General features: G+C 40.8%; 3 pseudogenes; all 3 read left to right on the forward strand.

Annotated features, from left to right (window-relative positions):
* The first annotated feature begins 217 nt into the window (after positions 1-217).
* Positions 218-5270, forward strand: LOC131502560 (uncharacterized; annotated as a pseudogene).
* A 10125-nt stretch (positions 5271-15395) lies between these two features.
* Positions 15396-16025, forward strand: LOC131502482 (probable G-protein coupled receptor 160; annotated as a pseudogene).
* Positions 16026-36016: 19991 nt separating this feature from the next.
* On the forward strand, positions 36017-38509 carry LOC131502072 (protein FAM156A/FAM156B-like; annotated as a pseudogene).
* Positions 38510-72089: the final 33580 nt, after the last annotated feature.

Genomic DNA, 72089 nt, shown 5'->3' on the forward strand with positions numbered 1-72089 from the left:
GGGGACTGAAGAAGAATTAATTTTTCCTCCCCCATATAACCCTTCTAGGATGCCGGAAGAACACCATCCTCCCCCTCCGGGGGAGGCAAACGCTGTTCCGAGAGCGGGAGGCAGAAACGCTCCAGTGGGAAGCCCGCCCTTTACCAGACAAAGGGCTCAGAGGGAGCAATCCGCCTCTGCCGACGACTCCACTATTCTGCCCCTGTGAGCCACCGGACCCCCAGACGCGGAGGGGAATCAGCCCCATCACTATTGGCATTTTGCCACTAGTGACCTCTACAATTGGAAAGCTCAGAATCCTAAGTTTTCTGAGAAACCAGCAGGGCTTATTGATTTATTAGACTCTGTTCTTTTTACCCATCAGCCCACGTGGGACGATTGCCAGCAGCTTTTGCAGGTCCTGTTCACGACTGAAGAAAGAGAAAGAATCCTCAATGGGGCCCGAAAACTAGTTCCGGGCGCAGACAGGAATCCCACCACCAACCAGGCTCAGATAGATGCCTCCTTCCCCTTAACTCGGACCCAGTGGGATTTCAACACAGCAGAAGGTAAGGAGAGGCTCCGGGTCTACCGCTAGACTCTAATGGGGGGTCTCCGAATGGCTGCTAGAAAGCCAACCAATTTGGCCAAGGTAGGAAATGTACAACAGGGAAAAGATGAATTTCCGGCTGCCTTTTTATAACAGATCATGGAGGCATTCCGTACCTATACCCCCATGGATCCAGAGGCTCCGGAAAGCAAAGCATCTGTTATCATGGCCTTTGTAAACCAATCGTCCACAGACATTAGGAGAAAATTACAGAAAATAGACTAGGAGAAAAAAGTCTGCAGGACTTACTGGTGGTAGCCGAAAAGGTATATAATAACCAGGAGCCTCCTGAGGACAAGCAGGCTCGTGCCATGGCGGCTGCCAGCAGTAAGCAGACTCGAGACCTGGCCAGAATACTACTAGCTACCACTGCTGACTCCCCTGAAGAACGAGACCGCCGTCTCCGGCAGCTGGCAGACGATGCAAGGAAAGGTAAAGGAACCACCAAGGGGGGGAAGCAGAGGCTGCAGAAAGATCAGTGTGCATACTGCAAGGAGATAGGGCATTGGGCCCGAGATTGTCCGAAAAAGGCCAGCGGGAAGGGAAGCAAGACTGATTGAGTAAAAGTCCTAGAGCTAGATGAACTGAGTGATTAGGGGAGTCGGGGTTCGGACCCTCTCCCCAAACCCAGGGTAACTCTTAAAGTGGAGGGGATCCCTGTTGACTTCCTTGTCGACACCGGAGCACAACATTCAGTCCTCCGCACCCCACAAGGAAAACTAGCTAGCAAGAAGTCCTGGGTACAAGGGGCAACTGGTATGAGCCAGTATTCATGGACTACCTGAAGAATGGTAGATTTGGGGACGGGACAGGTATCCCACTCCTTTATGGTAATACCAGAATGCCCCTACCCGCTGTTAGGATGGGACTTACTGACCAAGATTGGAGCTCATATAACTTTCAGACAAGGGGGGCCTCAGGTCACCGATGGCAAGGGCTACCCCATCCAGGTCCTGACCATGAAACTGGAGGATGAATACCGCCTCCACCAGGAGGCGCTCCCGAGAGAGGATAATATAGACAGATGGCTACAAGAATTCCCCTTGGTTTGGGCAGAGACAGGGGGATAGGACTAGCCGCTCACAGGACCCCGGTCCTGGTAGAGCTCAAGCCAGGAGAGAGTCCGGTAAGTATCAAACAATACCCCATGTCTCAGGAGGCCCGGAAGGGGATCCAGCCACACATCCAGAGACTACAAAGCCTAGGGGTACTAGTTCCTTGCCAGTCTCCCTGGAACACCCCCCTACTGCCAGTCAGGAAGCCTCACACAAATGACTACCGACCAGTACAAGACCTCCGGGAAGTAAATAAGAGGGTCATGGACATACACCCAACTGTTCCCAACCCATATACTCTCTTGAGCTCCTTGGCTCCCTTCAGGGTCTGGTATACTGTACTAGATTTAAAGGATGCCTTCTTCAGTCTGCCGCTGGCACCCCAGAGCCAACCCTTGTTTGCCTTCGAGTGGCATGATCCGGAGGAGGGCTACAGTGGGCAACTCACCTGGACATGGCTACCTCAGGGATTCAAAAATTCACCCACCATCTTCGACAGGAGGACCTGGGTGAGTACAGAAAGGAGCACCCTGGCCTCACCCTCCTACAGTACATAGATGACATCCTCATTGCTGCTGACATGGCCAAAGACTGTGAGCGAGGGACCCAGGACCTGCTGGCTACCCTGGGGGCCTTAGGGTACCGGGGGCATCCACGAAGAAGGCTCAGATATGCAGGGAGAGGGTAAGTTACCTGGGATATATCCTGGAAGGCAGACAGCAGCGGTTATCAGATGCCAGAAAAGAAACTGTCCTAAAGATCCCTACTCCCACCCCCCGAAGAGAAGTAAGGGAATTCTTAGGATCAGCCGGCTACTGCCGCCTCTGGGTTCCAGGTTTTGCTGAGATTGCCAGGCCCCTATATGAAGCTACCAAAGAGGGGAAAACATTTAAATGGGCTGAAAAAGAAGAAACTGCCTTTAATCAGTTAAAAAAGGCCCTCCTAAGTGCCCCAGCCCTGGGCCTACCAGACATTACGAAGCCCTTCCACCTCTTTGTAGACGAACATAAGGGAATAGCAAAAAGGGTTCTAACTCAAGCCTTAGGCCCCTGGAACCGCCCAGTGGCTTACCTGTCCAAGAAACTAGACCCAGTGGCTGCCGGCTGGCCGCCATGCCTAAGAATTGTTGCGGCGACAGCACTCCTAGTCAAGGATGCAGACAAACTGACCCTAGGACAGGAGATCTGGATCACAACCCCACACGCCATTGAAGGGGTCCTGAAACAGCCTCCTGATAGATGGATGAGCAACACATGTATGACTCATTACCAGAGCCTCCTACTCAACCCTCCATGAGTGCAGTTCCACCCCAGTGCAGCCCTCAATCCTGCAACCCTGCTGCCCGACCCTGACCTAGGTGCTCCACTACACGACTGTGCGGGAATCCTGGAACAAGTACAGGGATTCTGGATGGACCTGACCGACTGGCCTCTCCCTGATGCCGAGGTTACTTGGTTCACTGATGGCAGCAGCTTTGTGCGAGATGGACACAGGTATGCGGGTGCAGTGGTGGTCACTGAAACGGACACCGTATGGGTGGAGGCTCTACCCTCCGGAACGTCAGCCCAGCAAGCAGAGCTCATAGCCCTCACCAAGGCGCTGATGCTGGGAGCTGGAAAACGGCTTAACATCTACACAGACAGCCGTTATGCGTTTGCCACAGCTCATATTCATGGGGCAATTTATCAGGAGAAAGGGTTACTGACGGCAGAAAGACGGACTATAAAAAATAAGCAGGAGATACTTAACCTGCTTACGGCCTTATGGCTTCCTGCCAAGCTAACCATTATCCACTGCCAAGGGCACCAAAAAGCTGATAACCCAGTAGCTAGAGGTAATCAAAAGGCTGACCAGACAGCCAGGGCAGTAGCCCTTACTTCATTCCCCACCATGACCATACAACTACCGGACCTGGGAGACCCAGTTTTACCAGACCAGCCCAAATACTCCCAGGAGGAGTTACAGCGGATCAAGAAACTCCCCATGGCCCAGGAGATAAAGGGATGGTGGTATACACCTAACAAGAAGCTCGTGCTGCCAGACCGGCTCAGAGTTTCAATATTAGAGCACATGCATCAGTCTACTCACATGGGGCCTGAAAATTAAAAGACTTAATCCGACATGCCAGAATCAAGATTCACCAACAGGACACCAAAATAGAGCAAGTTGTATCTGTCTGCAAGACCTGCCAACTCACCAACGCGAGGGCCCCATCAAATAAAAAAGGAACTAGGCTCAGAGGCACCAGACCAGGAGCCCAATGGGAAGTCGACTTCACTGAAGTCAAACCAGGAAAGTATGGTTATAAATATCTTTTAGTATTTACAGTCACCTTCTCTGGCTGGGTGGAGGCATACCCAACCAAGCATGAAACAGCTCAGACGGTGGCTAAGAAGCTACTAGAAGACATCTTACCCAGGTATGGTTTTCCTGACATGGTAGGATCAGACAATGGACCAGCTTTTATCTCGCAGGTAACACAGGCAGTAGCCAATGCGGTGGAGGCAAACTGGAAATTATATTGTGCTTATAGGCCCCAGAGCTCAGGACAGGTAGAAAGAATGAATAGAACACTAAAAGAGACCCTTACCAAATTAACCATGGAGACTGGCGGGGACTGGGTGACTCTCCTACCATACGTCCTTTACCGGGTTAGAAACACTCCTTACACTCTGGGTTTTACTCCCTACGAGATCATGTTTGGCAGGCCACCCCCTGTTATTCCCAATTTTCAAGCTGAACTTCTTGCTGAGTTTAAAGATCAATAACTTTTTCTTTTGTTGAGAGGGCTCCAGAGGGCGCACAAGGACATTTGGCCACGCCTCCGTGCCCTCTACGAGGCTGGCCCGACCCCGACACCTCATCAGTACAGGCCGGGAGACTGGGTCTACGTCAAAAGGCACCACCGAGAGACCCTCGAGCTGCGCTGGAAGGGACCCTACATCGTGGTGCTGACAACCCCCACCGCTCTCAAAGTAGATGGCATCGCGACCTGGGTCCATCACACCCACGTTCGGCCAGCGGGCCCCTCCTCGATCTGGAAGGACTTCGTCACGCGATGGGCCGTCAGTCGAGACCAACACAACCCACTCAAGCTCAAGCTACAGCGCATTCAACCCACTTAATATTGGTAACTCTGTTAACTCTGCTTGTCATTGCTCATGCTGCTGGGAGTCCCCACGCCCCCCAAAACATCACTTGGCAGATCATAGACACCAGCTCGGGGACAATACTTAAGCAGACCACCCAGAGCCACCCCAGGGACACTTGGTTCCCAGAACTTTGTGTAAACCTCCAAACTCTGTTCCCCTTGTCACCATAAATGCAGCCGGTCCCATGACTGGGTCCGTAAGCTACATGACAAGGGGGGAATGAAAGGGCGGACCTACGCTGGCCAACTCCATCTTGTTCTGTGTCCTTCACCTTGACCATACCTCCTCCCCTTGAGTAACCCCCCTCCACCTGCCTAACAGGACTCGGACCCTTCCCCAGCCAATCGGCTGAGGCCACAGCCATTACCTCACCAACTGCCCCTAGGCCCCAATAAAACCTTTGTCCTTTTGAAACTTGCTCTCTCTCCCAGGTATCTCACCGCTGCATCGGTGCAAGTAGGGGATTGAGCTCGAGCTAGCTCGAATAAAGGCTCTTTTGCTTTTGCATCGGACTCGGCTCCCTGGCAGTATTTGGGGATCACGAATTCTGGGCATAACAATTAGTAATCCAAAAACTTTCCACAAAGGAAAGCTCAGGACAATATGGTTTCACTGGTGAATTCGATCAAACATTTAAAGAATTATAATCAGTTCATCACAAACTCTTACAAAATATAGAAGAGAATGGAGTACTTCCCAATTAATTCTATGAGGGCATTATTACCCTGATACAAAAACCAAACAAAGATATACAAGACCACCATAGAACAACACTTTTTGAATAGAAAAGAAAATTCCAAACAAAATACTAATACTGAATCTAGCAACATATAAAAATGATTATACAACATGACCAAGTTGGATTTATCCCAGGAATGGATGGTTGGTTCAACATATGAAAATCAAACAAAGTAATAAAGCATACTAACATAATAAAGGACAAAAACCATATGATAATATCAATATATGCAGAAAAAATATTTTGCAAAATATAAGATGACTCAATGATTTTAAAAAAGCACTCAAAGTAGGACTAGAAGGAAATTTTCCCAACCTGTTGGAGGGCACCTATGGGAAAAAAAATGACTCTTGATGGTGAAAGATAGTAAGCTTTCCCTTTAAAGTCGGAAACAACTCAAAGATGTCTGCTCTCTACACTTCAATTCAACACTATACATGAGGACATAGAGCAGTCAGGTAATAGAATGAAATAAAGGAAAAAAAAATAGAACTATCTCTCTTTGCAAATGACATGATCTTGCATATAGAAAATCTTAGGGATACACAAAATAACTATTAGTGCTGATAAATAAGTTCATAAAATGCAAGATAGTAGATAAATATACACAAATCAGTTGTATACTTTCAATGAACAACCTGAAAATAAAATTAAAATTTTTATTTATAATAGCATTAAGAAGAGAATACATAGGATAAAACTTAATAAATAATTATGAGACTTGTGCACTGAAATTTAAAAGTTTTATTGAAAACAATTTTAAAAGATCTAAATAAAAGGAAAAACATCCTATATTCACAGACTGAAAAACTTAATATTGTTACTATGGCAATACTCCCCAAACAGATCTACAGATTCAATGCAATCCTTATCAAAATCCCAGCTGGCTTTTTTTGTTGTTGTTTTGCAGAAATTGTCAAGCTGACCCTTAATAAGAAAACAAAAAGATCCCAGAAAAGCCAAAACAATCTTTAAAATGAACAAAGTTAGCAATATCACACTTCTCAACTTCAAAACCTACTGTAAAGTATCAGTCTATCATCATCATCATCATCATCATTAGTACCATCTTTGCTATGATTTCTTCTATAATTCACTTTATTTTTGCAATGACCTTGCAAAGTAGGAGGTAGTAACTGAAGTTCAAATGTTTTATCCTTGTAGAGTAGCTAAGATGGTGGCATAATAAGAAGATGCTAGGCTCATCTAGTCCCCTGAACATAACCAGATAACTATGAAATCATTCTAAAAACCCCAGAAATAAACCTGAAGACTGACAGAACAAATTCTAAAACTAAGGCCGCATCAAAGAAGGTAGGAAGTGCAGAGATACGGATTGAGGAAGAAACAGACCATGGATGCTGTGGAGGAGAGGAAGCTATGGTCTTGGAGAAAGGACAGAGGGAGAGGAGCACACAGGGGAACACACAAAGAGAATACTTCCCCAAAGCCATTGGCTGGGAAAAAGAGAGGGCTGATTTTTCTGGAGTTCTTGCAACCGGTGGGACTTAAAGAGTGGAGTTTTAAAGGTCAGCGATGCTTGGGTGTCTTACTTCTGGAGAGAAAGCGGGGTAACAACATGGGGCAGAGGGCATGGAAACAACAATCTGAAGAGTTCTTGGGGCACACAGTGGGTGGATTGTTCTTAGAGCACATCCCTGAAGCAGCATTTTAAGGAGACCCCTCTCCTGGAACAAAGGAGCTGGCAGCCCACATTTCTATTCCCTGCCCCCAAGCATAAACACAGAGCCACCTGAGGGAAGCAGCTCCAACTGGCCACCTAACTTGCTTACACCAACTCCCACAAACCTGCGCTCTGGTGGGTACATATATGCCAGTGTATATTGAAATGTACATTCCCTGTCTGTATTTTATCAATAGTTTTCTTGTTGCTATTATTGATTGGTTTAATTGACATAGTGAAATTTAAGAGACTATATATATATATATATATAGAGAGAGAGAGAGAGAGAGACTATATATAGAGTATATAGTCAGTATATATAGAGTATATTCCAGTCAATAACAGCAGGATACAAATTTTTTTTCAAGCAATCATGGAACACTGATAAAAATAGACTCTTTTCCTTGACCACGAAACAACCATCAACAATTTGAAAGTAATTGATATCATACAATGTGTTCTTTGAACATAATGGAATGCAACAAGAAATCAATAACAGGAAGGCAATAGGAAAATCTCTAAACAAATCGAAATGAGACAATGTATTTATGAATAATCCATGGGTCAAGGAGGAAACCACAAAGGAAATAAAATATACATGAAGCAGAATTAAAATGAAGCTGCTGAAGCAGTGCTGACAGGGAAATTTACAACACTGAAAGCTTACATTAGAAAAAATTAAGTAATCTAGGTTTCTATCCCAAGAAACTTGGAAAAGAAGAGAAAAATAAATGAAATTACAGAAAAGGAAATAATAAAACACCAGAATAGAAACCAAACTGAAAATAGGAAATCAGCAGAGAAAAATCAAATAAATTAAATGTTAGTTTTTTTTTCAAAACTATTACTGAAATTGATAAGCTTCTAGCAATTCTAATACAAATACAAAAGTGGACACAAATCACCAAAACCAGATAAGGTGTTACAGAAACTGGTCTGGATCACCTGACAGAAGAACCAAGTGGCCCTTGGAGATCTTGGAAGGCAGGAGGTTTGTTTTACACAGGTGGGCTCAGAGGAGCTCATTCTCCAGAGATCTGAGCCCCTAGCATAAGCAGTGGGGACAATTTATAGTCTGTTGGAGCGGCAAGCTGGGTGGGAAGAAAAACCGAGAAGGGGAATCTTCGGGCAAGGGACTGGAATTCCATTAGTCCTATCGTCCATTTTATAACAGATTTTTCCCTCTCATCCCCCTCTATGATCCCCCCTTAAACAGATCTAGGCTGTATTAGAGGGCATCATCTTTATTTTGGGTTGGTCCTTTCAGTTCCCTGACTTTGGTTCTGACTATTCCTGACTGGTTTATAAAGTAACAGCATTCTTCTCCGAGGAAGATGCAGGTGCCCCTTTTCTCGGCAGTGAGGAAGTCAAGTGCCCATCTGTTCTGGAGGACAACTCCTTCCAGGGAACTTTTTTTTGGCTCTGCAGGGACACTAGGGAGCCGGCCACTCATTAGTCCCACAAAAGAGCCTATGCCTCCTATGCCAGTCCCTATCCCCATGGCTATTCCTGCCCCTAGGAGGATGGGTAGTAACACTGCTCATTTAGCCTGGGCATAAGACTGAAGGTTAACCTAAGCACCAACTTTTATCCTGAGAATCATTTAATCTCTTTTTTCCTGAAGCTTTAGGTACATACATTAGTGCAAACACTCCCCCAAAATGGCATTGGCAACCTCCTTACTGGCAGGCAAACTAGCAGACTGAAAGAGGTTACACCACATTTAAGCTTTTAAACCCTCCAGATTCTTCCACTGAAAGTGCCCTGCTCTTACAAATGCAGCCCAGATTGGAGGCAATCAATACCAACAAAACATCCTATCCATAAGAGGAAGGTGAGCATGAACAGGAACCTTTCGCTGTTTCCCCAGCTTTCTAGGGGCAACCTCTGCCAATCCGATGACAAGGAGTAAGGATAGTCTATTTATTTTATCAGACCAGCAATTTCTCAAGCTTCTGCTGTATGTAGACCAGCCAGCTTCTGGGGTGATATCGGGCTGAAAGGCTAAGATCGGATTTGGGTCAGTCTTCCAAGTCTGGGGCTCCTCAGGATTGGCCCTCTTGACTCTGTAGTGGTGGACCCATGGAGTGATACCTGTGATCTTGAGGGCAGTAGGGGTGGCCAGAATCATGGTATATGGTATGGATATGAAGCCCAGTCCACTGTAGTTTGAGAGGGTCTTTTTTCCAGGCTTTGACTTAGACTGAGTCCCCTGGTGAGAAGTGGTGTACAGGGGATTCTAAAGAGATTGGTGCCCTGCCTATGGTATCATTGTAACTCATTTAGAGTGGCCCCTAAAGCTTGAAGTTGTTCTCTTATTTACTTTCTGGGAGGCCCCCTAGACATGGAGGAGGTCTCCCAAAAGGGGAGAAACCTTGAGTTCCTGGTGTGCAACAGGCATGCAGGAAGGCCAGGGGCAACAGGTCCAGCCATGGGAGGTCTGCTTCCTGACAGAACTTGGCTAAGTTTCCCTTGAGGGTGCAATTCATTCACTCTACTTTTCCTGAGCTTTGAGGCTGGTATCTGCAGGTCCATTATCACTGTGGATTGTGGCCAGCAGGCCAAACGGGGGGGGGGGGGGTGGGGGCGGCAATTTCTTCTTTGAACTCCTGGTGAGGGTCACTGTGGATAAAGCAGGGAGCTATATCTACCTCCTTATTAGCTGCTATCTTGGCTGCTTTGTCTGCTAGACCATTTCCTCATGCTATAGGTTTGTCTCCCTTCTGGCGTCCACACTGTTTTAAGAGTGACCTGTGTATTCTCACAGAGGAGCCCCTGGTATTGTGCTAACTGAGAATTGGAGGAGCACGAGAGATGAGACATCATGGGGAAACTTGACATTTAATTCTTCTCCCAGGGTGAGTTTATCTGCCCCCTTAATGAGCAGAACTGTGGCCGCTTGTGCCCTAAGGCATGGTGGCCATCCTGCTACTGGGTCCAGCCATGCTACTGGGTCCAGCCTCTTTGACAGGTATGCTACTGGCCATTGCCAAGGGTCAACTGTCGGTGTGAACCCCGAAGGTGACCTTTTCCTTCTCATGCGCAAAGAGAATAAAAGGCTTTTTTATAATTGGCAGGCCAAGTTTTGGTGCCTGCCCCAAGGCAGCCTTTATCTCTAGGAAGGCAGCTTCAGCCTCCTCTGTCCAGACAGAGTGTTCTCAATCCAGCCCCAACAAGAGATTATAGAGGGGTCTTTCTATTGGTGAGAATCTGGGAATCCAGATATGGCAGAATCCCACAGCCCCCAGGAATTCTCCTAGCCCCCTCTTAGTTTAGGGCTGGGGTAGGGAGGTGATGACCCTCTTTTACTCCAGCTATACTGCTCTCTTTCCATGAGAACTGATACCCTGAGTCCGACAAGAGCTGTAAGAAGGTCCTTGTGCCCTCTGTACAATTCTCTCAGGTATTGCTGGCAAAAAGGAGGTCATCCACATACTAGAGAAGGATGCAGCATGAGGCCTCCCTTGGAAAGACGGAAAGGTCTTTGGCCAGTGCCTCTCCGAAGAGGGCAGGCAAGTTTTTTAAACCCTTGTGGGAGGCACATTCAAGTCAGTTGCATCTGACGCCCTGTGTCTGGTTCGGTCCATTTGAAGGCAAACAAGGGTTGGCTTGGGGGAGTCAAGAGGAGGCAGAAGAAGGCATTCTTTCAGTCTAGGCAGGTAATACATCTGGCAGAGCCTGGGATCTGGCTGGAGAGGGTGTCAAATGGGGTGTAAGCCTCGCATAGCCTCTCATAATAATCCCCGAGTGATTCCTTTGTGCTGTGCATATTCATGGCCTTCTTAGCCCCTACTAGGATCCCCCAGAGGAGAGCCTCTTGGTACCGGCGGCTGTGGACCAGCAGCTGGAGGGCACTTACACCTGGCTGAGGGTCCAATATGGCCTCTGGTCCAAGGGAGAGAGGATCTGCTGAGTCTGGAGGGGGTGGGGAGACCGAAGGTGGTGGAGTATTGGGAACCAGGAGGTTCATATGGGGGGGGGGTGCAAGATTGGTTCTTCCTCTGGATCACCAGCGAGAATTTGTGGAAGTCAGGACTTCTGTTGACCTTCCTGGGGCCATTTTGTCGAGGTGACTAAGACCCTAGCCTGTCCCTGTTTGTTGCAGGTAAATCACACCCAAGGGGGAAGTGTTTGGGCAATATCTAGCCAGGATTCCATATATGGGAACTGATCAGGGTAACTTGTATCTCTGGAGACAACATGCCAGACGCAGCAGACTATCGGGACATCTAAAGTTCCCTCTGAGGGACATCTTACACCAAAAATGGGCCATTCTAACACACATAGGGTCCTTAACTTGCCAGCAGTTATCTTAATTCCATAGTCTCCTGAAAACCCCTTCTTTGCTCTGTCCCGACTCTGTAACGTTCCCATGAGACGGAGTCACAAAGACAGACAGAGGGGTAGGGATGCCCCCTCTAATGAGAAGACCAGTCACATGTACATCTGGCCGTGTTCCAAAGGAACTTAGGTGATGCTTAGCCATAGCAGTCTCAGATTTGTGACTTACAATTGGGAACTATTCTGATGCTGCCATAGACTGTATGCCGTTCACCACAGAATCACAGACGGGCCCACTCAGACTGGAAGACTCAGACTCCATGGGGTTTTGGGGACCTTAAGAGTGCCCGCCCAAGAGCCACAGACTTGAACTTGGCAGGCAAGCCAGACCAAGTTGCACATTCACACTCACATACACACCAGAGGTTATTACATTCCCTCCCTCATAATTTCTACCTGTGAGACCACTGAAGTCTCTGAGTAGTGATAAGATCCCCTTCCACCACTATGGGTGGATCAGACTGAATTGGGGCCCTGTAACTGTGAGACCTCTGAAGTCTCTGGGGAGTGATCAGGTCCCCTTTCCACCACTATGGGTGGGCTGGACAGGACAGAATTGGGGCCCCAAGCCTTACCGGGATCCAACATTTGATGCAGGTTCTCACCTGCCAAGTCTCCTGAGTCTGGTGAGAAAGGCAGAGCAGGGCTGGCCTGAAGCAACTGAGTGGGAGACTGCTGAAATTTCAGCAGGGCATGCATTCTCCATTGGGATTCCTCATTCCATCACTGCCTTGCCATTTTCACAAACAGGTGGCAACAATGGGCCAGTGCGGTTGGATTTCCTTGTCAGGGAACCAAATGTTATGGAAACTGGTCTGCTATTCCTATATTATGCTTTTTAAAGCTGCAGATTCTGGAATGATATTCCATTGATAGGGAAAAATCTGTTATAAGTGGCTGAAGGACTGATAGGGGAATTCTAGTCCCTGCCCAAAGACTCCCCTTCTGGGTTTTTCTTCCCACCCCGCTTGCCAGGCTTGAACATGAAAGGGCGGACCTACACCAGCCAACTCTATCTTGTTCTGTGTCCTCCACCTTGAGTGACTAAGTCCCGACATGCCCCCTTTCCAGGAAAATCGCAGAAACCTCAGACCACGCCTCCTCCCCTTGAGTAACCTCCCGCTCACCCGTTCAAACTTCCCGATCAAAACACGCCCAGCAACCTTTGTAACAGGACTCCAACCCTTCCCCAGCCAATCGGCTGAGGCCACAGCCATTACTTCACCAACTGCCCCTAGACCCCTGTAAAACCTTTGTGCTTTTGAAACTCACTCTCTCTCTCTGGTATCTCACCGCTGCGTCAGTGCAGGTAGGGGATTGAGCTTGAGCTAGCTCGAATAAAGGCTCTTTTGCTTTTGCATCGGACTCAGCTCCCTGGTGGTCTTTGGGGATCACGAATTCTGGGCATAACAAACAGAGTATAAATTGTCCCTGCTGCTTATGCTCAGGACTCAGACCTCTGGAGAATGATCTCCTCTGAGCCCACTCGTGTAAAATAAATCTCCTGCCTTCCAAGGTCTCCAAGTACTGCTTGGTTCTTCTGCTGGGTGATCCAGACCATAATATAGGAATACCATGAACAACTGTATGCTGATAAACTCAACAATTTAGAAGAAATGGAGCAATTCCTCAAAAACTGTCAAAACTCATAAAACATTATGATGAGGTTTTCAGGTAAGGGTGGGGTCCAGAGCCAATGGCCAAGAAAGAATTCTTGAGACATCTTTGGTATAAAAATGATTTTATTAAAGCAGGGGAAGGACCCATGGGCAGGAAGAGCTGCCCAGGACTCTGTGGAGAGACTGCATATATTTGGGAGTTGGGGGAGGTAAAGCCCAGGGGAAGCTTCCAATGAGATTTTCATATGCTGAGGAAGACTCACAGGGTACTGGAGACCTAGCTATTGCCAAGCTAAGGTTGTTTTTCCCTCTAGGAAAGCATTAAGACAGTAAAGAGTTCCTGGAGAAATGTTTTACTTTGCCTGCCTCAAATAGTTGTCAATTGGCTGCAGGTTATAAGGAAATTTAATTTTATCTGCTATTTCCTTCTTGCCTTTGTTCCCCACATCACTATGGAGGGGAGGGTCTATAGGAAACAGAGTCTATAGGTTTCTGGAGATTAGCCTATTGAGAGGTTTGCCTTTTTCTGGTAATTTACTAAGATATTTTAAAATGATGGAAACTCATGTCCTGGAGGACTGTGATCTCTATCAGTTAACCATTTGTTTTCTTCCCTTTCCTTTCTTCTTGGGCAGCCAGGAGTGTTGGAGGAATATCACACATATTCCACCTTGGGGTGGGGGTTGTTTGCAGCCTATCAGCTTGTCTTATGCTCCATTATCAGATTAGATATTTGAATAGCACAAAACTACTAAGGAAATTAAATTTTAATTAAAAAATCTTCCAAAAAGAAAGACCCAGGACCAGATGATTTAATTGGAAAATTCTATGAATCATAGAATCTTCTTTAAATAAGAAGTAACACCTATCTACACAATCTCTTTCAAAAGTTAAGAGGAGGAAAAACTTCCCAACTCATTGGAGGAGGCCAATATTAATCTGTTACCTAAACCAGATGAAGACAATACCAAAAAGCCACATTATCAAATCTCTTATGAATACAGGCACAAAAACTGTTAGTGAAATATGACCAAATTAAATCCAACACCATATAAAAACAAACTATATATCATGGTCAAGTGGGAGCTTCTCCAGGTATTCAGTGTTGCAACATTCCAAATTCAATTAATGTTATCTGAATAAGCTAAAGAAGAAAATAACATGATTATGTGAAAGAACACACAAGACTCCTGACAAAATCCAACACAAATTCATGGTACAAACTTTCAGAAAGTTAGGATAGGGGTGAATTTCCTAAACTTGATAAAGAACATCTACAAAAAAAAGCCTACGGCTAAGACAGAGTGTTTCCCACTAAGACTGAAAACAAAGAAATTATTCTTAGTCTCTCCACTCTTACTTAAAAAACAAACAAACAGTAAACTAGCCCCTAAAACAAGTAAGATAAGAAAACTAAATAAAAGCAAATTAATGGGAAAGGAAAAAATAGAACTGCCCTGACTCAATGATAACGTTGTCTATATAGAAAATACAAAGAAATTTACAAAATGCACACACACTTGCGCACGCATACACACACACACACACCCACACACACACCAAACAAAAACTAAAAAAAAAAAAAGAGTTTAAATCAGGTCTGAGGATAGAAAAGCTGCACGCAGCTTGGCGCCTATGTCTGCACCTCCTGGTCACAAGCCTGCGGACACCCCTGGCAGGTCTTGGGGGTTCAGCCACGCAGTCGTCTGTCTCCTCCTCCTTCCGCACAAGGCAGGGCGGAACCAAGGGACCGCGTGGGGTTCCTGCCCCTCTTTCTGACAGTCAGTTGGGCCCTTTGGCTGAAGTTGCCCTGGTGGTGACCTCACAACACGACTGGTCTAGCCCAGAGTCTGGGAAACTAAGCGACAGCGTGAACTGCCACACCTTGCGTGGTCTGTGCTGCAAGGACCATCCTCTCATCAAAAGTGACCACGCTCAGCTAGCCTGCTGGGGAAAGTTCACTTAGGAGGAAAGGCACTTCTTTCATCCACACTTGTGCAAATGACTCAGAGGTTACTCACCTGGCATTTTGCTATAGCAAAATGATAGGCAGGGAACGAAAACTAAGATGTCTGAAGGCAGTAAAACCTAAATAAAACATAAATATCATCATCCAAGAAAGACCTATTGGAGAAAGCAGAGGATGAAAAAGAAAATGAAACAGTGTTTTATTCAATGTATTTCAGCAGTCTTTGTGAAATTAGATTTAAAAAAATATGGCTACTTTTTCTTCAAAGAACTGTGCTTTTCAGTGGCAGTTACATCAAACCAACCAGACCCTAGGTGTTAACTCTTTGCTATGATTGATTATACTTGGGGACATGTTATTGAAGATATTCATGCTAGGAATGAGAAGGAAAAATACCTATCAAGGTTTTATGGAATATTTTTGCATCTCACTAGCATTCATTGCTCTTTTACTTTTGGCAAATATGCCCATTATGACCTATTTTATGACATATTTTTAGGCATTAAGTTTACTGAATACAACATCTGCCTATTTACTGAAATTGTTTCCTTTAATCATGGCTTTTTGTATCATCCAGGTTTCTTGATAAAATCTATAAATTACTTTCTGATTTTCTCTAAAACCACCAAACTTCCATTTAAGAATCAAAAGTTATTTTATTTCTTCACAGTAATTTTCATTTGGATTTCAGTCCTTGCTTATGTTTTGGGAGATCCAACTATCCACCAAAATGTGAAGGCACAGAATGTTTATTCTTATCAATGTCCTTTCTACTTGAGTATTCAGAGTTACTGTCTGTCATTTCCCACGGCTGATTTTATTTATAGTTTTAATAACATCTTGGTCAGAAGTTACTACCTTAGTACAGGCTATTAGGATAACTTTCTTTTTTTTTTTATTTATTTTTTAATATATGAAATTTACTGTCAAATTGGTTTCCATACAACACCCAGTGCTCATCCCAAAAGGTGCCCTCCTCAATACCCATCACCCACCCGGCCCTCCCTCCCACCCCCCATCAACCCTCAGTTTGTTCTCAGTTTTTAACAGTCTCTTATGCTTTGGCTCTCTCCCACTCTAACCTCTTTTTTTTTTTTTTCCCTTCCCCTCCCCCATGGGTTTCTGTTACGTTTCTCAGGATCCACATAAGAGTGAAACCATATGGTATCTGTCTTTCTCTGTATGGCTTATTTCACTTAGCATCACACTCTCCAGTTCCATCCACGTTGCTACAAAAGGCCATATTTCATTTTTTCTCATTGCCACGTAGTATTCCATTGTGTATATAAACCACAATTTCTTTATCCATTCATCAGTTGATGGACATTTAGGCTCTTTCCATAATTTGGCTATTGTTGAGAGTGCTGCTATAAACATTGGGGTACAAGTGCCCCTATGCATCAGTACTCCTGTATCCCTTGGATAAATTCCTAGCAGTGCTATTGCTGGGTCATAGGGTAGGTCTATTTTTAATTTTCTGAGGAACCTCCACACTGCTTTCCAGAGTGGCTGCACCAATTTGCATTCCCACCAACAGTGCAAGAGGGTTCCCGTCTCTCCACATCCTCTCCAGCATCTATAGTCTCCTGATTTGTTCATTTTGGCCACTCTGACTGGCGTGAGGTGGTATCTGAGTGTGGTTTTGATTTGTATTTCCCTGATGAGGAGCGACGTTGAACATCTTTTCATGTGCCTGTTGGCCATCCGGATGTCTTCTTTAGAGAAGTGTCTATTCATGTTTTCTGCCCATTTCTTCACTGGGTTATTTGTTTTTCGGGTGTGGAGTTTGATGAGCTCTTTATAGATTTTGGATACTAGCCCTTTGTCCGATGTGTCATTTGCAAATATCTTTTCCCATTCCGTTGGTTGCCTTTTAGTTTTGTTGGTTGTTTCCTTTGCTGTGCAGAAGCTTTTTATCTTCATAAGGTCCCAGTAATTCACTTTTGCTTTTAATTCCCTTGCCTTTGGGGATGTGCCGAGTAAGAGATTGCTACGGCTGAGGTCAGAGAGGTCTTTTCCTGCTTTCTCCTCTAAGGTTTTGATGGTTTCCTGTCTCACATTCAGGTCCTTTATCCATTTTGAGTTTATTTTTGTGAATGGTGTGAGAAAGTGGTCTAGTTTCAACCTTCTGCATGTTGCTGTCCAGTTCTCCCAGCACCATTTGTTAAAGAGACTGTCTTTTTTCCATTGGATGTTCTTTCCTGCTTTGTCAAAAATGAGTTGGCCATACGTTTGTGGGTCTAGTTCTGGGGTTTCTATTCGATTCCATTGGTCTATGTGTCTGTTTTTATGCCAATACCATGCTGTCTTGATGATGACAGCTTTGTAGTAGAGGCTAAAGTCTGGGATTGTGATGCCTCCTGCTTTGGTCTTCTTCTTCAAAATTACTTTGGCTATTCGGGGCCTTTTGTGGTTCCATATGAATTTTAGGATTGCTTGTTCTAGTTTCAAGAAGAATGCTGGTGCAATTTTGATTGGGATTGCATTGAATGTGTAGATAGCTTTGGGTAGTATTGACATTTTGACAATATTTATTCTTCTAATCCATGAGCAGGGAATGTCTTTCCATTTCTTTATATCTTCTTCAATTACCTGCATAAGCTTTCTATAGTTTTCAGCATACAGATCTTTTACATCTTTGGTTAGATTTATTCCTAGGTATTTTATGCTTCTTGGTGCAATTGTGAATGGGATCAGTTTCTTTATTTGTCTTTCTGTTGCTTCATTGTTAGTGTATAAGAATGCAACTGATTTCTGTACATTGATTTTGTATCCTGCAACTTTGCTGAATTCATGTATCAGTTCTAGCAGACTTTTGGTGGAGTCTATCGGATTTTCCATGTATAATATCATGTCATCTGCAAAAAGCGAAAGCTTGACTTCATCTTTGCCAATTTGGATGCCTTTGATTTCCTTTTGTTGTCTGATTGCTGATGCTAGAACTTCCAGCACTATATTAAACAGCAGCGGTGAGAGTGGGCATCCCTGTCGTGTTCCTGATCTCAGGGAAAAAGCTCTCAGTTTTTCCCCATTGAGGATGATGTTAGCTGTGGGCTTTTCATAAATGGCTTTTATGATCTTTAAGTATGTTCCTTCTATCCCGACTTTCTCAAGGGTTTTTATTAAGAAAGGGTGCTGGATTTTGTCAAAGGCCTTTTCTGCATCGATTGACAGGATCATATGGTTCTTCTCTTTTTTTTTGTTAATGTGATGTATCACGTTGATCGATTTGCGAATGTTGAACCAGCCCTGCATCCCAGGAATGAATCCCACTTGATCATGGTGAATAATTCTTTTTATATGCTGTTGAATTCGATTTGCTAGTATCTTATTGAGAATTTTTGCATCCATATTCATCAGGGATATTGGCCTGTAGTTCTCTTTTTTTACTGGGTCTCTGTCTGGTTTAGGAATCAAAGTAATACTGGCTTCCTAGAATGAGTCTGGAAGTTTTCCTTCCCTTTCTATTTCTTGGAATAGCTTGAGAAGGATAGGTATTATCTCTGCTTTAAACGTCTGGTAGAACTCCCCTGGGAAGCCATCTGGTCCTGGACTCTTATTTGTTGGGAGATTTTTGATAACCGATTCAATTTCTTCGCTGGTTATGGGTCTGTTCAAGCTTTCTATTTCCTCCTGATTGAGTTTTGGAAGAGTGTGGGTGTTTAGGAATTTGTCCATTTCTTCAAGGTTGTCCAATTTGTTGGCATATAATTTTTCATAGTATTCCCTGATAATTGTTTGTATCTCTGAGGGATTGGTTGTAATCATTCCATTTTCATTCATGATTTTATCTATTTGGGTCATCTCCCTTTTCTTTTTGAGAAGCCTGGCTAGAGGTTTGTCAATTTTGTTTATTTTTTCAAAAAACCAACTCTTGGTTTCGTTGATCTGCTCTACAGTTTTTTTAGATTCTATATTGTTTATTTCTGCTCTGATCTTTATGATTTCTCTTCTTCTGCTGGGTTTAGGCTGCCTTTGCTGTTTTGCTTCTATTTCCTTTAGGTGTGCTGTTAGATTTTGTATTTGGGATTTTTCTTGTTTCTTGAGATAGTCCTGGATTGCAATGTATTTTCCTCTCAGGACTGCCTTCGCTGCGTCCCAAAGCATTTGGATTGTTGTATTTTCATTTTCGTTTGTTTCCATATATTTTTTAATTTCTTCTCTAATTGCCTGGTTGACCCACTCATTCGTTAGTAGGGTGTTCTTTAACCTCCACGCTTTTGGAGGTTTTCCAGACTTTTTCCTGTGGTTGATTTCAAGCTTCATAACATTGTGGTCTGAAAGTATGCATGGTATAATTTCAATTCCTGTAAACTTATGAAGGGCTGTTTTGTGACCCAGTATATGATCTATCTTGGAGAATGTTCCATGTGCACTCGAGAAGAAAGTATATTCTGTTGCTTTGGGATGCAGAGTTCTAAATAGATCTGTCAAGTCCATCTGATCCAATGTATCATTCAGGGCCCTTGTTTCTTTACTGACTGTGTGTCTAGATGATCTATCCATTTCTGTAAGTGGGGTGTTAAAGTCCCCTGCAATGACCACATTCTTATCAATAAGGTTGCTTATGTTTATGAGTAACTGTTTTATATATCTGGGGGCTCCAGTATTTGGCGCATAGACATTTATAATTGTTAGCTCTTCCTGATGGATAGACCCTGTAATTATTATATAATGCCCTTCTTCATCTCTTGTTACAGCCTTTAATTTAAAGTCTAGTTTGTCTGATATAAGTATGGCTACTCCAGCTTTCTTTTGGCTTCCAGTAGCATGATAAATAGTTCTCCATCCCCTCACTCTCAATCTAAAGGTGTCCTCAGATCTCAAATGAGTCTCTTGTAGACAGCAAATAGATGGGTCTTGTTTTTTTATCCATTCTGATACCCTATGTCTTTTGGTTGGCGCATTTAATCCATTTACATTCAGTGTTATTATAGAAAGATACGGGTTTAGAGTCATTGTGATGTCTGTATGTTTTATGCTTGTAGTGTTGTCTCTGGTACTTTGTCTCACAGGATCCCCCTTAGGATCTCTTGTAGGGCTGGTTTCGTGGTGACAAATTCCTTCAGTTTTTGTTTGTTTGGGAAGACCTTTATCTCTCCTTCTATTCTAAATGACAGACTTGCTGGATAAAGGATTCTCGGCTGCATATTTTTTCTGTTTAGCACACTGGAGATATCGTGCCAAGCCTTTCTGGCCTGCCAAGTTTCAAAGGAGAGATCAGTCACGAGTCTTATAGGTCTCCCTTTATATGTGAGGGCACGTTTATCCCTTGCTGCTTTCAGAATTTTCTCTTTATCCTTGTATTTTGCCAGTTTCACTATGATATGTCGTGCAGAAGATCGATTCAAGTTACGTCTGAAGGGAGTTCTCTGTGCCTCTTGGATTTCACTGCCTTTTTCCTTCCCCAGTTCAGGGAAGTTCTCAGCTATAATTTCTTCAAGTACCCCTTCAGCACCTTTCCCTCTCTCTTCCTCCTCTGGGATACCAATTATGCGTATATTATTTCTTTTTAGTGTATCACTTAGTTCTCTAATTTTCCCCTCATACTCCTGGATTTTTTTATCTCTCTTTCTTTCAGCTTCCTCCTTCTCCATAACTTTATCTTCTAGTTCACCTATTCTCTCCTCTGCCTCTTCAATCCGAGCCGTCGTGGTTTCCATTTTGTTTTGCATTTCGTTTAAAGCGTTTTTCAGCTCCTCGTGACTGTTCCTTAGTCCCTTGATCTCTGTCGCAAGAGATTCTCTGCTGTCCTGTATACTGTTTTCAAGCCCAGCGATTAATTTTATGACTATTATTCTAAATTCACTTTCTGTTATATTATTTAAATCCTTTTTGATCAGTTCATTAGCTGTTGTTATTTCCTGGAGATTCTTCTGAGGGGAATTCTTCCGTTTGGTCATTTTGGATAGTCCCTGGAGCGGTGAGGACCTGCAGGGCACTTCCCCCGTGCTGTGGTGTATAACTGGAGTTGGTGGGCGGGGCCGCAGTCCGACCTGATGTCTGCCCCCAGCCCACCGCTGGGGCCACAGTCAGACTGGTGTGTGCCTTCTCTTCCCCTCTCCTAGGGGCGGGATTCACTGTGGGGTGGTGTGGCCCGTCTGGTCTACTTGCACACTGCCAGGCTTGTGGTGCTGGGGAGCTGGCGTATTAGCTGGGGTGGGTAGGCAAGGTGCATGGGGGCGGGAGGGGCAGGCTTAGCTCGTTTCTCCTTAGGTGATCCACTTCAGGAGGGGCCCTGTGGCAGCGGGAGGGAGTCAGATCCGCTGCCGGAGGTTTGGCTCCGCAGAAGCACAGAGTTGGGTGTTTGCGCGGAGCGAGCAAGTTCCCTGGCAGGAACTGGTTCTCTTTGGGATTTTGGCTGGGGGATGGGCGAGGGAGATGGCGCTGGCGAGCGCCTTTGTTCCCCGCCAAGCTGAGCTCTGCCGTCCGGGGGCTCAGCAGCTCTCCCTCCCTTTGTCCTCCAGCCTTCCCGCTTTCTGAGCAGAGCTGTTATCTTATGACCTCCCAGACGCTAAGTCGCGCTTGCTGTCGGAACACAGTCCGTCCGGCCCCTCCGCTTTTGCCAGCCCGACTCGGGGGCTCAGCTTGGCCGGCGAGCAGCCCCTCCGCCCCGGCTCCCTCCCGCCAGTCCGTGGAGCGCGCACCGCCTCGCCGCCCTTCCTACCCTCTTCCGTGGGCCTCTCGTCTGCGCTTGGCTCCGGAGACTCCGTTTTGCTAATCCTCTGGCAGTTTTCTGGGTTCTTTAGGCAGGTGTAGGTGGAATCTAAGTGATCAGCAGGACGCGCGGTGAGCCCAGCGTCCTCCTACGCCGCCATCTTCCGGAACTCCCCTCTACCTTATTTTTCTCTCAAGTTAATGGATCGTTTTTCTTCCCCTTACCTTCCAGATGTAATCTGCTTTCACTGACTGTTATTTCTCATCCCCTTCATGCAACTACTCACTAAACTTGGCTTGCTAAACCACACCTACTCCTCTCCTATAACATATGTTGGGAATCACCTAAAACTTTGCTCAATTTATTCAGCTCAATTATTTATTCAAATATTTACTGAGCATCTGTCAGTTGCCAAGTATTGTCCTAGGTGCTTGGGGTCAACTTACATGTCTCTGTCATTTCCTCAATGCTTCCTACTTTGTCGCAGACTTTAAGTCTGGAGTTCTCTCTTGTCCAGCAAGAGAGCAGACACAGTAATGAAAACAAGAGAGGCTAACGAGGAGGAGACAAGGGCCCTGAGTAAGGGTCCTTTCTCCGTATTTATTTATTTATTTATTTATTTTAATATGAAATTTATAGTCAAATTGGTTTCCATACAACACCCAGTGCTCATCCCAACAGGTGCCGTCCTTAATGCCCATCACCCACTTTCCCCTCCCTTCCACCCCACATCAACCCTCAGTTTATTCTCAGTTTTGAAGAGTCTCTTATGGTTTGGCTCCCTCCCTCTCCAATTTTTTTTCCTTCCCCTCCCCCATGGTCTTCTGGTAAGTTTCTCAGGATCCATATAAGAGTGAAAACATATGGTATCTGTCTTTCTCTGTATAACTTATTTCACTTAGCATAACACTCTCCATTTCCATCCACGTTGCTACAAAAGGCCATATTCCATTCTTTCTCATTGGCACGTAGTATTCCATTGGGTATATAAACCACAATTTCTTTATCCATTCATCAGTTGATGGACATTTAGGCTCTTTCATAATTTGGCTATTGTTGAAAGTGCTGCTATAAACATTGGGGTAAAAGTGCCCCTATGCATCAGCACTCCTGGATCCCTTGGGTAAATTCCTAGCAGTGCTATTGCTGAGCCATAGGGTAGATCTATTTTTAATTTTTTGAGGAACCTTCACACTGTTTTCCAGAGTGGCTGCACCAGTTTGCATTCCCACCAACAGTGCAAGAGGGTTCCCGTTTCTCCACATCCTCTCCAGCATCTAGGGTCTCCTAATTTGTTCATTTTAGCCACTCTGACTGGCATGAGGTGGAATCTCAGTGTGGTTTTGATTTGTATTTCCCTGGTGAAGAGTGAAGTTGAGCATCTTTTCATGTGCCTGTTGGCCATCCGGATGTCTTCTTTAGAGAAGTGTCTATTCATGTTTTCTGCCCATTTCTTCACTGGATTATTTGTTTTTCGGGTGTGGAGTTTGGGGAGTTCTTTATAGATTTTTCTATAGTTCTTGTATACTCAGATAACTTCTGTATCATTAATACTCCAGCATGAATATTTCAGACTTAGTAGAAAACATTGCACAGCTCTGCCAGAAAATAAGTATATAATAACTTTCTGTCTTGAACATGAACTTGTGATATTAGTAGTTTATGTGATCTCATTTACAATTCGACCTATTATGTCTATAGGTGATGCTAACAAAGTGTAAGCTACCTAATCTGATGCCTAAAGTGATAAGAATTATAAACGTGGTTTTGACTACTGTCACTTTATATTCAAGGAACTCTTCACAGAGGCTAAGTAGCCAGCTTCTGCCATTGAAACTGCAAAGATTAGTGTGGTTTACAAGCGATTACTGAGGCAGTATTATAATAAATAGGCAATAGTATTCATTTAGAGAGGACGGATATGTTCTTGTGTTCTTTAGTCATACTAAATAGCCAACCAAATTTGAATAGTGATCTCATATGTGCTTAATTCTTCAGTGATGAGCCCTGTGGACAAGAATCAGAATGTATCCAGTTATCTGCCCTGCAGAGTGCCAGAGGTCCAACCTGCCACTAGATTTAAAGAAAAGTGCCCTAGAGTCTAATAGTAATTTCTCGTATGTTCACATCTTTCTTTTTTCACTATACTTGGTAGCTGACACAGCCAAACAAGCAGATATGAGAATTATAGATAGCTCTAGAAAGAGTTTTTTGCCATTTGTCAAGATTTGGAAAAGATATAAAAATAGATCAACTAAAAGAACAAGATTTTATAAAGTCACAGAACCAACTAAAGTTTGAAAATGAAAACTACCTTTTTTGTTAGGTTTCTTACAAGGTATCTGATTATTTTTGGTGCAATTATAAATGAGACTGATTCCTTAATTTCTCTCTCTACTGCGTCATTATTGGCATATAGAAATGCAACAGATTTCTGTATACAGATTTTGTGTCCTGCAACTTTACTGAATTCATGTATCAGTTCTAGCAATTTTTTTTTGTGTAGTCTTTTGTATTGTTTAGAGTATCATGTCGTCTGCAAATAGTGAAAGTTTGACTTCTTCCTTGTTGATGTGAATGCCTTTTATTTCTTTTTGTTGTCTGATTGCAGTGGCTAGGACTTTCAGTACGATGTTAAATAATAGTGGTGAGAGTTGACATCACTGTCTTGTTCCTAACCATAGTGGAAAAGCTCTCAGGTTTTCCCAATTGAGGTTGATATTTGCTGTGGGTTTTTCATATTAGCTGTGGGCATTTATTATGTTGAGGTATGTTCCTACTTTGTTGAAAAACTATTATAGACATTAAGAAGGGCACCTGTTGGGATAAGCACTGGGTGTTGTATGGAAACGAATATGACAATAAATTATATTTAAATAAATAAATAAATAATTTCATTAAAAAAAGAAAAAAGAAAAAACTTATAGAAAGAAGAAACACACACACACACACACACCTATATTTACAGTTGTTTCCTTTAGTATCGATAGGATTTTAAGGTCAGATGCTCATGGTGAAATTTCAGTGTTGTGGGGGAAAAGTTATAGCACTATTGACTCCAAACTTATGGGGTAGGCATGGGTCATTATTTTTTGTCAATAATACAGTTGGCATAAGAATTTTTTTTTTATGACTGCTGTACTCAAAGGACAAGAAAAAAAGTTTCCTTTCTTGGGTTTTTAATGATACTTCGTTGTTGTTTTTTTTTTTACATTTATTTATTTTTGAGAAACAGAGTGAGACAAAGCATGAGCGGGGGAGGAGCAGAGAGAGAAGGAGACACAGAATCTGAAGCAGGCTCCAGGCTCTGAGCAAGTGGTCAGCACAGAACCTGATGTGGGGCTCGAACCCACAAACTGTGAAATCATGACCTGAGCTGAAGTCGTATGTTCAACCGACTGAGCCACCCAGGTGCCCTGGTACTTCGTTTTTAATGCATGGATTTTTAATATGATGCCATGTGTTTAAGCCTGCAGAATTATTCCTGGGTATTTCTGAATCACGTGTGTACCTGTGGTTTGGGAGTTCAAACTGGTTGCCGTCTTTAGTATTTGGTTGTTTGCTTTATTGTTACAGAGAAAATGGCAACCCAAAGGCAAAATTCTTCTTGTCAAAAATACGTGGTTTTCCATGTCACACATGATTCAGAAATACCCAGGAATAATTCTTCAGGCTTAAACACATGGCATCATATTAAAAATCCATGCATTAAAAACGAAGTATCATTAAAAACCCAAGAAACAAAATTTTTTTCATTCTCCACCCATTTAGTGATATGAGTGATGAAGCTATGACCATGACAAAACATTACTTTTTTCAAAGTAAGTATAATTTTGGTCCAAGGTCTCCAGTGTAAATCTCTTAGCCCAGTAAAGGTAATATGTAATCTCCACCCTGTCTTCTGCATAGAGACCATGATGTTTAGGTTGAAGAGCAGAAAATGTATAGTCATCCCTAGGGATAAAGTCTTTTATTCATTCTTCAGATTGTCTAAATATTTGTAGCCTAAAATATATTTCCATTATGAGGCTGCTTAACAGTGTCAGAATATAAGACCCTTTTACAACAAGTTATTTAAAATTAGTAAGATGCTGTATTTATATATGACCCTGCCTTTTAAAACTATATTAGGACACTTTGTCATTCAGAACTCAATCAGATATTTAAAGGGTAGCTAACCAATTTGTTTGGTGGCAGATAGGGGAAGTTGAGTAGAGATGAAACCCTTGATATATGCACTGACTTGGGCTTTGGTTTTTTTTGGGGGGAGTTACTTCTAGTTGACCTAGACTTTTGAGTGCTTATCATACTCAGTAGAAGAAGGGTGAAGGAATATCAGTAACATGAAGAGGAAGTTTCAGGGCCCAGCCAAAGCATTCTTTAATTCATTTACATGAACTGACTCCACATCTACAGTAGTACATCATGCAGCTTTTGGAAGTAAAACACTGCTTCAGGGGGTGAACTGGTTCATTGGACCAGTCACCAATCCAAACAGAACTGAGAGAGAAAAAACAAAGTAAACTAAAATGACCATGGTGTTATTGTCCAACTAACAGGGCTAACTGTTTTGAGGCTCACTGGACCAGAGGACTCCTTGCATTTGGAAGTGTATGCATTGGGTGAAAAGTGTAGGACATGAGTCCATGACAGTTGAGTCCTGTTTGCTTCACCGACTTTTCTACGCTTTGCCCTAGATTGTCAGAGTAAAGTTGATGTGGTGCATAATGGGAAATATACCTTCTTTCTGAACTTAATTCCCTGTCCCCACAAATTATGAGGGGTGTCTTGTTAAATGGATATAATGAACATTTTCATGTTCTTGATAAGTTAGAAGTTAATGTTTCAGAAGCAATGTGTTTGTAGAATCATATGGCCAGTTTAACTGCTTGTCAAAAGGTCAGTTTTTGTCCTTTGGTCTTAAAATAAAACTCAAAACCTAACAGCAGGAAAGGAAATAAGCTCTTCATAACTAGGTATCTCTGCTCTGAAGGAGAAGAATGTTCAAAGAATATCAAAAGAAAATAAGATGGGACTGTTTTGGATTTTATTCAAAATTAGGTGTTTGAAGTAGGGGATCCAGGCTAACTAAAGAGGTGATATTGGACTCTGTCTTATAAATGCCAGTAAATAAATGGGAACACAAAGCAAGAGTACAATGCTTCATAGGAGATAAGGTTGGAATGGAGCTTGAGGAGAGAGGAACATCCCTGAAATGGGAACCCACTATGAGCCACATACTGTGATTTCCTCACAATAACCCCTGAGGGTAGGTTTGATATGTGTTATCCATTTCAAGGGGAAGGAGAGGTAGCAAGTTACCCACATGACAACCACATCTGATCCACATCTGATCCTGATCCACATCTGAAAGATGCTAATGATTTGCTGAAAGGCACCCAGTGAGAAAGCAGTGATGCTGGGGTTGAAAACCAGAAATTTCCCACTTTTAAACAGGACACCTTTCCTCTTCTATTGAGCTACTTTTATAGTGAAGACCAGGTTGACCCTTAGAGCAGGGGCTGGAGATAACTACTAATTGGACATTTATACAGGACCTGACATATTGCATCTGGGTTAATACCAAATACTTTAAACTCTTGAAGTGGACCATGGAAACTCAGGAAAGAGTCAGTCAGTCCCTGTGTGTGTGTGTGTGTGTGTGTGTGTGTGTGTTGATGAGAAAAGTTCCAACACCAAACTTAATCTATTTTTCTTATGAAAGTTTTTCATATGCAGCTAATACATGAAACATGTAGACCTTCAGCATCTCCTGCAATGACAGCTTTGCCAGTTCATGGCCTCCAGTCTGATTGATTTCCTGGCATAAATTAAACAGGAAAGAATGTACACATCAGGATGGCTGAAAGAACAATGAACTGGTGAGTTGACAGCATTAAATGGCATTTGATAAATCTGGATGAGTTTAAGTTTATGAGGCTTATATGCCTGGGTGTTGACTTACCAACTCAGTCTCCCATGGGTAATAACAAAGTGTGACTCTCTTCAATTAACAAAAGCCAACCCCTTGGTTAAGTGAAGGTTTTTCTCAATCTCCCCTTGGTCTCTGGCAGGTGTCATTGGGTTTTCAATTTGGAGGAGTGACAACTACCTGTGTGATTCTCCAATTAACATAGAGCCCTTCTTTCTCCTAAAAAACACCTGGTTATTGCTGTAGAATTAAATAATCATTAAGTAATCTTCTCCAGGGGGCAGTTTGCTATTTATTTAATCACACATTAGACAGGGGCAAAGTTTACTTTAAGCTATTCACCAGAGCTTAATCATGTTAAATGATTTTCTAAACTCTTATTCCTTTCTACATAGCAGCATTTTTCTCCCATTTTCAAATGAAGGTTCTGTAATAGTATCTGTTACTTGTTATAGGGTGAGTGAATCTTGGAGCTGATCCTGATACAAGACTCTGTCTCTTCCTGAATTTCTTGTTCATCCTTGATGGTGGCTGTGGCTAGGATACATATTATCTAAAAGAGAAGATTAGTTGCATATATGAATCAAGACCAGGCAATAAAGGCAAATATTTTCATCAAGAAGCCATTCTGATAGATTTTAGCTTGGTTTAGTCTCGTTTAGTTTAAACTAAGAGAATTATCTTGAAACCAGCTATACGAAAGTGGTCTAGCTGCTTAAATCATGTGTAGGATCCTACATTGGTGCACCTTTGACTGGAAATTTTCATGATTCTTTTGACTGCAGTATTGTTATAGGCAATGGGAACGTTTCTGTTATTGACAACACTACATATTCAGCTGCCACTTCTTAATACACTAATGGAAACTATTGGGGAAATGATGTTTAGGTTGAAGAGCAGAAAATGCATAGTCTTCTCCAGGGAGAAAGTCTTTCATTTATTCTCATCTAATAGAACCCAAGATTTTGGTCTCTAAAATCTTTTTTAATAAAAAAAATATTTTCTCAGAAATAGAATTTACTGATTCATCACTTACATATAACACCCAGTGCTCATCCCACCCAGTGTCCTCCTTAATGCACCTCACCCCTTTACTGCTTCTGCCCACTGAAACACCTTACCAGCGACCCTCAGTCATCTGTATTTAGAAGTCTCTTATGGTTTGCCTCCCTTTTTGTATTTATATTATTTTTGCTTCCCTTCCCTTATGTTTATCTGCTTTGTATCTTAAATCCCACATATGAGTGAAATCATATATTTGTCTTTCTCTGACTTAGCACAATACAATCTAGTTCCATCCACATTGTTACAAATGGCAAGATTTCATTCTTTTTAATTGCCGAGTAATATTCCATTGAATATATATATCACTTCTTTATCCATTCATCAATCAACGGACATTTGGGCTGTTTGCATACTTTGGCTACTGTAGAAAGTGCTGCTATAAACATTGGGGTTCATGTGCCCCTTAAAATCAGCATTTTGTATCTTTTGGATAAATACATAGTACTGCAATTGCTAGGTCATAGGGTAGTACTATTGAGGAACCTCCATACGGCTTTCCAGAAAGACTCCATACTCTTTTCCATACTGTTTTCTAGAGTGGCTGCCACAGTTTCCATTCCCACCAGCATTACTTAATTGTTCCCATGTCTCTGTATCCTCACCAAGATCTATTGTTGCCTGAGTTGTTAATTTTAGCCATTTGGACAGGTGTGAGGTGGTATCTCATAGTAGTTTTGATTTATATTTCCCTGACGATGAGTGATGTTGAGCATTTCTTCATGTGTCTGTTAGCCATCTGGATGTCTCCTTTGGAAAAGTGTTTATTCATGTCTTCTGCCCATTTTTTGACTCTATTATTGGTTTTTTCGGTGTTAAGATTAGTAAATTCTTTATAGATTTTGGATACTAACCCTTTATTTGATATGTCATTTGCAAATATCTTTTCCCATTCCATTGGTTGCCTTTTAGTTTTTCTGATCGTTTCCTTCACCATGCAGAAGCTTTTTATCTTGATGATACCCCAATAGTTCATATTTGCTTTTGTTTTCCTTGCCTCTGGAGACATGTCAAATAAGTTGCTACAGCTTAGGTCAAAGAGGTTGTTGCCTGTTTTCCCCTCTGGGATTTTGATGGCTTCCAGTCTTACATTTATGTCTTTCATCCATTTTGGGTTTTTGTATATTGTGTAAGAAAGCAGTCCAGGTCCATTCTTCTACATGTTACTGTCCAGTTTTCCCAACACCATTTGCTGAAGAGACTGTCTTTTTTCCATTGGATATTGTTTCCTGCTTTGTCAAAGATTAATTGGCCATATATTTGTGGGACCATTTTTGGGTTCTTTATTCTGCTCCATTGATCTATGTGTCTGTTTTTGTGCTGGTACCATACAGTCTTGATGATTACAGCTTTGTAATACATCTTGAAGTCTGCGATTGTGATGCCTTCCGTTTTGGTTTTCTTTTTCAGGATTGCTTTGGCTATTATTTGTCTTTTCTGGTTCCATACAAATTTTATGATTGTTTGTTCTAGCTCTATGAAGAATGTTGGTGTTATTTTGATAGGGATTGCATTGAATATGTAGTTTGCTTTGGGTAGTATTGATATTTTAACAATATTTGTTCTTCCTATCCAGGAGCATGGAATGTTTTTCCATTTGTGTGTGTGTGTGTGTGTGTGTGTGTGTGTGTGTGTGTATGTCTTCAATTTCTTTCATAAGTTTTCTATAGTTTTCAGTGCATAGAATTTTTCACCTCTTTGGTTAGGTTTATTCCTAGGTATTTTGTTTTTTGGTGCAATTGAGAATGGGATTGATTCCTTGATTTCTCTTTCCATTGCTTCATTGTTGGTGTATAGAAATTCAACCAATTTCTGTACATTGATTTTATATCCTGTGACTTTGTTGAATTCATGGATCAGTTCTAGCAGTTTTTTGGTGAAGTTTTTGGGTTTTCCACATAGAGAATCAGAAAGTTTTACTTCCTGCTTGCCAATTTGGATGCCTTTTATTTCTTTGTGTTGTCTGATTGCTGAGGCTAAGACTTCCAACACTATGTTGAATAACAGTGGTGAGAGTGGACATCGTTGTTGTGTTCCTGACCTTAGGGGGAAAACTCAGTTTTTCTCAATTGAGGATGTTATTAGCAGTGGGTCTTCATATATTGCCTTTATGATCTTGAGGTATGATACTTCTATCCCTACATTCTTGAGGGTTTTTATCAAGAAAGGATGCTGTATTTTGTCAAATGATTTTTTTTTTCAGCATTTACAGCTGTATCCCAGGTATAAATCCCACTTGATTATGGTGAATAATTCTTTTAATGTATTTTTGGATCTGGTTGGTTCATATCTTGTTGAGAATTTTTGCATCCATATTCATCAGGGAAATTGGCCTGTAGTTCTCCTTTTTACTTGGGTCTTCATCTGGTTTTTTAATCAAGGTAATGCTGACCTCATGAGATGAGTTTGGAAGTTTTCTTTCCATTTCTATTTTTTTGGGAGCAGCTTCAAGAAAATAGGTGTTAACTCCTCCTTAAATGTTCAGAATTCCCCTGGAAGGCCTTCCAGCCCTGGACTCTTATTTGTAGGGAGATTTTTGATTCAGTTTCTTTACTGGTTATGTGTCTGCTCAAATTTTCTATTTCTTCCTGTTTCAGTTTTGGTAGTGTATATGTTTCAAGAATCTGTCCATTTCTTTCTGATTGCCCAATTTTTTGGACTATAATTGCTCATAATATTATGTTATTGTGTGTATTTCTGCAGTATTAGTTGTGATCTCTCATTTTTCATTCATGATTTTATTTATTTGGATCCTTTCTCTTTCATTTTGATCAGTCTGACTAGGGATTTATCAGTTTTGTTAATTTTGTTAAAGAACCAGCTCTTGGTTTCATTGATCTGTTCTACTGTGGGTTTTTTAATATCATTGATTTCTGCTCTAATCTTTATTATTTCCCTTCTTCTTCTTGGGCTTCATTTGCTGTTCTTCTTCCAGCTCTTTAAGGTGAAAGGTTAGGTTGTGTATTTGAAACCTCTCTTCCTTCTTTAAGATGGCCTGGATTTTATATATTTCCCTCTTATGACTGCCTTTGCTGCATCCCAGAGGTTTTGGATGTGGTGTTAACATTTTCATTGGCTTCCATGTACTTTTTAATTGCCTTGTTAACTTCCTGGTTAGCCTGTTCATTATTTAGTAGGATGTTCTTTAGTCTCCAGGTATTTGTTATCTTTCCACATTTTTTCTTGTGGTTAATTTCAAGTTTCATAGTGCTGTAGTCTGAAAATATGCACGGTATTATCTCGATCTTTTTGTACTTGTTGAGGGATGATTTGTGTCTCAGTATGTGATCTACTCTGGAGAATGTTCCATGTGCACTGGAGAAGAATGTATATTCCACTGCTTTAGGATGAAATGTTCTGAATATATCTGTTAAGTCCATCTGGTCTAGTGTTTCATTCAGAGCCACTGTTTCTTTGTTGATTTTCTGCTTAGATGATCTGTCCATTGTTGTAAGTGGGTTGTTGATGTCCCCTACTATCATGCTATTGTTATCAATGAGTTTCTTTATGTTTGTGATTAATTGATTTAAAATTTGGGTGTTTCCACGTTGGGGGTGTAAATATTCACAACTGTTAGGTCTTCTTTGTGGATAGACCTCTTATTTATGATACAATGCCCTTCTTCATCTCTTATTACAGTATTTATTTTAAAATCTAGTTTGCCTGATATAGGTATGGCTATACCAGCTTTCTTTTGATGACCATTAGCAGGATAGATGGTTCTCCCTCCCCTTACTTTCAATCTACAGGTGTCTTTAGGTCTAAAATGAGTCTCTTATAAGCAGCATATACATGGGTCTTGTTTTCTTATTCATTCTGATACTCTATGTCTTTTGATTGGAGCATTTAGTCTGTTGACATTCAGAGTGAGTACTGAAATATATGAATTTAGCACCACTGTGTTGCCTGTAGAGTCGGTGTTTCTGATGATGCTTTCTGGTCCTTTCTAGTCTTTGTATATTTTGGTCTTTTTTGTTTTGTTTCGTCTTTTCTCCACTCAAAGCATGCCTGTTAAAATTTCTTGCAGGGCTGGTTTAGTGGTTACAAACTCCTTTAGTTTTTGTTTGGGAAACATTTTATGTCTCCTTCTATTTTGAATTACAGCCTTGGTGCATAAAGAATTCTTGGCTGCATATTTTTCCAATTTAGCATGTTGAATATATCTTTCCACTCCTTTCTGGCCTGCCAAGTTTCTGTAGATAGGTCTGCTGTGAATCTGATCTGTCTTCCCTTATAGTTTAAAAACTTTTATTTCCCTTGATGCTTTCATAATTCTTTCCTTGTCTATGTATTTTGTGAATTTGACTATGATATGCTTTATTGATGGTTGGTTTTTGTTGGATCCAATGGGAGTTCTCTGTGATTCTTGGATTTTGATATCTGTGTCTTTCTCCAGATTAGGAAAGCTTTCCACTGCAATTTGCTCACATAAAGCTTCTGCCAGTTTTCTTTCTTTATCTTCTGGGACTCCTATGATTAGGATGTAATTCCTTTTTAATAATTCACCAACTTCTTTAACTCTTATATCACGCTCTTTTGCCTTTGTTTCCCTCTTTTTTACTGCCACGTTATTCTTAATGGTTTTGTCTTCTAAACTGCTGATTTGCTTCTCTCCTTCTTCCATTCTTGCCATTGTGGCATCCATTCAAAATTGCATCTTGGTTATAACATTTTTAATTTTGCCATGACTAGATTTTATTTCTTTTATTTCCACAAAAGCGATTCTATACTTTTTTCACCCCCAAGTAGTATTCTTACTGTCATGGTTCTAAATTTTAGTTCAGACATCTTGCTTATATGTGTGTCGATTAAGCCCCTGGCTTCATTTATTCCTCTTCTGTCTTCTGGGGTGAATTCCTTTGTTTTGTCATTTTGGAGGAAGAAAAAAAATAATAAAGTCAAAAATTAAAATTAAAAAATTAAAAACCAAACATAAAATCAAATAAAGGAAGTTAGACTCTAGGTGTATTTTGGTCTGCTTGTTGAAAGAAGTTTGATAGAATAGAGAAAAAAGGGAAAGAAAAAAAAGAAACAAAAGTATGAAAGAATTTAAAAATTATATAATAAAGTAGAATAAAATGAAATAAAGAAAATGAAATAGAATAAAAATTAATAAAATAAAGTAAGAACTACAAATAAATAAAATTTTCTCTTTTCGTACCAAGAATGTGGAAGAAAATGAAAAAAAAAGAAAACAATTTAAGCAAAATAGTAGCAAATAAAATGAGCAAATAAATGAAGAAGCGAACAGAATGAAACCCGAATGGAGTTACATCCAGTTTCCCCTAGAACTGAAACAATGAAGCCTTCTATAGTCCGTACACTAAGCAGGTGGAATGACTTGTGCTGGTTTTCTAGAGGATGTGCTTGGAGGTCACAGTTCGGCCAGACTTGTTATAACAGCTCCATTCTCCACTAAGTGGCACTGCTTAGCTTACTCAGGTGGATCGGTTTGGTGTGCTTGCATGTCTGGGTGCATGCTCTGGGGTGGTGGAAATGTCTTCACCCAGCTCCTTAGTCTCTGGCACAGGAATTTCACACTCTCACTAATCCATGACCAATCCCCCCTCCTTTTTCTCAGGTCTCTGTCCACTCCCCACCTCTACCCTGTCCATGTCCAAGTTGTCTGCCTGCCAGGTGGCACTTCCCTTCAGAGTTTTATCTCAGATGGGGCTGTGTTTCAAAGCCCCATGCTTCAGAGAACCCTGCAGCTTGGACCCAAGCTGACTCTCTAAGGGAGGGTTTCTCTGAGTAATGGCCAGGTGCCACTTGCCCCAGGAAACATTTGTGGTATTGGTGAGTGGCAGAGGTTCAGAGATTATGGCAATCCACAACATAATACCAACACCAGGTTTCACCAAACTCTGGTGTCTTTGTCCCGGTATCAGCAAGCATGGCTGCTCTCTGGGGTCCACTGGGACCTTTGCCTGTGGGGAGGCTGTATGGCCTCTACCAAATGCACTCCAAGCAGGGGGATTGTTTCTCCCCGTGTGGCACACAGACCCCTCAGATCCTGCTGCCTGCTACTGGAGATTCATCCTACTTCCTCACCAGTGCACCACCAGGCACTGAGCTCCAAAACTTCAGACTCTGTGCTCCACTGTTTATAGAATTCTGGTTGTATTTAAACCCACTCCTTTCCTCCTGTCAATGGTTGTGGGGAACAGATTTCTTGTCCAGTCCCTTGTGAGTGTTTCCACTCTTTTTCTCTCTTTCTCTCCAGCTACTTTTGGGGGAGTGCTTTTCTTGCATGACTGGTGCACTGCACTCTCCCCTTTCCCTTTCTCTGTGCTCTCTCTGCAAAAATAGCTCCCTACTGTCTGTAGCTTTTCTCTTCCCCAGTTCACGTCTCTGCACTATGTACTTGCCAAATTATGTGGATCAAGTTATGCAGATTTTTGTGTTAATCCTTAGATCAATTTCCAAGGTATCCAAAATTGTTTGGTGCTGATCTGGCTGCACTTCAGGGATGATATAATCTTAGAGTCTCCATGCTGCTTTTCCATCTTAACTACTGGTCTCTAAAATCTAAAATGTACAAAAATGATTTTATATCTGTGTTACCTGACAAATGCAAGTAACTGTATGAAATAAGAACTTCAATATAATAAAGTGAGATAAAATAATGACTATGTGACGAACATGGAAGGTATAAATTTACATGTCACTCACTTTAACAAGCCCCATGATCCAGACTCAGTATCCCATTAGGCCTAGGAGTAGGTCTTTTAACTTCCTGTAACTTAGCCTGAGTAGAAACAATTTCATCTGTTTCCCATTGGCCCTGTTTTTCCCTTTTTCTTATCCTCAGTTGTTTTCTGAGCTTCCCCAGAAACCCCAAATATATTTCTTAATGACAACACTGTTCTCTCAGTGTGCAACAGTATCTGGACATGAAAAGGCCTATGTCCTATTCAATATTTCTGTGGACATCCTGTTGCCCTTGCATAAGCTCTCCAATGCCCTGATGCTCTGCTTAAGTACACACAATGTGCTTGATGCATGCCAAGGAGTGATTCCAGAGCATCGCCAGCACAGTCTCAGGACCTATAATCTATTGAAAGGCAGAGTTTTTGGCATGCATGGTAAGGACCTCCTTGGACCAAGAGGGATCATCAGAGGGTAGGAAAGCCAGGAAGTTACCCAGTGTAACTGGGTAAATTAAAATACAAGGTTGAAGAGAAGCTCTGTTGATAGGAATGAAGGCTGAGTGCCAATGGAGAAGCCACAACTGGCAAATGGACCTAAGCTTGCCACACTGACCCAGGAAAAATCAAAAGGTTTGCCTTCTGAGAGGCTTGAGTACTCTCAAACAAGAGGAAGAGAGACATGCTTGATCTGTTTATTTGAATCTGTTTGGAGTGGAATTGCTGACGTTGGTGTCAAATACCTTCAAGGGTAAAACCAGGAACTCTGTGGAGCTACTGGAGAAGGAGCCTAAACTTCTCTGGGCCAGAGCCTGAAAGAAAGAAGAATTCTCAGTCAGTTGTTTCAAGGAAATATCAAGTCAAGAGTACCTGGTAGCATTTTATCCTAGCAACCAGAATGCCACTCTCCCACATTGAGAATGATGGCATGATTTTGGCAGGCAACAGAGGAACCACTCTTTAGTAGTGGATGTGGAATTATCCTGTAACAACTGACTGAGGCTTATTTTCTTTTTTAGCTCAAGGATCTGGATTGATATTAATTTCTAAGTCTCCTTTATCCAGAAGACCACTCTTAGTGTACACAAATTTGCTGCGAACAAATGATGTCTCAAGAATGATGCTGCACTGGGCTGTATAGCTCTTGGAAGTCCCAATCACATAGGACTCTATGTGAAAAGTGACCTCTGGAGTTATTTAACACCGAAACCCTTCCAAGTTCCCTGGTACTTCTGTTATGTAACATTATGATAACTTTGCCAATACCCAGATTTCAGCAGAGGGGATGGAGGGTATTTTAAAGGTATTGTAAGGGTAATAGAGGAAATTGAGACATCAGGAAGTGGTAGCCCTGGTTTAAAGGTAAAGAAAGCCTGAGATTAGACTATGCTACCACACCTATCTTCTAAAATGATTATGTGGACATTTAGGCTCTTTCATAATTTGGCTGTTGTTGAAAGTGCTACTGTAAACATTGGGGTACAAGTGCCCCTATGCATCAGCACTCCTGTATCCCTTGAGTAAAATCCTAGCAGTGCTATTCCTAAGCCATAGGGTGGATCTATTTTTAATTTTTTGAAGGAACCCCCACACTCTTTTCCAGAGTGGCTGCACCAGTTTGCATTCCTACCAACAGTTCAAGAGGGTTCCCTTTTCTCCACATCCTCTCCAGCATCTAGAGTCTCCTGATTTGTTCATTTTAGCCATTCTGACTGGCGTGAAGTGATATCTCTGTGTGGTTTTTATTTGTATTTCCCTGATGATGAGTGATGTTGAGCATCTTTTCATGTGCCTGTTGGCCATCTGGATGTCTTCTTTAAAGAAGTGATGAATGGATAAAGAAGATGTGGTTTATATATACAATGGAATACTACGTGGCAATGAGAAAGAATGAAATATGGCCCTTTGTAGAAACGTGGATGGAACTGGAGAGTGTTATGCTAAGTGAAATAAGTCATACAGAGAAAGATACCATATGTTTTCACTCTTATGTGTATCCTGAGAAACTTAACAGAAGACCATGGGGGAGGGGGAGGGGAATAAAAGTTACAGAGGTGGAAGGAGGCAAACCATAGGAGACTCTTGAAAACTGAGTATAAAGTGAGGGTTGATGGGGGATGGGAGGGAGGGGAAAGTGGGTGATAGGCATTGAGGAGGACACCTGTTGGGATGAGCACTGGGTGTTGTATGGAAACCAACTTGACAATAAATTTCATATAAAAATGTATTTATTTATTGATTGATTGATTGATTATAATTGAAGTAGAGTTAGTACACAATGTAACATTAGTCTCTGGTGTGTGACATAGTGATTCAACAAGTCTATACATTATGTTGTGTTCACAAGTGTGGCTACCATCTGTCACCATACAATGCTATTAGAGTACCACTGACTATATTCTCCATGCTGTACCTTTCATCCCTGTGACTTAGTCATTCCTTAACTGGAAGCTCAACATTGATTTCTGAATCTTCCTCAATGATTTCTAAAGAGACTTGCTAGGAAGTCACAGTAGCCTGTTCTCCTTCCCTCTCAGAATTGCTACTGATGTGAACCCCAATTCTGGCACCAAATACCTTTCCCTTCTACGAGAAGGGCTGCTCCAGCAGTGGTACAGAGATGAGAAAACCCTACAGGAGAGGCGTTAGGAAATATCAGAGTGTCCTTAGAGGAAGAAAATGTTTCTGGGGCATATGAAATGAGGACTCTTAGATCACATGGCACCTTATCAGGTTCAAAGGGAAACCAGAATCTCTTCCTCAGGTGATAGAGATCAGAATAGATTCAGATGTGCATGTCAATGTCAATATTGCCAGGGACATAGGCTGAATGTCTCTAGGATGCCAGCAAAGAGGAAAGTGGCCCTACATCCTTCCTTCTGGGAAATGTTTGTGCAGGGCGTCAGTGGCTTGGCACTTAGCCCAGGTACCAATCTTCCTAGATTTCGGCCAGAAAGAGTGTTTCAACAGCAGAAGGGAGAGAGAAGCTCCAACTAGAGATGTAGCGGGAAAGCAAAAGAATGTTTCAGAGGCTTCTAAAACAGTAGTTAAAAGTAAACTGAAATTCTCATCCTCACGTGACAGAGATTTGAATGGATTCAAGAACAAATGCTGGTGTTGCCAGACCCTGGGCACAGATTCCTATTAGGGACCAAAGAGTAAGCAGTGGTCGGAGAAATAACAAGACCAGAGTTATGATTGGAAATCTTATCAGAATGAAAATTGATTCAATTCCAGGAAGGTCCCAATCTTTCCTGCTTATAATTTTAACATCCCTTTGGGACACAGTTGGTGGTGCTAGTCAATAGAAAGGATGGCTGGGTAACAATTATTCCTAAATCTCCATGATATGGTTCAAATGATGCCAGTTGTTGCTTTCCTCCCTTGACACTTTGTTTTTACCCTATATCTTGGTGTCAAAAATACACAAAATGTGTATGTCCTGTGAATCACTTTCTGATTTCTATGTGCTTTTGTCCCATTTTGTTGACTGCCTCCACAAAGAAGTGCTAGGTTTGATAGAATGTATGTGTGTAGTAGAGCTGAATTATTGAAAGGAAGTCAATGATGAGATCCAATTTCAAGAATTTGAAGCAAGAGGATGCACGGGAGAAGTAACCACACATTGCACTGTTTTGGGTTAAACATTCAGTTGAGATAACCTACATGTAAGTAAATAAGTTTCACTCTTAACAAGGGAGTATCACATTCTCCTGAAGAAATTTCTCATGTGTTGCCTCAATCATGAATACCAAATATATGTGCATTTCAAAGGAACATATTATTAAAATGCAGGCTTGTCTACTGGTATTGTCTACTTGTATTTGTCCTTCCAGTTATGAATTGATTGAATTTAAATCTAGAGCAGCTCATCAAATATCTCAATAAGGATTCTAAAGGTATAGAATCTGAATAAGAGAGGAGGGAGGAGACCTGGGAGCACACTTGGGTCACTGCTGGGGTGTCATAATTGGAGAAGCTGTTGAAACAGTCAAGCAGGATAAATATCCTCCCTTACTGCTTGGCAATGGGAAACAGTCTCCTATGGAAGACTATGGGAGTCGCCTATGGAAGACCTATATGACTACCTGTGTGTTGGTGCTGGTGCCACTGACTGGTTTTTCAATGTTACTCCCCATACTCATATGCCCTTCATGTGGTTATTGTACAGGGGACCAACATCTCTGTGTGATTAGAAAACTGTTTCAGGGGTTCGGATACAGATTTTATTTTTTATGACATTTAACTGATTTAATATTTCCATGTTTTCTCTCTCGAATCCTCTAATTTTACCAGACCATGTAAAGTAACCCTCTTCAAATGTGAAAATGCATTCCCTTCTGGGTCTACCTGCTTTCTGATGTAGTTAATACTGGCTGGGATTTTATCTTGTGATCTCATCAGAGAGTTTAAGAGGTAAAATAGCCACACCATGATTTCCAACCAAATCCAAAGATAACTTGTTTGTTGAACACTTGAGTTTGCATTACTTTTACGTAAGCCATGAAATCCACTATATAAAGAATTACCATTAAGAGATTAGTGCACCATCTTTAACCATAATTCCATCACAAGTGATTACAATGTTTTTTTTTGTCCTTCACTGTGCTTTTAGGATCATTCCTCATTTTTTAAAAGATAAGAGCTATGCATTGCTTTTATAATTGCAGTGACAAACTATGTTCCTCTACCTGCCCGATCTTCCTCTTCATTTCTTTACCCGGGTGGTTGTAACGCTGATTTTTTTCTCTTTGTACACTTCATTATGTTTTGTTATTTTCTGAATGCACAATGAAAAGTTTTTTAATGGGAAAGAAAAAGACTGACTAGGAGGAGGAACATCAAGTAACACCAATCTATGTGGCAGCAGTTCTATATCCTTGGATAATCAGATGAGCCTTGTGCACTGCCAGCATGAACCTCTTCTGTGCCTGCTATCCTAAGTGGTTAGAGAAATCCAAAATGACCAGGTGGCACAGGCTCAGCTTTCAGTTCTGTGGACCCATTACCACATCATCTGGTGAAAACCTTCATCCCTTAGGTAGTAAGACATACCGCTCAGTAGAGTCCACTGTCATGGGGATTGGAATGAAATGTCTTGAGTTGTTCCACCAATTTCCCACATTTACCTCCTGCTTCTCTTATCTGGTTGTCCTGTCTGTGGCAGAGGCAGCCACGTGTAATTTTATCTAAATTAATTGAGTACTTTATATGTTTTAATTTTGTCACAGCTATTTGACTTACCATTTTTACCTCTTTTAGTTCCTTCTCTTAGTTATTGCCTTTGGGTTTACAATACACAACTTTAATTGGAATCTACATTCAAATAATATTATACATCTTCATGTGTAGTGAAAGGACCTTATAACAATGTATTCCAAACTTCTTCGCATTTTGTGTCCTGTGGACACCAGAATGTGTTTCCCCAACTCATCAGATGTGAGTCTTCACAAGAACATTTCATCATCTTATGTCTACAGTACTGTTATTGTTACATTTTAACAGCCATTATTCCCCAAGGTTCTCAAATTTATCTCTTAAATGTTATTATGTAGCAAAGATAGTATTTAAATACTATTTAAATATATTTCCTGTGTGATTTAATCATTCATGTGTACCTCTCACATCCCTTTGAAGTAGATGCTATACATTTTCCCATTGCATCATAATGATTTTCAATGGGGATAATGTTAATAATTTGATAATATTGTTCTGGCACTACTGGACCCAGATGAGAGTCAATGAACCAGAGAAAAGCACATTTTCACAACATAAATGAATGCAGGGATTACCAGAGGTACCTGTCAATATATAAGTCCAGGAGAAAATTTCCACATGGCCAACCTCATTCTGGAGAAGACAGAATCTAGCCCTGGGGCAAGAGTGTTGGAGGGAGACTTCTCAGTATTAGAGTCCTGTCAAAGTTAGTAATTTCTGAAAGGTACCTTACTTTGTTCATATGGAACAAGGCAGAAAAGAATTAGATTGACGATACAGACTCAGATCACTAGCTGGGGTGCTGCTGGGACTAGCAGTCAGAGTGTCCAGGTAGAGTGAGCCCTCTTCCCCATGAGGGAAGCAATGGGAAAAGCCTGTGTATTGGTGCTGGTACCACTGGCTTAAGTGTTCCAAGTGCTTCTCCTTGTTTTGTGGTGACCTTATTGTGGTGCATGTGAAGAGCTCCTTCACTCTTGCTTTGTGGAAACCAGAGCGCCGTTGTATTATTTTAATATTTGTCCTAGAGTGGGCATGGTTTCTTCATATGTCATGGGGCAAAAAGGTATTAAGATTGTCAATTATAATGATTACCACCCCCCCCCCAAACAGATGATAGCATTTTTTGGATGGGAAAACTTGTTCAGCTCTGTGACAGTTTGTGTACAATGATATCTGCAGGTGTATGTTATAGCAAAAGTCAGCTAAGTCTTGTGAGGCCTGAAAGGAATTCAGAACACGTAAGTTTAGGTGACTAGAGTTTTGCCATTGTGACCTCATCAGAGAACCAGACTTGAAATGGCTTTGCAAGCACTGTCCCCTAATTCAAGAGGTGTGACTGAAAGGTTTCCTTAGGAAGTCAAAGGCTTAGGTTTTATTAACACACGTGTGTATGCACAGACACATGCACATCTGCATGGATCTGTGTGTATGGAGCGGATGAGAGTGAAGTGATCACAATGAGTCCAATTTGTGGGTGTGACAGCTGCTAGAAATCACATTCAATGAAAATCTTTATTCTGTGATATTTCACCTTCATTATCCCCCAAATCTTCTCGATGCTACGGGGGAAAAATAATCATGCCCACTTCTTATTATAAAACCTGAGCTTCAGAGAGGTTAAAAACCCTAGAGGGCCATACAGTTAATAATATAGGGGACATTAGACTCAAATCTCTAAGCTGTTTCCACCAAAGCTAATGGCTCTCTGGGTTGTTCTCTGAAGACGAGTCCAACCATCTCTTGATCATTTTGCCAATCACAAAGCTCTTAATACTCACCCCTTTGTCACCTTCCACACTGTGCTTCTCTGGATCTTGTGGTCAGCTATGAGGAGAAATGGCAGAGACAGCCTGTGTCTTTGGAAATAGGCATTTAATCAAAGGAGAAATCTGATGCCCATGGATGTGTTAGAAGACTCTCAATGGATCTCCTGAGTGGCTCAGGTTGCCAGGAGCTCAGAGGAGTGAGAAGGACTAGAGTTGAATGAAGTGGACATGAAGGAATTGCAGAAGGAGGTGGAAGAGTTTACCATGGTCTCAGGGTGGGGTGGGGAGTGGGACATGGAGATGGTAAGTGTGACATTCATCAAGTGTAACTGAAGGGATTGCCCTTCCTCACACCCACTCCTAGTCCTCCACTTCTTTGTTGGTATACCTGCGTGTTCTCCTGAGGGAAAGGCTACATTTGCCAAGGGAGAGACAGCTCCATCTCCTGGTTACTTTCCCAGAGTGTGCACCACATTCAACAACACAGAACTCCAGCATTGAAGGTGACATAAGCCTGTAGCTGAGTCTCCCAACAGCCATTTCCCCATGCTACAATGCTAATCTCTGTAGATGTAGTGGATATGGTAATGTGACCACTGCAACCCCTACCCATTTTACTAGATACAAACCCTTGGTCTTCTAAGGCAACATAAATATTAACATAGCCAATAGTAATGGAAACCTAACATTACTGGGTACTTACTATGTGCTGGGAACCCTAATACCTTGATTCATTTAATCTCAAAACAATGTGGTAGGTCTAATATAATCTTTGCTTTACAGCAGTGATTCCGAGGAATAGAGATGGTGAAACCCAGGTTTGACTGACTCCAAAGCCTAAAGGTATGACCACTTAACTGTACTGCATGTCCACCATGTTGTAGATGCCTCTAGAACACTATCAGCACTGACAGAATGTAGGACTCTGAATCCTAGCTGAGTCTATGGTCCCTGAAATGGTTGTCTCCATCAAAAAGCATGCACTGAAAGATCTCAGGCTTCTCTTTATTGTGAAAATTTCATAAAGACTTTTGTACAGCAAAGGCATTTGTGACCTCATAGATACTCCACAACCTTGTCTCAGTCCATCCATATATCTGTCTGTCCATGTGCATGCCTGTCCATCTGTCCACCATCCATCCCATCCATCCATCATCCATCCATGGATGAAATCATGATTCCATCCCTCTATGTATCCAAGAAATGCTTTGAGAACCTCTATAGGCAAAAAAAATGGAATCACACCTCATACCCCATCAAAAAGCTTCAGCATCATCCTGTGAGGCAGGGAAAGGCATCCTCTGAAATGATCTTCTCAATTTCAAAACTCTGGTTTCCTGTTGTCTTTTCTGGGTCTGAATGTCTCCTTTGGGAATTCTGTGACATGTTTAGCAGCAGCTCATAGGAAAAAAACATTTGGACATAGTCATGCTTTTATATGTATCCTTCTAGCTGCTAAATCACTGAAAGTATCTTTAAGGCCAATAGCAAAACACTAAAAAATACCCAAATGACCTAAAAGCGCTTCATAAGTGGATCTTCAGTTGTACTTTCCAACTCATATACATCCCAGAGTGGTTCAGTTCAATTTGAAGATGTACATTATTTTGAGGTCAAACGTTCATATATTAGTTAACTCTCCCCCTGTGTTGTAAAACCATATCTCCATCCATGCTTTTATATGACTTACTTGTAGGTATTTACTCAGTACCCACTCACTTACCTTCTCATTTGTCTGGATCATGTTATAGACCCATAGCACATCAGTTTGATACAGTTGGGTGTAGTTAATCCACAAGGTCATGAATTTCATTACAAAAATGAGGCTCTCCATTTTCCTTTCATGAAGATTGTGCTGAGTACCCACTGGCGACTGGAGCTTAGGAAGTTCTGTAATATAGCTGTAGCTCACAAGCAAAGCCCACTGGATCTGATGCAAAGGAGCCCGAGGTTCCAATGTTACAGGGAACATGGCTATCTTGGTCTGTGTTTCCTCTTTGGAAGGAAAGATGGCCTGTTTCTGTTCTGTGGAAGTCTTGGGCATGTGGTTGATGCTTAGGTGTATCTGAATATACATTCCATGCCTTTGACTCTTTCCATCTGAGATAGACATGAAAAACCCCACCAAGATACTTTTCTGTATAGGAGCCAATCAAGGCCAGTGGGATCTCCTATTAGAGCCCTCCATGCAGGTTTTTGGCAAGATGCCCTGACAGGTAGGGTCCTTAGGAAGATGTGTGATTGCTGGGGTAATTTCCAACTCTACATCCTTGTTCTAAGGCAAATCTTCCCATATGGAATGGACTTCTTGCATGAGATACCTCTTCTCTCTCCAAATGGAGTTTTCCAATCAAATGCTTAGGCTTGAATCTGGAAAGCTATGTCAAAAGAGCAAGAAACACCAAGCTGTGGCACTGTAGGAATATTATCTTATTTGCCATCACTATGCTCATCAGTGCCCCAGAATTGCTGCAGGATCCCTGTGAAAGAAGTTCTTACTAGACATGTTCTCTCCCTTGTTGAGTGGCCTCATTCCCACCTATACTTAGGTGAACATCTCTGGTGAACTGTGGAACCAATCTCAGGTACTGATGGGTCAAGGATATTGGGAAAATAGACCAGAGATCCAGACCTATAAGTAGATGGCTTCATTGTGGTGTGTGTGTATGGTGTGTGTGTGTGTGTGTGTGTGTGTGAGAGAGAGAGAGAGAGAGAGAGAGAGAGACAGGGAGAGAGAGAGACAGAGAGAGAGAGAGACAGAGAGAGAGACAGAGAGAGAGAGACAGAGAGAGAGAGAGACAGAGAGAGGGAGAGACAGAGAGACTTGTAGGGAGATTTGGAGAGAAGAATTCTGAGCCTCATGAGGGGAACTGGGGCTAATTTCTGAGAGTGTATATTGACCAAAAATTAAAATAGATCAGATTAAATTATGTTTGGAGATGTTCATAATGTCATACCCTAGCACAATGGTTAAAGAAATTCCAGGGTCCATGCAGCAATATTATAGCAAGCCAAGAAGGGAGGCTGAGACCTTTGGTGGAGTGTTGGTGCCATTTGAGTTCAGTTTACTCTGATTGAAAAATTTTAAGTCTCTACAGCATGACCTATCTAATAGGAGAGCTGTCCATGCCTTCTTTTTCCTTAAGTATGCTAAATGGAAAATCAACCTTGTGAAATAACTTCTTCTGGATTGCAGAAGCTGTGTTTCAGCATGCTCTGAATACCTTACCTGCCTCAAACCATCAAAGACTCAAAGACTCAGAGATGTCCTATTGCAGTTATTTTTAACAGAGCATCTATAGTTTTTTTGTTTTTTTTTTTTCAGGTGAGGCTAATACAGCCCGGGTTCATTCCTATAAAGGTTGTTAAAAATTAAGGCTGAAACTTAATGTAAATATCAAAATAATTCATGAAAAAGAAAAGGTGTGTCATAATGTTAAAAGATATGGAATTTGCCCCATCCTCCACATATAAATATCACTTTTGTTGTGTGGTCCCTACCTTAACATTCTCAACTTATCCTTTCCTTGTTCCTCCATATCTACCTCTTACATCAAGCAGACTGAGATACTGCGATCATCCAGGCAGGCAGATAATAATAAACTTGATTTACAATAGGAAATATTAAAAAATAAATAAAAATAAAACAGGAAATATTGTGACATACAATCAAGAGAGGTAACATGGGATGCCTTATTGTGGTTGTCAACTTCAGCTATACATCACAACCTCCCATTGAACATTTTATTTATTTGGATGTATGGATTTTTTTACACTAATTTTCATAGTGCTTTTATTTGTAATAGCAAAAAGAAAAAAAAATCTCTGATGCCCTTTAATGGGCGAATGATTAAACAAACTGTGGAACATCCACCATGGAACATGACCCAGTAGTGAAAATGAATGGCTTATTGGTACAACAATCTAGATACTTTACCAGGGAATGATGATGAGTGAAAACAGCCAATTCCAAAAGGTTACATACTTTATGGTTTCATTTGTATAACTGTCTCACAATGAAAATTATAAAAATGGCAAACACATTAGTGGTTGCCAGGTATTAGGAATGGGTGGTTGGTGGAAATGGTTGTGATTGTAAAAGGGTAGCAGGATGAATCCTTCTGGTGATGGAACAGCTCAGTATCTTAACCATGGTGGTGGATACATGAACCTATATATGATCAAATTACATAGCCTACCCCATCCCCACACACATGCACAGACAAGTACAAGTAAAACTGGGGAAATGTAAATAAGATTGATGGATGGTACTAATGTTAGTATCTTAGTTGTATTAAACTTTTCAAAATGTTGCCCTTGTGGAGCCTGGATATAGTGTACATGAGATATCTCTGCATAATCTATTTTATCTGCATGTATAATAGAGTATGAGATAATCTACAATTATCTCAAAAAAGATTCCAGTGGAAATATATTAGAAGCAGTGACTTATAAACTTATTTGTGAGACAAAATCAGAAAATTTAAAAAAGAGAAAGAAATGGGAAAGAACCTGTCACTTGGTGAGGTAAGTGGTAGAACTCCCAGGCCATCTCAGGGGTTTTGGCAATTTTTGCTCAGAGTGCTATGTAAAGAAGCTTTATCCAAGGTCCTATCTAAACTCAATGTGACAGAGTGCCTCACTTGTGATATCAGCCCTGCGTGTAGGAGCAGTCTTCCTCAGAACAAGTGGTATGTATTGCCACCCATCCTGTGAGGTGAAACATCTGGGATTGGAGAGGAGATTTTGAGGCATTGGGGTCTGGTTAATGCTCAGTAAATACCACCATTGTAGGTCATTCCTTACAAGTCCAATTGGGGTCTGATTTGTGTGCAGGCTTCTATACTAGCTGGTTCCTTAAGGGAGAGGAACCATGGCTAATTAAATAATAGGTGATATTCTGTGGACTTGTTCTAGTGGCCGGGCCTTGTGCTAAATGCTCTATGTGAATTACTTTACTTAGTACTCATCACAGCCTCATTGCTCACTTTCAAAAACCAGGATTTTTGGTGTTCTATATGCCTCAACCATTGCCCCTTAGGTGTTCTGTATGTTCACTATGTCCTTGACTGATACCTGGTTCTTCCTAGAGTAGCTGAGAGGTCCTTGGGAGTGGGCTCTAATAATCCCTTTCCCTCAACCATTGATCATTCTAAGAGAGAAATCCCTGGGGACCTATCACTGGAGATTATGATTAAGTAGTTCTGGAATGTTATCCAGATGTGAACATTATTTTAAACTCCATTATAAAAGCAGAGATGGGCAGCTGTAGAAACAGAACTCTACTTCAGAACAGATGGCAGGGGCTAAGAGTTGGAAGGTTTGGAGCAGGTAAAAGATACTTTTACTGTCAAATGAAGAAATTCTTGGAGGCTTATATTAGAGTGGTAGCTTCCACTTAGCAGAATTGTTCTATCATTTCCACACTAAAGGTCATTTAAGGTTTGCACAGAAGACTTGCATGAAATCCACGTGTTTTGTCTGTCCTCCAGCAATCGTACTTCATTGTGCCCATGGAGAAAACCGATTGCTCCCTTGATTCTATCCAATGGGCATGGGAGTTTACTAAACTCGCTGAGGAGATTTGCCATATATTCACTCTATTATTTTGCCATTAGACTTTAGAGATTAGGGTTTTTAAAATATATTTAATTATAGGAACATTGATACAGATGAAAGAAAAGAAAGAAAGAAAGAAAGAAAGATGAAAGAAAAGGAAAGGAAAGAGGGAGGGAGGAAGGAAAGGGATAAAAATAAAAAGGAAAAAAAGGGATGAAGGGAGGGAGGGAGGAAGGAAGGAAGGAAACATGGAAATATAGAAAGACAGTAAGACAGGGACGCCTGGGTGGCCCTGTCGGTTAAGTGAGTCTTGCTCTCAACTCAGGTCATGATCTCACAATTTGTGAGTTTGAGCCCCACTTTGCGCTCTCCGCTGATGACAAGGAGCCTGCTTGGGATTCTGTGTCTCCTTCTTTCTGCCCCTCTCCTGCTTGTGCTTTCTCTCTCAAAATAAATAAACGTATTTTTTTTAAAGACAGCAAGACAGAAAAGACAGAAAGAGAAAGATTCATCCAAAAACATGCACATTTCTATCACTAAGAGTCCCTTGTGGTTTGTTTCCCTCTCTCATCTTCCCCTCCCCTTCCCATATGTTCATTCATGTTTTGTTTCTTAAATTCCACATGAGTGAAATCATATGGTATTTGTCCTTCTCTTATTGACTTATCTCACTTAGAATAATACAGTCTAGCTCCATCCACGTCATTGCAAATGGCAAGATTTTATCCTTTTTGTTGGCTGAGTAATATTACTTTCTACATGTATACCACATCTTCTTTATCCATTCATTAGTTGATGGATATTAGGGCTATCTCCATAGTTTGCCTATTGTTGATAATGCTGCTATAAACATTGGGGTGCACGTACCCTTGCAAATCTGTATTTTTGTATCCTTTGGGTAACCTCCATACTGTTCTCCAAAATGGCTGCACACTACTCTGCATTCCCACCAACAGTGCAAGAGGGATCCTTTCTCAACATCTTTGTGAACACCTGAGGTTTCTTATGTTGTTAATTTCAGCCATTCTGACAGGTGTGAGGTGGTATCTCATCGTAGTTTTGATTTGTATTTCCCTGATGATGAGTGATGTGGAGCATCTTTTCATGTGCGTGTTAGCCATCTGGATGTCTTCTTTGGAAAAGTGTCTAGTCATGTCTTCTGCCCATTTCTTGACTGTATTATTTGTTTTTTGGGTGTGAGTTTGATTAGTTCCTCATAAATTTTGAATACTACCCTTTTATCCGATATGTCATTTGCAAATATCTTCTCTCATTGCCTCAGTTGCTTTTAGTTTTGTTGATTATTTCCTTCACTGTGCAGAAGTTTTGATCTTGACAAAGTCCGAATAGTTCATGTTTGCTTTTGTTTCCCTTGCCTTTGGTGACGTGTATATGAAGTTACTCTAGCCAAGGTCAAAGAGGCTGCTGCCTGTGTTCTCTAGGATTTTGATGGTTTCCTGTCTCAAATTTAAGTCTTTTCTCCATTTTGAATTTATTTTGGTGTATGGTGTAAGAAAATGGCCCAGTTTCATTCTTGTGGATGTCACTGTCCAGTTTTCCACCATTTGTTGAAGAGACTTTCTTTCAATTGGATATTCTTTCTTGCTTTGTTGAAGATGAGTTGACCATATAATTGTGGGTCCATTTCTGGGTTTTCTATTATGTTCTGTTGATCTATGTGTCTGTTTTTGTGCCAGGACAATACTGTCATAATGACTACAGCTTTGTGATATAGCTTGAAATCCAGAATCGTGATGTCTCCAGTTGCTTTTATTTTTCAAGTTTGCTTTGTAACTTCTGGGTCTTTTGTGGTTCCATAAATATTTTAGGATTGTTCTAGCTTTTCAAAAAATTCTGGTAGTATTTTTATAGGGATTGCATTAAATGTGTAGATTCCTGTGGGTAGTATAGGAATTTTAACAATGCTTGTTCTTTCAATCCATAAACATGGAAAACTTTTCCATTTCTTTGTGTCCTCTTCAATTTATTTCATAACTGTTCTATAGTTTTTGGAGTACAGATCTTTTCCCTCTTTAGTTAGGTTTATTCCTAGGTATCTTTTTAAAACAATTTTTTTAAATGTTTATTTTTGAGACAGAGAAAGATAGAATGTGAGCAGGGGAGGGGCAGAGAGAGAGGGAGACACAGAATCTGAAACAGGCTCCAGGCTCTGAGCTGTCAACACAAATCCAGATCCAGGGCTCGAACCCACGAACTGTGAGATCATGACCTGAGCAGAAGTCGGATGTTCAACTGACTGAACCAACAAGGCGCCCCATTCCTAGATATCTTATGCTTTTTTTAATACATAGGATAATTTTAATTCAATAAAGACAATATGTCACTGGCCCAATTTGTCTACTTCTCTTGTTTTATATATATAATTTATTGTTAAATTGGTTTCCATACAATACCTAGTGCTCACCCCAACAGGTGACCTCCTCAATGCCCATCACCCACTTTCCCCTCTCCCACACCCCCACATCAACCCTCAGTTTGTTCTCAGTATGTAGAGTCTCTTATGGTTTGCCTCCTTCCCTCTCTATAACTTTTTTTCCCCTTCCGCTACCCCCTGGTCTTCTATTAAGTTTCTCAGGATCCACATATGAATGAAAACATATGGTATCTGTCTTTCTCTGTATGACTTATTTCACTTAGCATAACACTCCATTTCCATCTACGTTGCTACAAATGGCCAGATTTCATTATTTTTCATTGCCAAGTAGTATTCCATTGTATATATATATTTTATTTATTTATTTATTTATTTTTTAATATATGAAATTTACTGTCAAATTGGTTTCCATACAACACCCAGTGCTCATCCCAAAAGGTGCCCTCCTCAATACCCATCACCCACCCTGCCCTCCCTCCCACCCCCCATCAACCCTCAGTTTGTTCTCAGTTTTTAACAGTCTCTTATGCTTTGGCTCTCTCCCACTCTAACCTCTTTTTTTTTTTTTCCCTTCCCCTCCCCCATGGGTTTCTGTTACGTTTCTCAGGATCCACATAAGAGTGAAACCATATGGTATCTGTCTTTCTCTGTATGGCTTATTTCACTTAGCATCACACTCTCCAGTTCCATCCACGTTGCTACAAAAGGCCATATTTCATTCTTTCTCATTGCCACGTAGTATTCCATTGTGTATATAAACCACAATTTCTTTATCCATTAATCAGTTGATGGACATTTAGGCTCTTTCCATAATTGGGTTATTGTTGAAAGTGCTGCTATAAACATTGGGGTACAAGTGCCCCGATGCATCAGCACTCCTGTATCCCTTGGGTAAATTCCTAGCAGTGCTATTCGTGGGTCATAGGGTAGATCTATTTTTAATTTTTTGAGGAACCTCCACACTGTTTTCCAGAGCAGCTGCACCAGTTTGCATTCCCACCAACAGTGCAAGAGGGTTCCCATTTCTCCACATCCTCTCCAGCATCTAGGGTCTCCTAATTTGTTCACTTGAGCCACTCTGACTGGCACGAGGAGGTGTCTCAGTGTGGTTTTGATTTGTGTTTCCCTGATGAAGAGTGACGTTGAGCATCTTTTCATGTGCCTGTTGGGCATCCGGATGTCTTCTTTAGAGAAGTGTGTATTAATGTCTTCTGCCCATTTCTTCACTGGATTATTTGTTTTTCAGGTGTGGAGCTTGGTGAGCTCTTTATAGATTTTGGATACTAGCCCTTTGTCTGATATGTCATTTGCAAATATCTTTGCCCATTCCATTGGTTGCCTTTTAGTTTTGTTGATTGTTTCCTCTGCAGTGCAGAAGCTTTTGATCTTCATGAGGTCCCAATAGTTCATTTCTGCTTTTAATTCCCTTGCCTTTGGGGATGTGTCAAGTAAGACATTTCTGTGGCTGAGAGCAGAGAAGTATTTTCCTGCTTTCTCCTCTAGGGTTTTGATGGTTTCCTGTCTCACATTTAGGTCATTTATCCATTATGAGTTTATTTTTGTTAATGGTGTAAGAAAGTGGTCTAGTTTCAATCTTCTGCATGTTGCTGTCCAGTTCTCCCAGCACCACTTGTTAAAGAGACTGTCTTTTTTTCCATTGGCTATTCTTTCATGCTTTGTCAAAGATTAGTTGGCCGTACTTTGTGGGTCCAATTCTGGAGTCTCTGTTCTATTCCACTGGTCTATGTGTCTGTGCACCAATACTATGCTGTCTTGATGATTACAGCTTTATAGTAGAGGCTAAAGTCTGGGATTGTGATGCCTCCTGCTTTGGTCTTCTTCAAAATTACTTTGGCTATTCGGGGCCTTTTGTGGTTCCATACAAATTTTAGGATTGTTTGTTCTAGCTTCGAGAAGAATGCTGGTGCAAGTTTGATTGGGATTGCATTGAATGTGTTCATAGCTTTGCATTGAATGTGTAGATAGCTTTGGGTAGTATTGACATTTTAACAATATTTATTCTTCCAATCCATGAGCACGGAATGTTTTTCCATTTCTTTATATCTTCTTCAATTTCCTTCATAATCTTTCTATAGTTTTCAGCATATGGATCTTTCACATCTTTGGTTAGATTTATTTCTAGGTATTTTATGATTCTTCGTGCAATTGTGAATGGGATCGGTGTCTTTATTTGTCTTTCTGTTGCTTCATTCTTGGTGTATAAAAATTCAACTGATTTCTGTACATTCATTTTGTATGCTGTGACTTTGCTGAATTCATGTATCAGTTCTAGCAGACTTTTGGTGGAGTCTATCAGGTTTTCCATATATAATATCATGTCATTTGCAAAAAGTGAAAGCTTGACTTCATCTTTGCTAATTTTGATGCCTTTGATTTTCTTTTGTTGTCTGATTGCTGATGCTAGAACTTCCAACACTATGTTAAACAATAGTGGTGAGCGTGGACATCCCTGTCATGTTCTTGATCTCAGGGGAAAAGCTCTCAATTTTTCCCAATGGAGGATATTAGCTGCAGGCTTTTCATAATTGGCTTTTATGATGTTTAAGTATATTCCTTCCATCCCAAAATCCTAGAGGGATTTTATTAAGAGAGGATGCTGAATTTGGTCAAATGCTGTTTTTGCATCGATTCACAGGATCATATGGTTCTTATCCTTTCTTTCATTAATGTGATGTATCACATTGATTGATTTGCAAATGTTGAACCAGCCCTGCAGCCCAGGAATGAATCCTACTTGATCATGGTGGAAAATTCTTTTTATAAGCTGTTGAATTCGATTTGCTAATATCTTATTGAGAATTTTTTCATCCATATTCATCAGGGATATTGGCGTGCAGTTCTCTTTTCTTGCTGGGTCTCTGTCTGGTTTAGGAATCAAAGTAATTAATGCTGGCTTCATAGAATGAATTCAGAAGTTTTCCTTCCCTTTCTATTTTTTGGAACAGCTTGAGAAGGATAGGTATTAATTCTGCTTTAAATATCTGGTAGAATTCCCCTGGGAAGCCATCTTGTCCTGGACTCTTATTTGTTGGGAGATTTTTGATATCTGATTCAATTTATTCACTGGTTATGGGTCTGTTCAAGCTTTCTATTTCCTCCTGTTTGAGTTTTGGAAGTGTGTGGGTGCTTAGGAATTTGTCCATTTCTTCCAGGTTGTCCAGTTTGTTGGCATATAAATTTTCATAGTATTTTCTGATAATTGTTTGTATTTCTGATGGATTTGTTGTAATAAATCCATTTTTATGTGTGATTGTATCTATTTGGGTCCTCTCTCTTTTCTTTTTGAGAAGCCTGGCTAGAGGTTTACCTATTTTGTTTATTTTTTTTCAAAAAACCAACTCTTGGCTTCATTCATCTGTTCTACTGTTTTGTGGATTCTATAGAGTTTATTTCTGCCTTGGTCTTCAATATTTCTCTTCTTCTGCTGGGTTTGGGGTGTCTTTGCTGTTCTGCTTCTATTTCCTTTAGGTGTGCTGTTAGATTTTATATTTAGGATTTTTCTTGTTTCTTGAAATAGGCCTGGGTTGCAATGTATTTTCTTCTTTGGAGTGCCTTTGCTGCATCCCAAATGGTTTGGATTGTTGTATTTTCATTTTCATTTGTTTCCATGTATCTTAAAAAAAAATAACATGTATTCATTTTTGAGAGACAGAGACAGAGCATGAGTGGGGGAGGGGCAGAGAGAGTGGGAGACACCAAATCCGAAGCAGTCTCCAGGCTCTGAAATGTCATGATAGAGTCAAACACGTGGCTAAAGCTCATGAACCATGAGGTCATGACCTGAGCCAAAGTCGGATGCTCAACCGACTGAGCCACCCAGGTGCCCCTATATCTTTTAATCTCTTTACTAGTTGCCTGGTTGACCTATTTATTCTTTAGTAGGATGTTCTTTAACCTCCATGCTTTTGGAGGTTTTCCAGACTTTTTACTTTGGTTGATTTTAAGTTCCATAACATTGTGATCTGAAAGTCTGCATGGTATGATCTCAGTTCTTTTATATTTATTGAGGGCAGTTCTGTGACCCAGTATGTGATCTATCTTGGAGAATGTCCTATGTGCACTTGAGAAGAACGTCTATTCTGCTGCTCTGGGATGTCGAGTTCTAAATGTATATGTCAAGGCCATCTGGTCCTATGTATCATTCAGGGCCATTGTTTCTTTACTGATTCTGTGTCTAGATGATCTGTCCATTATTGTAAGTGGAGTATTAAAGTCCCCTGCAATTACCACATTCTTTTCAATAAGATTGCTTATGTTGTGATTGATTGTTTTTAATATTTGGGTCCTCCCAAATTCGATGCATAGACATTTATAATTGTTAGCTCTTCCTGATGTAATTATTATTATGTAATTATGTAATTATGTAATTATTCCTGTAATTATTATATAATACCCTTTTTTTTATCTCTTGTGACACCTTTAATTTAAAGTCTAGGTTGTCTGCTCCAGCTTTCTTTTGACTTCCAGTGGCATGATAGATAGTTCTCCATCCCCTCACTTTCAATCAGAAAGTGTCCTCAGGTCTGAAATGAGTCTCGTGTAGACAGCAAATAAATGTTTTTTTTTTTAATCCATTCTGATATCCTGTGTCTTTCGATTGGAGCATTTAGTCTATTTACATTCGATCTTATTATTGAAAGATATGGATTTAGATGAATTCTGTTATCTGTAGGGTTCATGTTTGTAGTGATGCCCTTTGTACTTTGTGGTCCTTGCAAATTTCACTCACAGAGTCCCCCTTAGTATCTCTTGTAGGGCTGGTTTAGTGGTGATGAATTCCTTTAGTTTTTATTTATTTGGGAAAACCTTTATCTCTCCTATTCTGGATGACAGGCTTGCTGGATAAAGGATTCTTGGCTGCATATTTTTCCTGTTCATCACATTGAAGATTTCCTGCCATTCTTTTCTGGCCTGCCAAGTTGTAGTAGATAGGTCTGCTACTACCCTTATGTTTCTACCCTTGTATGTTAAGGCCCGTTTATCCCTAGATGCTTTCAGATTTCTCTCTTTAGCCTTGTATTTTGCCAGTTTCACTATGATATGCTGTGCAGATGATTGATTCAAGTTATGTCTGAAGGGAGGTCTCTGTGCCTCTTGGATTTCAATGTGTGTTTCCTTCCTCAGATTGGGGAAGTTCTCAGCTATGATTTGTTCAAGTACACCTTCAGCCCCTTTCTCTGTCTCTTCTAGAATTCCTATGGTATGGATATTGTTCCGTTTGATTGCATCACTTAGTTCTCTAATTCTCCTCTCTCGATTCTGGATTTTTTTTAATCTCTCTTTTTCTCGGCTTCCTCTTTTTCCATAAATTTGTCTTCTAATTCACTTATTCTCCCCTCTGCCTTTACAATCAGCGCTTTGGCTGCCTCCATTTTAATTTGCACCTCATTTATAGCAGTTTTAAATTCATCATGACTATTTTTTAGTTCCTTGATCTCTACAGTAATAGATTCTCTGCTGTCCTTTATGTTGTTTTCAAGTTCAGTCATTATTATGACTATTATTTTAAATTCTTGTCCAGTTTTATTGCTTATATCTGTTTTCATCAGTTCTTTAGCTGTCACTTCTTCCTGGAATTTCTTTTGAGGGGAATTCTTCTGCTTCATCATTTTGGCTAGTTTTCTGTCCCTTATGACTTTTAAAAGTTTGTTATGTGCTCTGCACCTATGAGCACTGCTATATTAACAGGAGGTTATACACTGTCCAGGGCCTGGCCTTTCAGGAGATGTTTTTTGGAGAGTGTTACTTGCTCTCTGTTGTTGTCACTTTGGTTATTTCATTTCCCTACTCATAGTGATGTTTTGGACCCTCCATGAGGTGTGCTTTGATTTGTTCCATGAAGTAGCCCTGGAAAGGAAAACAAACAAACAGAAAACAAAGACACAGAGACAAATAAAACAAACAAACAATCAGACAACACACACACACACACACACACACACACACAGAAACAAACAAAAACAACCCAAAAGCAAAAAACCAGAAACACCAGCCACAAGTAAAGAACAAGGTAGAGGCAGTGTTGATGGAATAGCACATACAAAGAGAGAAATGACAGGGGCGGGGACAAAGAGAAAATAAACATTGATCAGGAAGAGAGACTAAATGGCTTAATGCAGAGAGTGAGAAAGTAAAATAAAGAGACGGGGATTAAAAAAAAAATGAAGATAAAGTTACCCAGACAGAGAAGGTATAAGACTTGATTATTCCAGACAGAGAGAAAAGAAAGTACAGAAGGAGGTGTAGAACATCTATCAAGGGAATGGATTAAATATGTCTGGTTAAACAAACCAACAACCAGAGTAACCAGCCTAAAGGAGGGAAGAAATAAGAAGGGAAAATTTATGTAAATAACAAGAATTGTCCTGGAATTAATCCAGGCTATGCATCAGCACTAGTCTGGATGATGGAGCCATCTGGTTGCACAGCATCTATCCTGCTCCAGCAGATATGCAGTTACCAAGTGTGGAGGGGCATGGTTTGGTGTAAGCTAGTTCCACCTCCACTATGGGCCCTGGTACCAATCACTGAGGCCCCACCTTGGTGGTGGGGGTGTTGGGGAATGGCGATCCCCTAGTCTCTTCTCTGCGACCCAGCGGACTCCTTTCAAGTTGTCCTCATTGTGCAGTGGGCACAGATGGAGCGGTCTGTCTCCCTCCACCAACTCCCCTGACCCTATGCTTGGCTAGGATTCAATGTCCCACTCCATGCACTCTGGAACTGGGGAAGCACCTGTGTGGCCCAATATGTGGTCCCAGCTGACTTTGTGACACAGCACTTCAGGGAGGACTGCCTTTTCCTGCTGTGGACTGTGCTGATGACCTCACTGCCGAGTCCGGGGATGGGGGTGGCAGACACAGTCAGGCTTTGTCTTTTCCCATAGCACTCCAGGTAGTATGCCATTTTCTTCTACTGCAGACTGCGCCCTTGACCCAGCTACTGAGCCCTGGGTTGGTAGATGCAAGCAGGCTTTGTTCAATTACACAGCCCTCCAGGGAGTGTGCCAGTTTCTGCTACATAAGACTGCACCCCTGACCTACCACCAAACCTGGCCTGGCCCCCCTCCTCCCTAGGTGCACGAATGGGGCAGATGGCCCCAGTCCAAAGGAAGCCCTGCAGTTAGAGATGGGATCCTTCTCAGTCCAAGTCTGAGGTTTATATCTTGTTCAGATACATTCCTACACTTTCCCAGCTGCTCTTTTTCTTCCTTTTGTCTCTTCTCAAAAGGGGATTCCCTCCCCTCCATGCCCATGTGGCCTGTTTATCTCCCCCCGTTCACAATCACCCACCTATAGCCCATCAAGGATGTCCCAGTTTCTCCCTTTTAGACTCAGCCTCTTTTCTTCCCAGATTCTTGGGGACCAAAGTCCTTTGGTTTCAGCACTTTTTTGTTTGAGAGACGCGGGAAGTACAGATCCCCCTACTTCTCCCCCATGTTGACCCTCTCACTTATGTATTTATTTGAATGTGAGTTGACTGTTTCAGTGAAAGACACATGTGTCAGAATGGATAAAAGAAAATAAGACCCAGCACTTGGGTGGCTCAGTCACTTAAGCTCAGGTCATGATCTCACGCTTGTGGGTTTGAGCCCTGCATTGGGCTCTGTGCTGACAACACAGAGCCTGCTTGGGATTCTCTTTCTCCCTCTCTGTCTGCCCCTCACCCACTCGTGGGCATGCTCTCTCTCTCTCTCAAAATAAATAATCAAAATATTATAAATAAGTAAATAAATAGAAAACAAGTCACATCTATATGCTGCCTACAGGAGACTCGTTTTCAACCTAAATACACCTGCAGATGGAAAATGAGGGGATGGAGAAACATTTGTCATGGAAATGGATGTCAAAAAAAGCTGGAGTAACAATTATTTATCAGACAAACTACACTTTGAAGCAAACAATGTAACAAGAGACGAAGAAAGGCACTATAATAATCATAAATAGCACAATCCGACAAAAAGATTTAACAATTGTAAATATTTATGCGCCCAACAGGAAAGCACCCAAATATATAAAACAATTAATTACAAACAAAAAGGAACTAATTTATAATAACACAATAATAGTAGGGGACTTTAACACCCCACTAACATCAATGGGCAGATTATTTAACAAGAAAAAAAAAAGAAAATGTGGCTTTGAATGACACACTGGATCAGATGGATTTAACAGATAAATTCAGAACATTCCATCTTAAAACAGTAGAATACACATTCTTTCCACATGCACATGGAACATTTTACAGAATAGATCACATATTAGCCCCCAAAACAAACCTCAACAAGTACAAAAAGCTGAAATCATGCCATGCACCTTTACTTACCACAAGGCTATGAAGCTAGAAGTCAGTCACAAGAAAAAAATCTGGAAAAAACAGATAACTTAGAAGTTACACACTATGCTACTAAACAATGAATGAGTCAACCAGGAAACCAAGGAAGAAATAAAAATAATACATGGAAACAAAGGAAATTGAAAACATAGTGTTCTGAAAACATTGGGATGCTGCAAAAGTGGTCCTAAGACAGAAGTATATACCAATACAGGGCTATCTCAAGAAGCAAGAAAAACATCAAATAAACAACCTAACATTACACCTCAAGGAGCTAGGAACAGAACAACAAATGAAATTGAATGTGAAAGCCACAGAAGACAGGAAATAATAAAGATTAGAACATAAATAAATGATATAGAAAATTAAAAAAATAAAACATCAATGAAACCAAGAGGTGCTTCTTTGAAAAAAAAAATTGATAGACTTCTAGCCAGAGTTATCAAAAAGAAAAAAGAATGGACCCAAATAAATAAAAATGACAAGTGAGAGAGGACAAATAACTAACACCACAGAAATACAATTATAAGAGAATATTATGAAAAACTATATGCCAAAAAATTCGACAATATGGAAGAAATAGATAAATTCCTGGAAACATATCAACTACTAAATCTGACACAGGAAGAAATAGAAAACTTGAGCAGACTAATAACCAGCAAAGAAATTGCATCAATAATCAAAAAACTCCCAAATTAAAAAAAAGGGGGGGCACTTTGGTGGCTCAGTGGGTCGAGTGTCTGACTTCAGCTCAGGTCATGATCTCACAGTTGGTGAGTTCAAGCCCTGTGTCGGGCTCTGTGCTTACAGCTCAGAGCCTGGAGCCTGCTTCAGATTCTGTGTCTCCCTCAGTCGCTGCCCCTTTCCCACTCATGCTCTCGCTCTCTCTCAAAAATAAACATTAAAAAAAAGCTCCCAACAAAGAAAACTCCAGGACCAGATGACATCACAGGTGAGTTCTACCAAACATTCAAAGAAGAGTTGACACTTATTCTTCTCAAGCTATTACAAAAAATAGAAAATGAAGGAAAAACTTCCAAATTCAATCTATACGTTCAGCATTACCCTGATACCAAAACTAGATACAGACTCTGCAGAGAGAGAGAGAGAGAGAGAGAGAGAGAATTACAGGCCAATATTCTTGATGAATATGGATGCAAAAATTCTCAATAAAATACAAGCAAACCTAATACAACACTATATTAAAAAGCATTCACCATGATCAAGTGGGATTTATTCTTGGCTTGCAAGGGTGTTTCAGTATCCAAAAATCAATCAACCTGATACACCCATTAATAATAGAATGGATAAGGACCATATGATTGCTTCAATAGATGCAGAAAAAGCATTTGACAAAGTACAACATCCATTCATGTTAAAAGCCCCTCAACAAAGTAGGTTTAGAGGGAATATAACTAACATAATAAAAGCCATATATGAAAAACTCACAGCTAATATCCTCAATGGGAGGAAAAACTCAGAGTTTTTCCCCTATGGTCAAGAACAAGACAGTGATGTCCATTCTCACCACTATTATTTAACATAGTAATGGAAGTCCTAGCCATAGCAATTGGACAACAAAATAAATAAAAGTCATCCAAGTTGGCAAAGAAGAAGTAAAACTGTCATGATTCGTAGATGACATGATTCTGTATATAGAAAACCTGAAAGACTCCACACAAAAAAAATGCTAGAACTAAAGGAATTCAATAAAGTCACAGGATAAAAAATCAATGTACAGAACACTTACGTTTCTACACACCAATTATGAAGCAGCAGAAAGAGAAATTAAGGAATCAATCACATTTATAATTGAACCAAAAATCATAAGATATGTAGGAGTGAAGCTAACCAAAGAGGTGAAAGACCAGTACTCTGAAAACTACAAAACACTGATGAAAGAAATTGAAGAGGACACAAAGAATGGAAAGACATTCCATTCTCATCAACTGGAAGAACAAATATTGTTAAAATGTCTGTATTACCCAAAGAAATCTACACATTTAATGTAATCCTTATCAGAATACCAACAGCATTTTTCACAGAGCTAGAACAAACAATCCTAAAACTTGTATGGAATTACAAAAGACCTCAAATAGCCAAGCAATCTTGAAAAAGCAAAGCAAAGCAAAGCTGGAGGCATCACAATTCCAGGTTTCAAGTTATACTGCAAAGCTTTAGTGATGACGACAGTATTGTATTGGCATAAAAACAGACATATATATCAACGGAATGGAATAAAAAACCCTGAAATGAACTCACAAGTGTATGGTCAATTAATATTCAACAAAACAGGAAAGACAATGGAAAAAAGACAGTCTCTTCAACAACTGTATTGGGAAAACTGGACAGCAACATGCAAGAGAGTGAGACTGGACCACTTTCTTACACTACACACAAAAATAAATTCAAGGTGGATTAAAGATATACATGTGAGACATGAAACCATAAAAATACTAGAAGTGAACACAGGCAATAACTTCTTTGACATTGGCCATAGCAACTTCTATCTAGATGTCTCCCAAGGCAAGGGAAACGAAAGCAAAAATAGAGTATCAGGACTTCATCAAAATAAAAAGCTTCTGGTCAGCAAAGAAAACAATCAGCAAAAGTAATGGAAACCTACAGAATGAGAGAAGATATTTCCAAATGACATATCTGATAAAAGACTAGTATCCAAAATCTATAAAGAACTTATGCAACTCAACAGCCAAAAAACAAATAATCCAATTAACAAATGGGCAGAAGACATGAATAGACATTGTTCCAAAGAAGACGTACAGACAGCCAACAGATACATGAAACGATGCTCAACATAACTGATCATCAGGGAAATACAAATCAAAAATACAATGCAATATCATCTTATACCTGTCAGAATGGCTAAAATCAACAACAGAAGAAACAACAGGTGTTGTTCAGGATGTGGAGAAAGGGGAGCCCTCCTGTACCATTGGAGGGAATGCAAACTGGTGCCACCACTCTGGAGAACAGTGTGGAGTTTCCTCAAAAAGTAAAAATAGAACTACCCTCTGATCCAGCAATTGCACTACTAGGTATTTATCCAAAGAATACAAAAATACTAGTTCAAAGTATTTTATAGCAGCATTATCTACAATTGCCAAATCATGGAAACAGCCCATCTGTCCATCGACTAATGAATAGGTAAAGAAGATGTGGTGTGTGTGAGTGTGTGTGTGTGTGTACACAATGAAATATTGCTCAGCCATGAAAAAGAATAAAATCTTGCCATTTGCAAGAACATGGATATAGCTAGAGAGTTAGGCTAAGCAAAAATAAGTCAGTCAAAGAAAGATAAATACCATATGATCTCATTCATATGTGGAATTTAAGAAACAAATGAGAAAAGGGGGAAAAGGGGAAGGGAAATCAAGAAGCAGACTCCTAACTCTAGAGAACAAACATTATTTCCAGAATGGAGGTGGGTGAAGGGATGGGTTAAGCAGGTGATGGGGATTAAGGAGTGCACTTGTGACAAGCACAGGGTGTTGTATGGAAGTGTTGAATCACTAAATTGTACACCTGAAACTAATATTACACTGTATGTTAACTAACTGGAATTTAAATAAGAAATTTAAAAAATGAAATAAAATGTGCAAAAGGAATTCAGTGGAAGGAAAACAGTCTTTCAAACAAGTGTTGCTGGAGTAACTGGATAACCATTTGGAAAACCATACCAAACAAAACCCAAAAACCCGGAAAAAAAAACCCTTCATCTAAATTACATACATTATACAAAAAATTAAATGGAGGTGTATCATTGATGTAAATGCAAAACACAAAATTAAGACACTCTTGAATTTTTATGAGATACAACAACAAAAGAACAATCTATTTAAAAAAACATGATAAAGTCTCTGTAAAGATGGTGAAAAGACCAACAATAGGCTGGAAGAAAACATTTGCAAAGCATGTATCAGACAAAGAACCCATATCTAGAATATATAAAGAAGTCTCAAAACTCAAATGTAAGAACACAAACATACCCATTAGAAAATGGGAAAAAGCCACAGAGAGACATTTCACAGAATAGCACATACAGATGGCTAAGAAACACATAAAAAGATACTCAGCATCTTTAGCCTCTAGGGAAATGCAGATTAAGATCATGATGCTATATCATTACACAACTATTAGAACAGCTAAATTGAGGGGCACTTGGGTGGCTCAGTCAGTTAAGCATCTCTTGATTTTGGCTCAAGTTAAGATCTCATAGTTCATGAGATAGAGCCCTGCATTGGGCTCTGTGTTGACAGCATGAGACTGCTTGGGAGTCTTTCTCTCCCTCCCTTTCTGCTCCTCCCCTGCTTGCATGCACTCTTTCTCTCTCTGTCTCTCTCAAAATAAATAATTAAATTTTAAAAAAAGAACAGCTGAGTATTGTATGTATACAATGAACCATGAGAATCTACCCCAAAAACCAAGAGTACACTTTTATACACTGTATGTTAGCCAATTTGACAATAAATTATATTCAGCCAAAAGAACAGCTAAATTGAAAACAAAAAATGACAAAACCAAATGCTGGAGAGGATGTGGAGAAATGTGATGCCTCATATATTGATGGTGGGTATGTGAAATGGAACAGCCACTCTGAAAATTAGTTTGGCAGTTTCATTAAAAACAAAACACAAACCTATACTTACCATATGACCCAACACACTCGTGAATCCTTATCCCAGATAAATGAAAATATATCCACATAAAAACCTGTACACACACTGTGTACTAATGTCAATTTTTTTGGTGCTGATATGGTATTATAGGTTATCTGAGATATTACTATCTTTGGGGATATATGAATTGTAACTATCTTGGGAGACTGGCTGAAGTGTGCATGGGACTTTCTTGTACTATCTTTGCAACTTTTTGTGCATATATAATGATTTCAAAAATACAAAAAAGCAAAAACAAAGAGGCAACATACACACACGTGCACTCACATGCACACACTCCATAAGATATAGTGCTTTTTCTGGGATTCAATCAATAAGATGAAATGAAAGTATTTCAAAAACAAGCCAGAAACACTACATAGGTGCTTTATGCCTTATTGGCTATAAGGTAAGAAAGGGAAGGCTGAAATCCAAGGAGGGAAAATGATGGCTTGCACCATGGGAACAGTATTATGGAGAATTCCATGGTTCCACTGTTACTTAGTTGCCCTTGTCATGGAGGAATGCCTCCCAGCGTGCCTCAAGATGGCCCTAAAGTTACTGGAGTAAAGATCGTTATGTTTCTGAGCTGGATTGAATTGACAGCTGATAAGATTCTTTGTCATAAGGCATAAGGATGTTGTTACTCCTCCTGGCCATGTTCCCAAAAGGATTCCACCCAAGGGGTTGTCAATGTTGATACTTATGACCCCATCTATTTTGATCTTCCTTCACCTGAGGATGAAAGTCTTAAATTTATTCTGCCCATTCTGTTAGAAGTCTCTAAAAATTCCTTTTGCTTTTCTGCTGCCTCTGTTTTTGGAACTTCTTCCTTTCCTGCACCCTTTCATGTGAAAGAGGGGGTTGGATGGTACCAGGGTTGAGTGTCAAGTTATTGAGTTCTTGTATTAGTTTATACCAGGAAGAAGAATGATAGGTGGCTTTCCTCCCCATTGAGATCCCAGAAGTGTTCCCCATATAGCTTTGGCAGTAGCGGCATTCACATTTGAATCTCTTCTGATCTATATCACATGAAGAGTTTTTCACTTTTCCATCAGCCTGATAAGGTGCCATGGGTTTGACATATCTCTGTCTGCTGTGTTCTACTAACTCTTTTTTTTTCCTGTGGTAGCCTCAAACTTTCCCACTGCTGCTCTTCCATCCTCTCAAAGGAAAACAAACAAACAAACAAACAAACAACATATATTAGTAACACACAGAGTATATATTTTTTTTCAACTTTTTTATTTATTTATTTTTGGGACAGAGAGAGACAGAGCATGAACGGGGGAGGGGCAGAGAGAGAGGGAGACACAGAATCGGAAACGGGCTCCAGGCTCCGAGCCATCAGCCCAGAGCCTGACGCGGGGCTCGAACTCACGGACCGCGAGATCGTGACCTGGCTGAAGTCGGACGCTTAACCGACTGCGCCACCCAGGCGCCCCACACACAGTATATTTAAAACATGTCTCATTATATATCATTCCCAGAACACTTACTAACACATATACACACACTTTGGAAAGAGTTCCTGATAACTTCAGCAACTGAAATCTATATTTCTCATTTATTTGTCTGGTCATTTCTTTTGATGGCCACCAACATAAGCAAACAATTTAGTCTGAAAATATTTAATCTAGAATATTGTTTTTATTTTCTCCCTACAGGATTACACATGTCACAAGGATCACATTTATTCAAATGGAGAGTACAGATCATAGGTTCTTTCTTTTTCTTATTCTTGTTTTTTCCTCTTGAGATGATCATTTGGTTCTACCCCTTTATTCTGTTAATTTAGTAAATTACATTGATTTTCTCTTGTGATAAGAACACTTAATAAGATCTACCTGATTAGCGAATTTAAGTTAATTTTTAAAATTTTAATTCCAGTATAGTCAACATACAATATTAGTTTCAGGTGTACAGTACAGTGATTCAGCAATTGTATATATGACTTTGTACTCATCAAGATAAGTGTGCATTTAATCCTCCTCACCGATTTCACCCATTTCACAACCCATTTCCCCTCTTGTAACCATCTGTTTGTTCACTATAATTAAGGGTATATTTTCGGGTGTGTAACTTTTTTTTCCTTTGCTCATTTGTTTTGTTTCTTAAATTCCACATATGGGTGAAAACATATGGTATTTGTCTTTCTCTGACTTATTTTGCTTAGCATTATACTTTCTAGCTTCATTCATGTTGTTGCAAATAGCAAGATTTCTTATATATATATATATATATATATATATATATACCTTTTCTTTCCATTTATTTCTTTATGGACAATTGGGTTATTTCTATAATTTTGCTATTGTAAATAATGCTGCAATAAACATATGGGTGTATATATCCCTTCAAATTAGTGTTGTTGTATTCTTTGGGTGAATAGCCAGTAGTGTAATTAGGGGATCATAGGTTAGTTCTCCATACTGCTTTCCACAGTGGCTGCACCAGTTTGCGGTCCACCAACAGTGCAAGAGGGTTCCTTTTTGTCCACATCCTCACCAACACTTGTTTCTTTTTTAAGATGTTTATTTAAATTTCAGTCATTTAACAGAGTGCAATATTAATTTCAGGTGTGCAATATATGATTCAACACTTCCATACAACACCTGGTGCTCACCAGCCCTATTAGCAAATGTTTTGGTATATGGTAGAGTATTGTTATCTATAAACACATTTTCTTAATGTACAAATACTGATATCTTTTGAAGCACTTCTTCACAAAAAGCTTTCTCTTTAATGTTTTTAACTCTTACCCCTTCAATTACATGTAGTGTAATATGAGGCAGTCCTATCTTGATGGACACCTTGAGATTCTCAGGCCTCACAAATAAGTTTACTCCCAGTCCTAGAAGGTAAGGTATTAAGGACAATGACATGTTTACATTGCCTCTTGTTTGGATGGGACGAACAGAGACAATAAGAGTGATTTCCCCCTCTAAACTCCTCATGACCCCTTTTCCTCAGCTACAGCCATTCACCCCAATGGAAAAACACCTGTGATTCCTAGCAATAAATATATGTTTAAGTTGCCTGCTACCTCAGGTTTCCTTCATCAAATCACGCCCTATTTTATCTTTTTTATTTATTTTAAAATGTTTATTTATTTTTAAGAGAGGGAGAGTGCACACAAGTAGGGGAGGGGCAGAGGATTTGAAGCGAGCTCTGCACTGGCAGCAGAGAGCTTTGATGTGGGGCTTGAACTTGTGAACCACAAGATCATGACCTTTGGTGAAGTCTGACACTTAACCGACTGAGCCACCCAGGTGCCCCCTCGTGCCCCATTTTAAAACATGTAAAAAAAAAAACTTTACAGGAGAGAAAGGAGCCTAAGGGGAAAAGAATTGGCCACAGATTCAGTTTGGTAGGTGAATCCTCATGTTTTCCTCTTCCAACATTTGGTAGCACTTCTCTCTAATCCAATCTAAGCATATTTACTGAGTGCCCATCACATGACCTCCTTCATACCAGGTGATGCAGATACAGAGATATGTGACAGATAACAATCACCATTTATTTAATTAATGTCGCCTCTGGGCCAGGCACAGCGAGTTAGATGTTTTACATTTATTTCCTGATTAGTCCTATCTAAAAACTTTCAATTGGGTAAAGTTATTGTCGTTTTGCAGATAAGAAAACTGAGGCTTAATAGGATGACTTATGTGTCAGGGCCAGGACTGGAATTCATGTGGGTTCTTCTATATTACACCAAACCCAATGTCAATGAAAATTGTAAATGTGGGAGAGGAATTAGACTGAGAATAGAGGGGGTCAAGTCATGGGAGACACCTAATGTCATGGTAAGAGCAGCAACAAAGGCACAGACCATTTTACATGGCCTAGAACATTCCCTGTCCAGCAAGTAGCTGCAATTTCTCTGGAAATGGAGCTGAGCATGAACTTAACTGATCCATACAATATAAGGGTTTACATATTTATAATTCCTAGATATGGATACGTAGTGGGGGTGGAGTTTGGAGCTTGGCATCCAGGTGAAGAGATTAATACATGGAAGAAAAAAATGAGAACACTGTAACATAGGAAGAAGAGGCTCTGGACCAGACCATACCCTCTGCTTCTCTGAACCTGTTTACTCTGTGTAAATTAAGAATAAGACCCACCATTCCCAGGTATGTTGTGTATGAGTGATTAGGACAGGGCCTGTCCATTAAAGCTTTTTAAAAAATGTTTACTTATTTAGAGAGTGAGAAGGGAAGTGGTAGAGAGAGGGAGAGAGACCAAGCAGGCTCCATGCTCATAACAGAACCCGATGTGGGGCTTGATCCCATTACCCTGAGACCATGACCTGGGCTGAAATCAAAAGTCAGCACTTAGCCAACTGAGCCACCAAGGTGCTCCCACTATAGCTTTTTAAAGAGTGGTAGCAATTCGCTTCTAAAATTGATGATAAGGAAATAACTGGGCAAGCACGAAACAATTTATGATCGAAGATATTTATCCTAGCACATTCATTCATTCATTTGTTCTGGTAATAGTGGACAACTGGAAACAAAGGCTACAAGAAAGGGTTTGGTTGGATAAATTAGGCTTCATATTAGCAATGGAATAGTATGGTTTTAAAACTGAGTGTGCTTTTAAATTTTCAGGCCAAACCCAGGAAGTGACATCTGGCTCCTGTAGAAAAACGTTTTAAAATAACCATCTGCGTTATCTTTGAATCCCAGGACATCACACATGTTGTCTCATCCTTTTTGAAGACTCCCCATCACCACTACCCTCTAACACACACATCTGATAAAACCTTATTCATGCTTCAGTTCTCAACTCACATGGCACTTACTCTGGCCAGGTTTCCCTGATCCTGCCAAAGGTCATTCCCTGTATCATATAAAATATTTATCACTTGGTTGAATTTGCTTGCATACTTACCTGTCTTCCCCAATAGGTTACTATTCTCCATGTCTAAAGCAGTGTTTGCATGTCCTGGCACAGACTCCAGGCACACTTAGACCTCACGTGTTTATGCTGCCTGTTCTTACTATTTCTCCAGATGACTGAACCATCTTCAAGTACCTGCTTTATGTCACTTTTGCAGTGGGGCTGACCCTCAACACACCATTTAAAACTGTATTCACCAATCATATCTGCCAATCTCCCTTTCCTGCTCTGTTTTTCCAATAGGATGTATTGCCATTCACTACACTGCATTATTTGAATTATTTACATTAGTTCTTTATTGCTATCTCCTCCACGAGAATATAAACTTAACAAGGGAAAACACTTTACTCTGCTTAGTTCACTGGTGCACTCCAAGCTCCTAGAATACAGCCTGGTACAGAAGATGGCGGTGTAGGAGGACACTGGGCTCACGTCGTCCTGCTGATCACTTAGATTCACATCCGCATAAATAACCCAGAAAACCTACAGAAGACTAGCAGAATGGACTCTCCAGAGCCAAGCATAGACAAGAGGCCCACAGAACAGGGTAGGAAGGGCAGAGAGCCGGTGCATGCTACATGGAATGGTGGGAGGGAGCCAGGGTGGTGGACAGGCAGCCCACCCAGCAAGGTGGAGCCCCCAAAGTCTGGCCTGAAAAAATGGAGGGGCTGGACTCCGTGAGTTCTGACAGCAAGCGGGACTTAACATCTGGAATGTTAAAAGTCAACAGCTCTGCTCTCGGGGAGCAGGGAGTGTGAGAGGACACTGGGAGAGAGAGTTGTTGAGCCCTGGAAGACAGAGCTCACCTTGGTGGGGGAGCAAAGGTGCTGGCAAGCCCCATCTCCCTCTCCCATCCCCCAGCCGAAATTCCAAAGGGAACCAGTTCCAATCACTGAACTTGTTTGCACCACGCAAATGCCCAATGCTGTGCTTCTGTGGATCCATCTCTCTGATGGGCCTTCCTCCCTCCTGGGGATGCAGGGCCCCTACTGCATGGAACCCCAATGGCAAAATGAGCTAAGCCTGCCCCTCCAACCCCTGGGCACCTTGCGGGTCCACCCCTGCTAATATGCCCTTAGCCAGATCTCATCAAAGCAGCACCACAAGCATGGCACTGTGCAACTAGCCCAGACAGCAGCCACAACAAACCACAGTGAGTCCTGCCCCTTGAGAGGGGAATATAAGGTAAACACCAGACTGACTGTGGCCCCAGTGCTAGGCTGGGGGTAGACATTGGGTCTGACTGCGGCGACGCCCACCAACACAATTAACTCCAGAGAGGACGGGGAAGTGCCCTGAAGTTTGTAGATACCACAGGGACTATCCAAAATGATGAAACGGAAGAATTCTCCTCAAAAGAAACTCCAGGAAATAGTGACAGCTAACAAACAGTTCAAAAATGATTTAAGCAATAAAACAGAACAACAGTTTAGAATAATAGTCATAAAATTAATCGAGGGCTTGAAAAAAGCATAGAGGACAGCAGAGAATCTATTGTTACAGAGATCAAGGGACTAAGAAATAGTCATGAGGAGATAAACAATGCCATAAATGAGGTGCAAAATATACTGGAGGTGGCCATAGCACAGATTGAAAAGGCAGAGGAGAGAATAGGTGAATTATAAGATAAAATTATGGAAAAAGAAGAAGCTGAGAAAAAGAGAGATAAAAAAAATCCAGGAGTATGAGGGGAGAATTAGAGAATGAAGTGATGCAATCAAACAGAACAATATCCATATCATAGGAATTCCAGAAGAAGAGAGAGAAAGGGGTTGAAGGTGAATTTCAATAACTCATAGCTGAGAACTTCCCTTATCTGGGAAAGGAAAAAGGCATTGAAATCCAAGAGGCGCAGAGAACTCCCTTCAGACATCACTTGAATTGCTCTTCGGCATAACATATCATAGTTAAACTGGCAAAACAAAAGGATAAAGAGAAAATTCTGAAAGCATCTAGGGATAAACAGGATCTAATTTACAAAGGTAGACACACATAAGAATAGTAGCAGAACTATCTACTGAAACTTGGCAGGCCAGAAAGGAATGGCAGGAAATCTTCAATGTGATGAACAGAAAAAATATGCAGCCGAGAATCCTTTATCCAGCAAGTCTGCAATAAAGAATAGGAGAGATAAACGTTTTCCAAAAAAACAAAAACTGAAGAAATTCATCACCACTAAACCAGCCCTACAAGAGATCCTAAGGGGGATTCTGTGAGTGAAATGTTGCAAGGACCACCGAGTACCAGAGACATCATTACAAGCAGGAAACCTACAGACATCACAATGACTCTAAACCCGTATGTTCCTACAATAACATTCAATATAAATGGACTAAATACTCCAACCAAAAGACATAAGGTATCAGAATGAAGACCCATCTATTTTCTGTCTATAAGAGACTCATTTTAGACCTGAGGAAACCTTCAGATTGAAAGTGAGGGGATGGAGAACTATCTATCATGCTACTGGAAGACAAAAGAAAGCTGGAGTAGCCATACTTATATCAGACAAACCAGACTTTCAATTAAAGGCTGTAACAAGAGATGAAGAAGGGCATTATATAATAATTACAGGGTCTATCCATCAAGAAGAGCTAACGAATATAAATGTCTATGCACCAAGTATTGGAGCCCCCAAATATATAAAACAATTAATCACAAACATAAGCAACCTTATTGATAAGAATGTGGTAATTGCAGGGGACTTTAATTCTCCAGTTGCAGCAATGGATAGATCATTGGACATAGGATCAATAAAGAAACAAAGGCCCTGAATGATACATTGGATCAGATGGACTTGACAGATATATTTATTTGTTTATGTTGTTTTTTGAATATGATATTTATTGTCAAATTGGTTTTCATACAACAACCAGTGCTCATCCCAAAAGGTGCCCTCCTCAATACCCATCACCCAACCTCCCCCCATCCCACCCCCCATCAACCTTCAGTTTGTTCTCAGGTTTTTAAGAGACTTATGCTTTGGCTCTCTCCCTCTCTAACCTCTTTTTTTTTCTTCCCCTCCCCCATGGACTTTGTTAAGTTTCTCAAAATCCACATAAGAGTGAAAACATATGGTATCTATCTTTCTCTGTATGACTTATTTCACTTAGCATAACACTCACCTGTTCCATCCACATTGCTAAAAAAGGCAATATTTCATTCTTTCTCATTGCCATGTAGTATTACATTGGGTATATAAACCATAATTGATTTATCCATTCGTCAGTTGATGGACATTTAGGCTCTTTCCATAATTTGCCTATTGTTGAGAGTGCTGCTATAAACATTGGGGTACATGTGCGCCTATGCATCAGTACTCCTGTATCCCTTGGGTAAATTCCTAGCAGTGCTATTGCTGGGTCATAGGGTAGGTCTATTTTTAATTTTTTGAGGAACCTCCACACTGTTTTCCAGAGTGGCTGCACCAGTTTGCAATCCTACCAACAGTGCAAGATGGTTCCCATTTCTTCACATCCTTGCCAGCATCTATAGTCTCCTGATTTGTTCTTTTTAGCCACTCTGATTGGCGTGAGGTGATATCTGAGAGTGGTTTTCATTTGTATTTCCCTGATGAAGAGCGACATTGAGCATCTTTTCATGTGCCTGTTGGCCATCTGGATGTCTTCTTTTTTTTAAATTTTTTATTACACTCATTTATTTTTTGAGACACATAGAGAGACAGAGCAAAAGTTGGGGAGGGGCAGAGAGAGAAGACACAGAATCCGAAGCAGGCTCCAGGCTCTGAGCTGTCAGCAAAGAGCCTGATGGG

This window comes from Neofelis nebulosa, chromosome X, assembly GCF_028018385.1.
Source record: "Neofelis nebulosa isolate mNeoNeb1 chromosome X, mNeoNeb1.pri, whole genome shotgun sequence".
NCBI classification, from domain to species: domain Eukaryota; kingdom Metazoa; phylum Chordata; class Mammalia; order Carnivora; family Felidae; genus Neofelis; species Neofelis nebulosa.